This window comes from Raphanus sativus, chromosome 2 (assembly GCF_000801105.2).
Source record: "Raphanus sativus cultivar WK10039 chromosome 2, ASM80110v3, whole genome shotgun sequence".
NCBI classification, from domain to species: domain Eukaryota; kingdom Viridiplantae; phylum Streptophyta; class Magnoliopsida; order Brassicales; family Brassicaceae; genus Raphanus; species Raphanus sativus.
This window is the reverse complement of record NC_079512.1, coordinates 17,550,388-17,622,476: the sequence shown is the minus strand read 5'-3', so window position 1 is coordinate 17,622,476 and position 72,089 is coordinate 17,550,388. Positions and strand designations below refer to the sequence as shown.

The following is a 72,089-nucleotide window of genomic DNA, read 5'->3' as shown; positions in this document are numbered from 1 at the left end:
TGAGCTGTTGCACGGTCACGAACTAGTAATATGTTAAATGTTTACATCTTTCAGGTTAAAAATCAGTTGCCTCATTAAATATGTTCTGTTGATGTAGTTAATCATTTTGTTTGTGTTAGCCATTTTAGTATTTCATATTAACCTTAAAAAAATATAGAATATGTATTTATCTTTGGAATGTCAATGCCATTTCTATAGATGAGAATACTTAATATTATTGATGTTTACATTTTGTTTAACATCATTATTAATGTGTAGACTATATATAATATACATATAGCTCTTGATTTACTCATCGATCTTTCTTTTTTCTGTTAGCAATGTCGGGAAAACGTTAAAAAAAGTCTTGATTTTTTTTTTTAAATGTCTTGATTTTCCTTATAAAAGAAAATAACAATTTTGTAATGTTCCGATCGTCCACGGCTAAGGGATCATCCATCCCGTTTTTCTGGTCTATGAGTCCCATTTCATCTGACGGTCGTGTGTTAATTTTTCCAAAAACCCGAAATCATTGTTTACTGACTCTTCAATCACTGTCGGACCTTTTTCCGTGTTTTGGTTTCACTTGCACGGTATCACAAATCACTTTCCGATAGGTTCACTACTTCAGCCCAAACACGCTTAACTCTAGAGTTCTACACGAATGTGTGACAGAAAATGCAAGTCAACTTTGGTGACAAACCTTTTAATATATCACAACTCCGAATGTTATAATTCACCTCATCTCAAAGAACACAACGTCCTCGTTACGCTCCACGACAGGTCTCAAAATGCCTCTCGGGTCAGAATCGAGACGACTAACCAGCTCTGATACCACTTGTAACGTCCGCCCACGGCTAATGGACCATCCACGCCCGCTCTCTCGGCGTGTGGGTCCCATTCCATCTGACGGTTGTGCATTAATATTTCCAAATATTCGAAATCATTGTTTACTGATCCTGCAATCACCACCCGATCTTTCTCCGTGTTTTAGCCTCATTCGTACAGAATCATTTTCCGATAGGTTACCCATCATTTCACTATTCTAGCCCAAACACGCTTAACTCTAGAGTTTTAAATGAATGTGTGATAGAAAAAGTAAATCAACTTTAGTGAAATAAATAGCAAAATTAAATTTTTAAGCCTTTTTTATGTATCACAATTCGGAATGTTACAAATGAGTTCAGGTACTTACAGTGACCCGTTAACTCTCTTATAAGCAGTAATAATCACATAAAAAAGTCTTAGTCCAACTGGCTTATTTTTATGATTTTTATATGCAAACAGTGGAAGATAAAGTAATAATAAAGTATAAGATCAGTTGATAAGAACTAATTAAGATGATAATTAACAAAATTGAATCTGTAAAGGGACCAGAGCCGAAAGTAAAAGGGGAATACGCTATAATGTCAACCCCATGCGAAACTTAGAGGGTCCAACAACTCAACAATCTTTTCTGTTCTTCTCTCCTTTCTGTTCTTTAAACTATCTATCTTATTAAAACATGAACATTACAACTTCTTCTAGGTGGATTTTTAAAGGTGGACCTCATATATTTAAATTAAATGTCTCATTCTTTATATATAATACGTACCATAGTCTAACTTTGCATTGATGTATTTCCTTAAATATAATTCTTCTTTTTGTCCATATTCCATATATGATTTTTACATTTATTACATGTCGATTTAAATAAGATATATACTAAGAATAATAAAAAATATTAATCGTTCTATAATTATCCTATACAATTCATTTTAAATTGATCAGTATATTTTCATTGGCCATATTAATTTTATTAGTACGAATAACATTAGGTAGATAAGTCATAGATACATACATAAAGATATGACTATTCTTATAACTACGCTGGGCCTAATCTACTTTTTAAAACAAATAACACATAGCTTCATATATTGTATAGAATATAGTAATATTGTATAGTATTATACTTATACAATAATACTAAAAACAAACCAAACTGAAATATAATATATATCGAAAATGCTTTGAACCATTACACACAAAATATATTAGACCTCAGAGATAAAATTCACTTTGAAATTACGTAATAATTATTTTAAAAAATTAAATTTCGTAATGTACAAAAAAACATAAGTTTTATATAAAATTTTGTGTTACAATAAAAAGACACAACTCGCGCTTGCAAAATGTTATTTTTACATACGAAAGACAGTTTTGATATTGTTCTTTAAACACAAAATTGAATTATACAAACTCGATACTACATAAAACTAAACAATATAGAATAAATTTTAAAAATAAAAACCGGTGCGGGTGTGCATATGTTTATATAATATATAAATATATTATGTTACACATATTTTCATATAAATAATATCCCAATATAAGTTTTGTATGATAAATGTTGAAAATACAAAATATATAGCACTATATATTTTAATAATACAGAAAAAATCTACTTTACGTTATCATAAAATTTAAAAATCAAATTTAGTAATTAAACACATTGCTTATTTAAACACATTAGTACACATTGTTATTTATCAAAATTTTATATTAATACACATTGGCGATCATGTATAACATTTAGTAAAAACAAAGATAAAAAAATGATTCCCGCTCGGTCGAGCGGGTCTTGATCTAGTGTTGTCATTAAACTAAACACGTTTAAATATATACATTGTAGTATTTTTTACTACAGTCAAATACAACATGATTTAATATTATTTCTTTTTAGAAACAATCTAGAATTTGTCTTACTAATGTTTGCCATTAACAACACATACATTTAACTTTGTTAGTTAACATTAGTTTTCTTTTACTTAAACATCATTTGGTTTATATGGAGCCTCTATCTTAAGTTTAACCTCCTTACATTCCTTACGCTTTTGTTCTCTATATAATTATATTTTGGTCATACAATGACAATAAGTAAATTGTTCGTGTAATAAATCTATATATGCAAGTAGCTTCTATTAAACTATACATATTAGTTGCTAAAAAAGTCTGCAGGTGATGTACTTAGATGTGAATCCCTGGCATGTGATGTACTTAGATGTGAATCCCTGAAAAAAATATAGCTCAATACTGATGATCTGAGTATATTTTAACAGAGATTAAGCAATTGGTTCCTTTCTAAACCGCATATAAGAGAAAATGAAAAGTAGTAAAAGATACTTACCATTATACTTAATTTTATTCATCTATAAGCATAATCATTCTAGCAAAGCCTTTATGAAATATAACGGAAAGAGTCAAACATTGTGAGCAACTAGATCCAAAAAGTAATGGGACGATATGATTCAAAGCATGAGAAATATGTAATACATAAACTTATATATCGAACAAAGTAAAATGGTTAGAGAAAGAAACAAAAATTTAATTGAAGGGAGAGAGAGGTGTTGGTTGCGCTCGTGAGCAATGATTGAAATTCAATCATAAATTTTGCAGGTGGATGTGGGGAACCTCCATGCACCCCTTCTTCACATCCTCACCTAAATTTCTATTTTCTGTTATTTGATTTAGACGGTACATGATTATGTAATATGTTTATCTAACCATGAAGTGCTGTAATCCATAAGAGTTAAAATGAGTAATATAATGAACGGTTGAGCAGCTAAATTTTAGTATCAGTCTGCTAATTTTACTAATGTCCATCATTCCAGTTTGCATCTACAGCATTTTCTTATTTTACAACGCTCAATTAATGAAGTAAAAAATTATGATATTCTATTACATTTGGTATAACATTATGCTATTACTATCAGTCATGCATTTATATGGATTTTCAAATGTGAGACTTTGGAAATATTATTTATCCATATAATTATAAAAGTATGCTTATGTTGAATATATACATACCAAAAAAATTCTTAGGCTGCAATAATAAAGAAGACAGCATATATAATGGACAATTGATTCTTAATTTTCCAAAACGAACTTTTGTCCCATTTTTTGTCTTGCTAGGTAGAGGAATGGTTTAATACATACGCGATGCGAGTGTGTACTTTTCAGGAAAGGGAAGTATGTGATTTGACAGAGCTCGTAAAATAAATTTTTGCATTACTTGCCATAAGGTATATTTGTCGGTCGAGGGATGCAAAAACAAGAGTGAAACTAGATTTTGATCCGCGCTTTGGAAGCGCGGAATATTTTACGATGAAAAATTTCACTAATAATTTAACAAATATTTTGGTAATTTTTAAAGAGTGTGTATTTAAAATATTTTGCATTTAAATCAGTGTTTTTTAAATTCAACCCGATTGTGATTATACCGGTTAATCCGGAGATCTGATAATTCAATTTAGGTTTTTAAAATATACATATTAAAAAAATCACTAAAACCCGAGACTAACCGATTGAACTGATGGATGACCGATATGTAATCTAATTGGATTTAAATTGTAATAGTTTCATAATTTGTAATCTTATAATCCAAATTTTAAAGTTCATTATTTTGCAATTTATGAAATTATAACGTTTCTACAAAATTTTAAAGAAAAAATGATATATATAAAATAACTAAGATTAATTATTGTATTATTTGGAAACATTGATAGTAGTATAAAATATATTATTTGGAAACATTGATAGTAGTATAAAGAAATAAGTATATTGTTTGGAAACATGGATAGTAGTATAAAGAAATGAGCATTAGTGATTTAATGTAGGTTTAACTATAAAGTATAAAAATGCATTTAATTTAAAAACTTACAAAATAAATGTTAGGTCCAACAAAATGTTTCTGTTTTAATAAGATAGATGCTTGGAATCAATCTACTCGAGAGAGAAAAAAATAAAATAAAGAAACGTACCTAACAAGTATGTATGATTGATTTTGTTACATTGATTAGATAGAGATAGTGATGATCCTATCCTATTTTTTATTTGTTTGTGCCCACATATCGATCCGAGTCTTATTAACTTAAATTTCAGTCAACAAAATTGGACTTTTGTGAAGTCATATCGAATTTATGGATAGTTACAAAAATTTATTGAATCCAAGATTATTCAGAAGCTGCGTGCTCACTAGATCGCGTCATTATAAACAAACCAAGTCGGCTAAATCATGTTATTTGTCTTTTTCGGAGTTTCGAAAATTCAGATTACGGGTCTAAGGCGTTGAGTGGGGAGTGAGAATAAGATGGTTCCTCCACTCGTGTGGAGCATCCGCTTTTAGATCATCCATTCAACATTATTTACAACAATTAGCAGTTCAAAAAATTATATTAATAAATAAACACAGAACTGCTTGCGGTTCTTTTTGTGAAAGAAAATGAAGAACTGTCTAGTGGAGCATGATATGCTCGTATTTGGAGTGTTTTGTGCAGTCCAGTGTTTTTTTCTGAAAAAAAAAATCCATTAGCTTTTACTAGGGCTGGACAAAAAATCCGAATCCGAAAAATCGAACTCGATCCAAAAAAGTAGCACCGAACCCGAACCAAAATTGATTGAATATCCGAACGGGTTCAAAATTTTGGTATTTAAAAACCGAAACCGAACCCGATCCGAATCGAAGTATTTCGGGTACGCGAATGTATCCGAAATAGATTTATACTTAAATATATAAATTATTTTTAGATATAATGTATATTAAAAACATTCAGAATATATAAGATACCTTTAAGTTTTTTAAAATACTCGAAAAATACATGAAAATAGTAAAAAGTAAATGTTTAAAATAGCTAAAGTATACTAAAAACACCAAAAATAGTTAAATGTATATTGATTCTCTATCTAAATATTCAAAGAAAACCAATATATATGTTAAATTTAGGTATTTTGACATATTTGTTATTAAAATTTATATGTAGTATATTATCTTTCTTATAGATTTTGAAAATTTAAAGTATATAATGAATTTTAAAATTTTAAAAATAATTTGAATGGGTTATCCGAACCCGAACCGAACCGAACCCGAACCGACATTTATAAATACTCGAATGAGGCTGAAATCTCTGACCCCGAAAACCCGAAAACCCGAAACCCGGATGGACTGAACCGAAACTCGAGTGGGTACCCGAACACCCATCCTAGCTTTTACTTTACTTTATTTTATATAATATTTGCCAATTAGACCTTAATTTATAGAACACTTTTTAGTTTTAAAGTAATTTATTTTTTTCATATTTTATGATAAAACTTTTCGTAGCATATAAACATAATACTATAGTGCTTCATCTTGTATTATTTGATATCATGCTTTTATTTTTAAATAATGTGTTATTTTCTTTCATTTTTCTTATAAATGTTTTAGAATTTATGTATTGATTAATATTAAATTTCAAAACTTGTAAACTGTTTTTCCAAAACTATAATTATCTTATAACATAAAAATATATATACACATATATATATATATATATATATATATATATATAATCTTAAAGCTCAAAATTATTTTACTATTAGATTTTGAGGAAACAATTATAGTTATTTCAGTTATAACTTTAATTAAAATAACTATTTTTAGTTGTGAAATATAAATGATAATATAATTTTTTATTAGATTCATTTTAAACTTGTACAGTATTTTGAACCGTTTTTTATCCACTTTCACCATTCAAACATATATTTTAAAATGCCAGATACGCTTGATCTACTTTAAAACCGTTAGATCCACTCTTTTTCGGCTCAGTCCGCTTGATCCGATAAATACGCAACGCTTGATCTATTTTTCCCATTCGGAGCCTATAAATGGCACCACGTTTTTTTGTAGAATTTTAGTGATATTGGTAAAATCCTCGTGGAAAATGAAATTGATGTTACATCATTGAATAAATTGGCTGAAAATGGAAGATTTTTAAAGTATTGGTTTGCAATGCCTACAAGAAAGCAATGACTTTGTGTTGCTAAAAGAGCTGAAAAGATGAATAACTTACATTTACTATTTTCGGTTGATATTCAGTCATAAAAACAAAAAGATGAATATAATATTTAACATCCAAATTAAAACAATCTACCAAAACTCATCTTATGTTGGTTGTATTAATAACTAAATTAATTTATGGGTTTGCTAAAGACGTGGAATTGATGACATTTTAGCTGGATGAATGGTTTTTGTAAATTAGTTTTTTCTCAAAACAATAAATTGGAAAGTGAAAAAGAAACCTAAATGCTTGTAGTGAAGAAAAAAAACGAATGTAGGAAAAAATGTACTAATGGGAGGGTAAAATGACGGAGGATACGCATAAGTATGCCGACTGCACTTTAACTTTTGACTGCAAGCGGTTCAAACTTCTGAACAAAAATAAGAACCACCCACTGCACTACATACACTCCAAAATAAATTATTGTTTATTTTAAAGATATACAAATTCTGAGTGTTTTTGGCAGTTATGTGCTCTTATTTTCTTTTAAAATAAATTATTGTTTCTTTTTAAATATATAAAGATGCTAATTTTAAATTTTAAACAGTTTCAATCATATAAATATCTACAAAAATAAGTCAAACAAAATAAAAACTAATATGGTCTATAAAATATTCATATTCTAATTTTATGTTTTTATTTTAAATTTTAAATTTATGTATACCAAACCAAAAAAAAATTGCTTTCTTAATTCAAGTTTAATTATGGTTTTTTCAATTTGACATATTCAAAATAAGTTATTGATTTCATTCGTCAACCCATTTTTGGATTGTGAGATTTTAAAGTATATTTAAAAATTTGGATAACTTAAAAGGTACCGGACCTTAATTTAAACCCGCAAATATTCGAAATATTTTTATAAATATCCAAATGATATTTAAATCTCTAACTGAAACTTGAAATTTGAGTAAACCAAACTAAGTCCAAATAAATATATGAACGTCCACTCTAATTATATTGGCCATTATATTGGACACAATACTTTAGTCTTTTTTGCAATGTGTTATTTTTATATTTTTTAATATTTAAAAATTAATGTGTTAGTTAATATTAAAGCTTCAATTATTCTACTACTTTATTAAAAAAACATAATTCTTTTTAAGTCATCAAAGTTAGATAAAATTTTCAGTTTACAACTCAATGTATATATATATATATATATATATATATATATGAAAATAATTTTTGTGTTATATTCGAATAAAAGTTTATATCTTATTTTTTAACATAAATACTTTGAATTATGATATTACAGTATTTTGAACCACTTTTTATCCATGTTCACCATTCATATATATATATATATATTTTGGAACGCTAGATCAACTTGATCCACTCTTGTACCGTTAGATCTGCTCGATCCACTCTTGTTCCACTCGATCTGTTTGATCCGCAATGCTAGATCCGCTTTTACCAGCTAAAATAGTATTTCAGTTTTGCCTCCGGCGATGTTCCATCTCATCGGAGTTGTTGTCAGGCATTTGACTATGACGAGCGATTTGCTTTCGGGTGGCGTCGGCCGGCTTCTCCTATGGTTTTCTAAAGAGTTTTTTTTCTTCTCTTTTTTTAGATTTCCGTCTCTCGCTTTTTATTAAAGCTTCAGTCTTTTTTATTTATTTTGAATCTGATATTGGTTCATTTTTTCCTAGGTTAAGGTTTATCCATCTTCATGCATATTCTTATCTTTAAAGATGGTTGTTCTAGATGCATGATATTTGGATCTTTGAGATCAATTGGGTTGTGGTTGATTTTTTTTGTAGACGGGGATTCACGTTATGGTGTAAACGGTTGATCTACTTTCTCTCTGATTCGAAAAAGTGTTGTTGACGACGGTTTTTATCATTGTTTATATTCCGGTAAATTTTGGTATACGGCGATTTGAATTCCGATCTCGACTCTCAAATCCTTGATGTTTAGTGATGTCTCATCTCTTTCCACCACATGAAAGATTGTTGTTCAGAGCCTGCCACGTGGTAGATTTTGTTTGAGTAGATCACTGCTCATCTTTGGGCTTTTATGTTTGGACCAAATAATTTGGGCTGTCTTTGGCGGTTTCGTGTTACTATTGTGTTTGTTGGGCATTTCTATTTTTGTTTGTACTAGTCTTTTTTTGGACCTTATTATAAATTATGTTTTTATTCAATAAAACTTCAGTTGACAAAAAAATTGATATTTTAACTATTTTCATTTTAATTAGAAACATTACCAGATAAAAAAAATCATTTTAAGATTAAATTAAAAACATTACCAGATAAAAAAATATCTTTAAACTTATATGTATGTGTATTGAATTTAAAATTTGAAGTGATTTGATTGTCAATGAGGTTTTAAATGATTTCAGTAAATCGCAGAGTTTAAGATGATTTTTGATAAAAAATCTAAAATATCATCTAAAATTATGATATTTCAATTTAATTTTTTAATTAATAAATTCCATTTAAACACTCTAAAATCACTATGAAACTTTAAAACTCTACAACTTAAAATATTTTCTATAATAATAGATTTTAAATTAATTTATGAAATGTCAAATTCAATATCAGTGGATTTTAAATAAATTTTTAAATTCATATTTAAGTAACATTGGATTTATCATTTTTAGTATAATCAGCTAAAACCATGAGTTAGAATGCACTCTGTATTGTAATTGGGAGATTTTTCTTCTTGTAGATGATAAATTATTGAAAAATTATATTTCATGTATGGAAATGCCGGTAACCCGTTTTCCAGAAGGAAAAAAATGTATAGTAAATACCCCTAAAATATTCGATATAAATTTTGTTTGCTGTTAAAAAATAAATCATCTTGTCTCTTTGTTTAATATCCAGTATATTTTTGTTAATCAATTAATACTCAAACATTTAAATGACTCAAAAAATTTCAACAGCAAAACTGACATTTACAATAATCATTTAAATATCATCGATTTAGAGATGTAAAAGCAAATAAAAACAATAGGAATATAAAGAGATTACAACCATCCTTGGTTTTAGTAGTTAAAGAAAAATAAAATATAAAACTTTTATTAAAATATTATTGTCTTATATTTCTAAGAAATTTTGGCAGTACCTCACCGATGAGGCTTTCTTAAGACTTGTAATTTCAAATATTTAGATATTAACTGAATATTTAAAATGATTGTACTAAACAAAGAACTAAAATAATTTATATATTTTTATAATAAATGTAAAATGTGTCAAACATGTTTTTGGGAATATTCTCAAATGCATTGGAAAATTAACAACATCAACACTATGCAAACTGATAAAAAAGTGTGTTAATCAAACAAACTGAAAATTGACTGGAGACTTTTATAAAAATTAGATTATAAAACAGATATTTTGTAAAAAACTAGGTGTTTTCCTGCACCATGTGCAGTAAAAAATTTTAAAATAATTTTAATAGATAAATATAAATTATTTTTAACTTTTTATTAATATTATAATTTTTTTTTCTTATCAATATTTTAATATAAATTTGATTTAACTTAACATTAAAATTAAGATAAAAACAATTTTGTTTATTTTGAATTATATTTAAGAATGTGCATATATATATATATATATTTAAAATTATAATCATAGGTAGATTTTTCTATCTATTTATTTTAATTTAATATATTAAATAAATATGTAAAATTGCATAATTATCAAAAATTAAAATTAAACAATATTTATAAAATCTATAGATATATATAAAAAACGGGAAAATTGCATAAAAAACTCTGAGAGTGGCACCTACTGACACTTTAAACCTTGAAGTTTTTCGACTAACACTTAAAACCTTCAAAGTGGTATTGGTGTCATAAAAACCTTCAACTTAGCTTACTTTTCCATCAAGTAAAAACTGACCTGTTGTACAGGTAAAAGTGATGATGTGTAGGTTTTTTCGAAAAAAAATAATTATTTAATTACTAAATCAATAAAAATCAGAAAATTAATTAAATATCTGATAACTAAATAAAAATTCATAAAATTAAATAAAAATTCAGAAAATTAAATAAAAATTCAAAAAGTATAACAAAATTCAGAAATTAAATAAAATTCAGAAAATTAAATAAAATTCTGAAAATTAAATAAAATTTCAAAAATAAGTAATATTAAATTAAAAATCAGAAGATTAATTATAAATTAAAGAAAAAACACAAAAAATAAAATGAAAATTTCATAATGCTTTTTTAAATTAGAAGATTATTTTTAAAGAAAACAAATATATTATCATTGACAATAACAATTTCAAACATATCACTGCTGATGATTTCTTACATAACAATTAACAATGATGTTTTGACATATTCATAATGATAGTTTCCGTTATCATCGTTAAAAATGATGGTAAACATGTCAATAACTATGTTTTCGACAGCCGTCATTTAAAACGGTAGATATGTGAAGGTTTTTTAAAACTGTAGATATTGTTTTAAATGATGGTTGTCAAAAAAATCTTTATAGACATATCTATCTTTATTTTTAATGATGATGTCGGAAACTATATATCTTTTGAGAGACGTCAAAAACGTCACTGTTAATGGTTATGTGAGAAATCACCATCGTCATCAGTGATATGTTTGAAATTGTTATTGTCAACGATAATATATTTGTTTTCTTTAAAATAATCTTCTAATTTAAAAAAACAATATGAATTTTTCTTTTTCTTTTTGTGTTTTTTCTTTAATTTATAATTAAACTTCTGAATTTTTAATTTAATATTACTTATTTTTGAAATTTAATTTAATTTTCTGAATTTTATTTAGTTTCTGAATTTTGTTATACTTTTTTGAATTTTTATTTAATTTTCTGAATTTTTATTTAGTTAACTGATTTTTTAATTAATTTTCTGATTTTTATTTCATTTTTATTGATTTTATTAATTAAATAATTATTTTTTCGAAAAAACTACACATCATCACTTTTACCTGTACAGCAGGTCAGTTTTTTACTTGATGGATTAAGCCAAGTTGAAGGTTTTTTATGACACTAATGCCACTTTGAAAGTTTGAAGTGATAGTCGAAAAACTTCAAGGTTTAAAGTGTCAGTAGGTGTCACTCTCAAAGTTTTTTATGCGATTTTCCCTATAAAAAACTAATGATTTTACGTTTTAATTTGATTTTATGATTTAATTTTTATAATTTTATAAAAATATGTATATATTTTTGAAATATTTTTAATTTAAATGATATTTTAAAATTTGAAATGCCATAATTGAATATATTTATTTTAGTGACGATTTATCAGTTATTACCATATTTTTAAAAAGTCCAAAAATATAAATCGATAATAAATGTAATATATGAGTTACCATAGTTTAAAAAGTTTACCAAAAATATAAATTAACATTAAATATAATTGTCCATATCATATTAATCTATAAGACATGTCATAAATTTTAGTAGCCATGTCACAATTATTAATTTAGATATTTTTTTGCACCATGTGTCGTGATGAATTTTGTAAAAGTTAAATTTTATATTTTAAAACGTAATTTATTAATATCATATATTTTATTATTTTGACCAATAATTAATATAAATATCATTAATTAAGCATAAAATTAAGATAAAATATTTTTTTTATTTTAAATTATATTTAAGAATATATATGTATATATATAAGTTTAAATCTTAGATAAACAAATTATTTATTTCATTTGGTTAAATGTATTAAATCAACTTGTACAAAATTACTAAAAATCATATAAAATTGTATAGTTATCAAAAATTAAAACTAAATAATATTTATATTATTTGTAGATATCTAAAAGAAACTAATGATATTACGATTTTTTTTTTAAATTCAGAAAATTTAGAAAATTTTAGATAATAAAAATTTTATAATTTTAAAAGTAAAATTATATAATATTTCGAAATTCAAAATGTCATATTTGAATCTATTTATTTTAGTGATGATTTATGAGTTATTACCATATTTTACAAAGTTTACCAAAAATATAAATCAATATTAAATGTAATATATGAGTTATTGCCATATTTTAAAAAGATTTCCAAAAATATATATTAGTATTAAATGTAATTGTTCATGTCATATTTAACCATATGACATGTCATCAATCTTAATAGCCACGTCATAATTTTTTTTGTGAAAACGATTGTAGAGAAGACATGTGGCAAATCACTTCTCAAATATAGACTAGGGAATATCTAAACATAATTTAATATTTTTAGCGATTTTATTTAATAAATAAAAATTACTAGTTTAGTTTTCAACAGGTGAAAATAGTATACACCTAAGGATTGGCAAAACTTTTAAATTATTTGGCATTAATTAGATAAAAAAAATATTGAATCTTAAAAGAAAACTAAAATAATTTAGGTATGTTTTAGTAAATAAAAATATTATCGAGGTTTTCTTTAGAAAATTTCCTTGCCAAAAAAAAAAGTATTCGACTTTTCAAAGGCCATTATGCTAAAGCAAACGGTTGGTGAGAGCATTTATATCACAGCCCTCTCTTGTGTCGTCATATCACTTTCACTTTTCACACGGGTGACTTGCCACGTGTCACTATCCCACATCTCGCATGCCCCATTACAGAAATCATTGGGGCGCCGTTACGTTCCTCGCACCCGCACGAGTGCTTCTTAACCTTCTTTTAATATTCCTTTTCTGTTTTTTTTTTTTTTTTTTCCTTTTCTGTTTTCTTATTTTTTTTTAACAACTGTTTTATCTGTTTTCCACAATAGTTTTAATTAAATCAACCCACACTCAGCCAAAATAATGAAAACATGATTTATCCAAATCGATTTTGATATTTCCTATTTAAGAACTATAATGTTAATGCTGGTTTTGTGGTTTGGAAAGCACAAATAATTTTTTTTTGCTAGAACATCTCCATTATATTTCTATTTCTTCTATAATAGAAAAATCTCTAAATTAAGTAGATGAATTTTGATCCAATGTTTTCTGTAATAATAGATTCTGTAATAATATATTAATGCTATAATTTCTATTATAAAAGAATGCTACTTTTAATATGGAGAGAGTATGCCTCTTATAGCATTTCCATTATATTGCTATTTTTGTTTATAAATGTTATAGTAGAAGAACGATTATCAAATTTATCTAATATTATTTATCCTAAAACAAAAATTTATATTTTCTATATTGGAGGAAATTGTTCTATATATTTATACTCTTTTCAAATAGTTCCTTAACTTTTAGTTTTTTATAATTATGACTAAAATAAATAATTTTTATAAAGAAATTTAATAGAAATAGAGTCATACATTTATTAATATAATAGACTTTTAAATAAATCTTTATTTTAAAAGATATCATAACTTTTTTATTAAATTTCTTGCAAAATTTTAAATAAATTTGATTAGTTTCCAACTTCAAAAAAGCATTAGTTTTAAAATAAATAAAAATATATTTTGACAGAAAATTAGAATAATACACTGGAAACAAGAACATGTCTATTATAAAATTCACCTATTTTAGAGAGAGAGAATATAAAAATATATTAAAGATGGTCTAATAGAGAGAAATAATATTTTTATTATAGCAAATACTTTGAAACAAAATCTCATCCCTTTTTTCAAACAAAGATGTTTTGAAAAAAAAATTGTTCATATTAGCCATAATTTTGATCAAAACCCAACTGCGCACCCATTGAAAATTTTGTTATGCCGCTTAAATCTATATTTTATGATATTATCCTTCTTATTTTTAATCTCTATAATATTATTTAAGAAGTCAGTTTCTTACGTGTCGCGCTCACGTTAATTTTTATGGTAGTTGATTACGATGATACCCTCAATGAATCAAATATATATAACTATCATATTAAATATTTATTTTATGTTATTTTTCCTTATTATTTAGGTTTCCTTTTTCTTTTTTATTCAAATAACCTATATAATTAAGAAAATTTATAAATTTTAAAAACAGAAATATCTTTTATATATTGTGCATTTCATAATAAGGAAAGTTCACAAAATATTCTTCATTATAAAATAAATAAATAATCTTCCCTTTTAAAAAATAATCTTAAACAGCATCTCTATAATATTATTTAAGAAGTCAGTTTCTTACGTGTCGCGCTCACGTTAATTTTTATGGTAGTTGATTACGATGATACCCTCAATGAATCAAATATATATAACTATCATATTAAATATTTATTTTATGTTATTTTTCCTTATTATTTAGGTTTCCTTTTTCTTTTTTATTCAAATAACCTATATAATTAAGAAAATTTATAAATTTTAAAAACGGAAATATCTTTTATATATTGTGCATTTCATAATAAGGAAAGTTCACAAAATATTCTTCATTATAAAATAAATAAATAATCTTCCCTTTTAAAAAATAATCTTAAACAGCATAATATATATTTCAAAAGTATTAATCATTTTATTTAAATCAATATATTTCTAAAATTATTACAAAATAATTTATATAACATAAACTGATATATATTTAATGAATAAAATTTAATTTAATCTTTTTTATGTTCCCTTTTATATTTTTCAAATAACATATATGACAAAAAATATTTATTAAACTTAAACGAAAATAGTTTTTATATATAATGTGATTTCATAAAAAGAAAAGTTTAGAAAAATAATCTTGATATTAAAATAAAGAATTAATATTTCTTTTTAGAATGTATAGGTCATGTTTTTATACAATTTTGTACCTATCATCACTTTATTTTTATACTTTTATTTTTGAAAATTAACATATATCAAATTACTAAGTCCTATAAAATTAACACAATCATGGGGCTATTTACAACTAGCTAATTCATAAATATATATACACATATAAGATGAAAACCAAACTAATGCAATGGATACAATAAATATGATTTGGTTGAATTAGATTAGAAATAGTTATACTTGAATTTGACGGAATATATGTAGCACAGTATATCCGCAAATGAGTAACTAGACCAATCTAATTTTTTATACAAAGTTAAACATTAAATAAAAATAACATATTTTAATTTTTAGTAATATTTTTATACATATAAATTATAGAACGACTCAGCATATTACTAAATAAATATGAAATATCAAACAGTACTATAAGTATATTAATCAACTATTACAATTAAGTATCATTTTTATATTTATTTATGTAACAATTTAGTTTACTTTTACTATTTGATTCTCAAAACAACATATATTAATTTTTACTAAAAATATACATATAAAAATCTAAGACAATAATCAAACTACATGAAAATAACAAAATTAATCAAAATTTTAATCTTTAAAACAAAAATATCTTAGCTGAATCGAAAATGTAAATGTTATCTAATATATCCAAATAATAACTAAATAGTCGAGATATTATCCAAAATTATACTACTAATTAAAATCACATAATGTTATTTAAAATAAACCATGCATATTGATTACAATATAAATAACAAAAATAATTAAAACTAAAATATTCAGAAATCATTATAATGTAAATAAATTATTATAATGTATTATATTTTATAAATATTTATATATGTGTATGAGCACGAGAAAATCACTTAGTATATACGAAAATGTGCTCCCACTAATAATATAGTTTGGTTATCATTAAAATTTTACTAAAAAATGCAAATTTGATCGGTAAACACGGATTTTAAAATAAAAAGATTATAGTATTTGCTTTCCCGCTTGCAGAGAAAATACAAAAATAAGGAGAAAAAGTCATGTGAAATTGGGAGAAAGCTGGTGGACAAGCAAATGCACGTGAAGTGCAATAATGTGAACACATGGACGTGCCCAAAGTATCCCCATTATCATTCTCTTCTATTTTGAACAAAAAAAATATCATTCTCTTCTATATATATTTTCAAATATACAGTATAAAGATGAAGGCTGGCTTAAAATATTGAAGGCTGTAAATAATTTAATAAAAGTTCTAATATACAAATCCAAAGGTTTATATCTATACAATTTTCTTTTTAAAAATGAGGAACTGTAGACGAATGGTTTATTCGAAAGTTTCCCAAAACTGGTCCTAACAAATTCATCCGTTATGATAAAGGTTTTTATACTATAGAAATATTACCGAGAGATGCAACAAACATATGCATATAGTTGCTTTCTATGCATATAGTTCCATTCCCCTATATGAGAAATAGTGGACGCTAGTTGCAGAGCCGTGCTTCTTATGTTAATAAAGGGGAATTTGCCTAAAACCACACGAAAAATGAAAATAATAGAAAGCCACATTTTCCCAAATTTAGGTTTATTTTAGTTCAATGTACTTAATAATTGTTTTTATTCGAGAGGCCTATTTTTATTATAAAATATATTAAATGGTTGTTATATATCTTCCACAAAATTGTTAGTAAACCTAATTATACGAATGTTATCATCGATTTTGATTTATAGAAAACTCAACTCTTTTGTTACCAGGTACTCTATTCTATTTCATAATATATGAGTTTTGTTTTAATAAATAAAGATTAAGAAAATTACCTGTTTCTAGAAAGTATTTCGAAATATATTATTATAAAATCACTTAACTATTTTTAAAAAAACTATAAAATTTGATTGGTTAAACAGTTTTTAATAAAATTAAAATTCATCTTAAAAACTCAAAAAATATATAATATTTTGAAACAACATAAACCTTCTAAAAATCATATAATAAGAAATAGAAGGAGTATATTAAAAAACTCTATAATATCATATTGTAATTTATAAATAAAGTCTCCATTTTCAAAATTGACCTTAAGATTTTTTAATACACGGCAGTGGCAAAACCGCAAATTAACCAATTCTCTGTTCTTATATAAGTAATTTTCTGAAAAAAAAAATTTCTAAAAAGAAAAAAAAAAAAAAATTTGACAGTGGTTTTCTATCTAGGTTTCGAATATTACAATCCGTCTATACTGTATCGCAGTTAATAGTAACAAAATTTTTTATATATATTGTATATTTAGATTTTTATAATTGTTAGAATTACATCAGAATTGTATTGCTTATCTCGTACCGTTTAATCTGCTGTTATCATTCGGAGTCTTACAGTTAAGACAAGACGCCTCTGAAAAAAGTGAACATGATCCATGCAGATATATACGTGTTACTATATTACACGTACGCATATTAATGAACAAACTTAGATAAAATTTATAAATACATGGAAATAGTTAGTTGTAATATACTTAGAAGCTTTTAATTTTTGGTCATGTTGGTGTGGTCGTTGGATATCGGTTTAGGATGAATGTTTGATCAGCAACAAGATCTGGTTACGTTGCATTTTGTAACGATCAGTCTGTAAATACAATTTGATCGAGCTCTGTTTAGACTTTAGAGCATATCGTTATATGCCGGATCATTATTATATCTTACATGCATCATTTCTTTCGTAATCAACTAATTTAATCTAAAGTTTTTATTTCAAATATCTTGATTGTTAAAGGAAAATAAACATGGGTAGTGTGGATATCCATTTTACGATCAGTCCAATCATGATTATGATTCTTGTGCTAATCCAGCAAATTAAAAAAAACGTACATATTATTAACAAGAGTATTAAAAAGCAAAAATAATAAAACAGAAAGAGTAGTGACCCATGGAGTATGTGAATAATTATCAAGAGAATAAGAGGTGACAACCAAAAGGGTGTGGAATAATGGTCCCTGCCAGCTTTCTCTCACAATCAATATCGACCCTATTTGGATTTTCTAAATATTCGCCAAAATTTGGGTGACAATCTTTTTGAGTTTAAAATTACAATGTTGAAAATATTTACAATAGAATACTAGTTGATCTAAATACGACTTCCTAACTTCTGATTTTTTTTTTCATCTGAATTTGATTTATAAAACTGAGAAGCGTACAAAAATGGAATTCAAAACAGTAGAAATATCTTAAAATCTCCGGAAATTTAAACCATACATGAAAATCAAGAGCCCAAACAGCAGGCGACACATACAACAACTACAATATCATTAGATAAAATTACACTCTTTACATTCAAACCCATAAACAAACCTGGGTAAGAAGAAAAAAGAAAATCGACTAATCATTGAAACAACTGGAACTCTTGCCGAAGACCACACAAGCACAAGAGAGAGTAAGCGATGCAGTAACCAACACAAAGAAACCAAACTCAGCATACCTGAACCTCCAGCTCACGGTACCAAGCCAGAACGACAAAGCCTACCAACATCGAGAGGAAACAAACACCTAAGATTAAAAGCCCCTTCTCAACCAAACCTTCATCGGAAAACCTAAGACCTCAACCTCTCTGTATTTTTTCACCGAACGTAAACCACTGAAGAACAAGAGAAACATAAGACCATCTGGGAAACACTCTTATTAAAAAGCCGGGAGAAGGAATCCTTAACTGAGATGGAGAGGGGACAGAAACTCTGAAACTTCTGAAGAATGTAGGACTGTTCAGCTCACCACACAACACCACGCCACCATTAGACCACCGCTTACACCATTACTGAAACAAGATCGAAGACAAACACTCAAACCCAGCCAGGAAGATTTAGATTCAAACTACCGAGAGAAACAAGAGCAGAGGACACAGATCTGAGGATATTCGAAACCGGTTCCATCCATCGAACTTCACCAACGCTAGCACGACCTCCTCTTCAAATAAGACGAAAGACAAACCTCTAAACCTCTTCGCTCCTCAAACGAGTATGAATCTGATGGGAAAGAGATGTCGCCGGAAGCAAACTTAGTATCACCAACTACTACAGCCATAAATAAAAGAAGTCAAAGAAAGCATCTCCGGTGCCGGCAAGGAGCGCCAAACACCGGAGAACGGCTGATCTGGACCAGAAAAAAACTTGGCGGCGTGCTAGGTTGAGAGAGATATTAGGTCTTTGAACTATCTGTTTGTACTTAACTTCTGGTTATTTCCATGTGTTAATTTGTTGAATTTTTTTTTGTCATCAACTAAAACAGACTCATATTGACTATGTGAACCAAACATGTAACTCCGAATCCATGTGAACGAGAAAAGACAGTTGAATCCTGTCACTCCGTAGCTTATCCGCCGTATACTGTTTTGCGTCCGTAGTATATGAATGATCTCTGAGTTGATAAAACTTTGTTGCATGATCTTAATGTATTTTAAATACCTTGCAAAAGCGAGTCATTCTTCTGATTCTGAAAGCATCTTTACCAATTGAGAACAATCCGTTGCAAATGTAACATGCCGCTGATGTAAATTCCTCATACATTCCATAGCCCATAATAGAGCTTCCATCTCTGAGTGAAGCGGGGATAAATTAACTCTTACATTCCTTGCCCCCATCAATCCTTGGAAACCTTCTCATGTACTATGTCAGCCTTGTCGTGAAAAGCATTTATTTTTCTTCCAAGATCCATCAGTAAAACACCACTTTCCTGGGAGAGGTGGCAAACGTGGGGTCTCAGTATGGTTTGTTGTGTTCCTATTTTCTTGCGTATCTGCTTCCTTCCAAAGCAGTGATTCTGTTTATGCCAATTTCACCGTTTCTCTGGGATTTATGTCCATGTTGCTAAAAAAATATTGTTTCTTCCTTTCCAGATATACCATAATAACCAAGCAAATTGATCATCCTCCATATGCGGTTGAACTTTCCAAAATAAGTGATTCATATTTGTGAATAAAGAGCTAATAGGAAATATAGCCGGATTTAGCGGGATCCTTGAGAGAGCCCAAACTTGACATGCTGGTGGATATTCAAAGAAAACATGGTTTATTGATTCCTCAAAAGCTCCACATCTATCACAATCTATACTCTCTTGTGTGTAAACTTTTCCTAACTGCAATACATCCTGATATTATCTACCACAAAAATGCTTCATTTTTGGTGGGCATCGAATTTTCCAAAAGTAAGTCTTCAAAACATCAACTGTAAGGCTAAACAGAGCTGGTGGTTTTTTCTTGTCAGAGTAAACATGTTCGACTTGATACCCTGACTTGACTGTATACTTTCCATTATTGGTTAAATTGCATCCATCTTTATCCATCATAAGTGTTTTATTCAAAGATATGCTTGTAATGATCTTTACATCCTCAGTGTCCACTAAAACTTGAATTGCTTACAAATTCCAAGTGCGTGAGGTCATGTCAATGAAAAATTCTATTTTAAGATCCGGATAAAGATTATGTTGATTTTTCTTCGTTGGTCTCGGAATTTATTGAAAAATTAGTTTATCTTTCTTTTTATTTTACTTATGTGAAACTGATTTATATTTGGAAATATTATGATTCACATAAAATCACAAAAATGTATTTATAAATTTAAAATATAATATTCCAGTATGTAACTATTGATAATAAATATTATCAGTTTAAAACCTGACAAATATATAACTATTGATAATGAATATTATCAGTTTAAAACCCCACAGATATATTCTATTATATAAAATTTTGATTTAACAGTAATTTTTTAATAAGTGTATGTATTGTTATATTTAAAACTATTTACTATTTATTAATAAGTCTAGTCAATTATAAGAATATACATTTGATGTTTGCATATGATTATGAGTTTATGACTTGTAAGACATCTTATAATAAAGTAGAGAGAATTGAGTATATTATAAAAAAAAAGACAACGAGGGCATGAAATAAATAAATATGTTAGCTCAAAACCCAGGTTAACCTATCAAATTTTCAGTCGTCAGGTAACATCTAGATGTGAGAGCAAATGTGAGTCACAATCAGATAGCATACCTCTCAGCATGATATACTATTGTCGTCTGATGTCTTTTACTACATCGAAATGGAAACAGAAGCGGGTACTTTCTGGAAACGTAAGGAAACGCCAAAGGCAATTTTTTTTTAAATTTAGAAAGCGAATACATGTTGAAAAGCATATATATATATAAGATTTTTTTATAGAATTTTGAAAGGGAAATTATATGGTTTACATTTAAAATAAATAATTTATTCGTTTATAATAACTTTGAAATGATTTCATATTAAAACTGTGAAAATACATATAAATTAAATTTAAAGAAATTATGATATTAATTATTTTAATATTTCATAATTTTATGACACAATATATTTGAATATATGCTATATCATTAATAAAAACTTCAATATATAACGATAATTTCTATTATTAGTTTTAATACTGATACAATATATTTGAATATTTATTATATCTTTAATAAAAAACTTCAATCCTTAAAGATAATTTACAGTATTAGTTTTAGATTCTCTCTATTTGTAAAAATTTGGATTTTATATAAATTAAAAACAGTAATTTTATATTTTTATTGATTTATAATAATATGTTTAAAGAGAAAAAATAGAAACGCGACTTCAAAACAGAATTGTAAGTTTTCAACTTGTTTTTAAAGAGAATGTTTTATAAGCATTTTGGAAATGAAATTCCTTAAACTTTTACAAAGTTCTGATTCCGATCTCGGTTCTGAATCGAGAAATAGGCGTCCGATAAAGTTCCGTGCAACCTAGCAGTGTAAAAGAAATTTAAGTAACGTATACTCGTGGTAATAATGATGGAACCGTATATTGCCATCTCTTCAATCTTATTCTTGTTTTTGGTCAGTAAAGAAATCACTTTTTGTCGTTTGTTCATTTTTTTCCTTTGATTCCATTCAATGATCTCTAAAATGCATAGATCTTTTGGGTTACAGTTTCAAAGACCTCTACAAGCGTGTAACCATCTGCAAGTATTAAATTCCTTTCTTTAATGCATCTTTAACATATTTATTGTTAGTTGGAATTATTAAGAGGGGACTTTAATGTGTAATACTTTTACCTATATTTTTAGTTAGAAATGTGGCAGTTCTTTTTTCTTTGAAAGGAAAATGTGATAGTTCAAAATACAATTCTAAATGTATATTGTTTCATCTTCCGATTCCTATATAAATTGTAACTATGACAAACTCTGGGCATATATTGCAATGCCATGAGTTAAGTTACGTCCCGAACCTGGTCATCCTTCTATTCGCCCCCACCCCACCCTCCCGTATTTATATTTGAAGTACTATCGTTGCCATAATGACAACCTCTACAACTGTGATAGTCAATTCTTTCTGAAAATAATAAATTTACGTATTCAATGCTACTGTTATACTATTTATAAAGAAACCGCTGGGTTTATTACATTTTATTTAGGTAGTACAAATATTCAATTTTATTCAAGGGCAATATTATGTAAATCACCTATATTTATATTTATATATTGTGTATTTTATCTTTCATATAACGTATTTTAAATAATTCGGTACTTCAACTATAATTCATATATACTGTATCGTATATTATGAGATTAAAATTTTATCTACTATGAAAATAAATAAACTGAAATGGCGAAGATAAAAAATATTAATACACGAAAGCTTGAAAGCTATAAACTGAATATTTGCTATTAAAACACCGTCATGAACCATTGATGTATGTTTATACCAATTAATTATTTCATGTTTTAAATAAAGTTCAAAAACTGTAACTCCTATTTGCTGTAAAGAAAAAAAAAACGTAACTTCATGTCCACATAATTTTTGGTACCCACTTCTTTCTTTTTTTTTTTTTTTTTTTTGACGTCAAAAGGCTATTCTATTACTCAAACTTGAGGTGGTCTGGGTAACCAGACCGGAATAGAACAACCAAAGTAGCAAAGAGATCTATGAAACGTACGAGCACTCTTAGCTAAAGAATCAGCTAACACATTCTCAGTTCTTGGCACGTAGCAAATCTTGAAGTCTGAATAGCATAACTTGATCGTTTGAATCATCTCCAATTCAGTTGCGAAAGTAGGCCATGCTTGCGGTTCCGTCAGCATTGCAATCAGGTCTTTGCAGTCTGTGCCAAAATTCTGACAATCCGACTGTTGCAACATTGTTTCCATTGCCCATTTTAAAGCCTCCAGTTCCGAGTGTAGAGCTGACTCCCTTCTCCTCAGGTTCCGCATTCCCATTAGTTGTGTCGTCCCTGTGCTATCTTTCCATACCCATCCAAGTCCACTATACAAATGTACCCACTTCTTTTTTTTTTGCTAAACTTTAAATATCATATATGAAGGGAAGATTTTACAAAAGTAGCATCTTACAATTGAACCATCTTGGCAAAAAAACAAAGGAAAAAACAAGATGGGACACAAGAGAAACTAAAGACTATAGAGTTAACACATCCACATAGTCATAAGGTTTCGGAAGCTTTTCTTCTTTCTCCTTGAGGAGATAATATTCTTGATTTCTTTGTCAATCATCCTGAACACACCGGCAGCCGGGATGGAGGTGTGATTGTGAATCAGGTTGTTTCGTTGTTTCCATAGATGAAACACCACAGATTGCGCAGCTAATTTCCTGAGTAGAACCAGTCTCTTAGAGCTAGGAGATCGCATCCAAGAGAGTAGCTCTGCCCAGTCAATGAAAGGCGTCGGAGTTGATCTACATTTGATGAAGACTTCCTTCCAAACATCAAAGCTGTAAGCGCAGGTTAAGAACAGGTGCTCTCTGTTTTCTATTGCAGTGGCGCAAAAGGAACAGATAGGTGATAATTGCATGCCCCAAGAACAGAGCCTTGCTTTCGTTGGCAGGCGATCATAGTTCGCCGTCCACATGGTAAAGGCTTGCTTAGGAACAGCACCTTTGAACCAGACCACATCATGCCATTGTTGTATCTCCTGGCGAGGCCTGATAGCCTCCCAAGTACTGCGAGAATTAAAAACAGAGATAGAAGAGTCAGCAGTAATCCATTCAAAGCTATCAGCAATATCATTTGACAAAGGAAGAGTTATAGTGGTAAGATAAGAGTGGAGATCAACTTCCTTTTGGGAACGAGGATGTGGAAGGTACCAAACATCTTCATTGATAGCATCAGCAATCACAGCATCCTTCCTCAACCGCAGTGCTCGAGGACCTTGAGAACCGATGTGAGTGATCAATTGACCCAAGGGCGTCCACACATCGTACCAGAAACTAAGCGCTTGACCATTTCCGAGGACGCCTTTGCAGAACTGAGTGGCCAGAGGTCTAAGCTTGAGCAATCTTTTCCAGGCCCAGGAATCAGTTTGAAGAGGCTCTATTGACCAGAAAGACTGGCTTTGAATGTGTACACTATGATGCCAATCTGCCCAAAGCGAGGAGGAGCTGGTGAGTAGAATCCAGATGAATTTTAGACACAAGACTTGGTTCCAAACAGAGATGCTCCGTAGGCCAAGACCCCCTTCGTCTTTAGGCAGACAAACCGTAGCCCAAGAAACCTTGGCAATACCTTTCCTCTCAATGTTACCGGACCAAAGGAACCTGATGCATAGGGATTCAATGTTCTTGATGCATCCCTTAGGAAGAATAAAAGCTGAGACCCAGAAGCTAATGATACCAAAGATGACCGTTTTCAACAGCTGCAGTCTACCCGCAAAAGAGAGGAGTTTGACAGACCACGCATTGAAGCACTTTGTCAGTCTTGCAATTAACGGAGCATATTCAGAGATTTTGAGCTTACGGGTTATCAAAGGGAGCCCAAGATATCTCACCGGAAAAGTTCCTTTAGTGAAACCATACGCAGCCACCGCTGATGTCTCATGATGATCCAAGCCCGCCGTGTAGATTTCAGTCTTTGCAGCATTCATGGTTAGTCCAGACCAGGAGGCGAAATCATCCAAACACTCAGCAATGCCGTGCAAGCTGTTACTTGTTCCGTCAAAGAAGACCATCACATCGTCTGCAAACATGAGATGAGAGATCTTGACCGGCTCTGTTCTTGGATGATAACCAATATCTCCTGAATCATATCTAGAAGCAAGAAGTCTCGACAAACACTCCATCCCAAGCACAAATAAGTAAGGTGAAAGGGGATCACCCTGACGAATACCCCTCGAGCTGTTGAAAAAACCCCCCAAAGCTCCATTGATGGCTATTGAGAACGAAGCTGTGGAGAGGCACTCAGAGATCAATCGAATGAAGCTCTCCGGTACAGCAAGAGCACGCAAGGAGCCTAATATGAAGTCCCATCTGATGCAATCAAAAGCTTTCCTTAAATCAACCTTCAACATACCTCGAGGAGATACATTTTGAGTGTTATAGCCATTGACAAGGTCTGTTGCAAGCAGAACATTTTCGGCCAAAAGCCTCCCCGGTAAAAAAGCAGATTGCGCCTTAGAAACCATCAGTGGGAGGATCTCCTTCAGTCTCGAGGCCAGTAGCTTTGAGATGACCTTGTACACTGTATTCAAGCATGAAATGGGTCTGAACTCTGATGGATGAGAAGCATTAGGAATCTTCGGGATAAGCACAAGCGATGCAGTGTTCCATTGCTTGAGGAGAGAGCCAGAGCTGAAGAATTCAAGGATAGCCTCAGTGATTTCCGGACCTATCAGGTCCCAAGTAGCAATGTAAAACTCTACTGAGTAACCGTCCGGGCCACCCGTTTTGTTTCTTGGCATAGAGAAAAAGGCGTTCTTGATATCCTCCGCTGTAAACATTTTCTCAAAACCCTGAATCTGATCTTGAGAGCACCTGAAGTTGAACAGGAGGTCAAGATCACTTTGTACAAACATAGGAGGGGGAGACGCGCTACCCAACAGGTCCGAGAAGTAGTCGACGCAGGACTGAACAATGCCAGACTGACTATCAATACGTTGTCCGTCGTCTGATGTGAGAAAATGGATGTGGTTAATTGCTTGTCGGGTTGCAGCATATCTGTGAAATAGTCTTGAGCTTCCATCTCCAAATTCTAACCAGTTAACTCTTGATCTCTGGAAAAAGAATTCAGTTTCTGCTTTGGCTAACACTTCCCATTCCTTGAGAGCCTTTAGCTCCTCTGACGCCAGCGCTGAAGTAGGAGAATTCATTAGCGATGCTTGCACTTGCAAGAGCTTATCGTGTGCCTCCTCTGTTTTCCTCTCTATGCCTGAGTAGGTAAGTCGGCTAAAGTCTTTGATATGCTTTTTCAACATCTTGAGCTTTTTAGAGACTCTAAACATAGCCGAGCCTATGACGTTGAAGGAGAACCAATTCTCGCACACCATAACCAGAAATTGTGGGTTCTTGGTGAGGAAGTTGTAAAACCTGAAGGGCTTCTTTACTCTGGCTCTGTCTGGCTCCAGTGAGATAGCCGCCACCGCATGATCTGAAAAATCAGGACTACCAAAGAACACAACCGCAGATGGGAAAGTAAAGTACCAAGCGTCATTCACAAGACATCTATCAAGCTTCTTGGCAATAGGGGAGCTTTTCTGTTTGTTCCACCAGGTGAAGGAAGAGCCCCTGAAGTTCAAATCCTCAAGATTAGCCTCGAGTAGACACTGGTTGAAATCTCTCATTCTTTTGTCCAGGTTGAGCGATCTTGGTTTGGAGTGCTCGGCAGGCTCCCTTATCTGATTAAAGTCACCTACAAGCATCCAAGGCTTGGAGTCCAGGCCCTGCACCGAAACAAGAGAGGAGATCTCTGCCCAAAGATTAGTCCTTTCATTAACATCATTTGAGGCATAAATAAAGGAAATAAAAATATTGGACTGAGAGGAAGGCCAAGTGATCTCGACAGTAATCATCTGAAGAGATTTGGAAATGATAGAAACCAAAATAGATGGATGCCATATAATCCATATTTTACCCAAAGGCGAGAAGTCGTAGTTATGCTCGACGGACCAACCCGGGAAAATGTCCGAAACGAACTTATTTAGCTTCGGTTGCTTAACATGCGTCTCCAAAAGAGCACCAAAAAGGGGAGACTGTTTCCTAAACCACTTACGTAATCCGCTGCGGTGACTGTATATATTTAAACCGCGTATGTTCCAGCAAAAAATGTCTGTCGACATAAAAATTAGTTGATTTTGGGGCCCCTGCCCCGCTTTCCTTTTTGACCTGAGAGACGTTTCTTGTTTCGAACAACCTCAAAATCCGGCTCAAGTGAACTGAATTCACCTTCCTCTAGTTCCGAGTCTGAAGATTCCACATCAGAGGAGTCCGGCTGAACATCAGATTGAGAGGAGCGAGATAAACCAGAGTTTCTTCTAGTGATAGCCTGAGGGGAGTGATTAGCAGCACCACTGGTTTCGCCAGCCACCAAGTCCTCCACCGTTCCGAGTTTAGACTGATAAGCAACTTCAGTAAACGATTTACCAGTAGCAGGGGGTTCAGCCTTATTTCCTACTGGGGGGAGCAAAGGCGTTTCAGTCGTAGTATTACCACCAGTTTGAACATCAACGACTGTAGCAGTCCCTCCTGGAGGGTTGTTGATCTGAACCCAGTGCTGTTTGTCTTTGGAGCGTCCCCTTCTGGTTTTCCTACCTTGAGCATCCGAGCTGACTTGCTTCCCACGAGCTCCGTCCTTTGGTTTCTGTGTGCATTTTGCACGGACATGAGAGAGTGAGCCGCATAGAGAACAAGCTTTGGGAGCAGTTGGGCATCTCTTCGCTATATGACCGATCTCTTTGCATAGTTCGCACACTGGAGGCATCCACGGGCTCGAGACTAGCACTCTGCTAATTTCCCCTGAGTCGAACTGAACGTTGACTGCCTCTGGAAGTGGTTTCCTCGGGTCGATGATAGTGAAGACCTTCGCAACCTCAAGGTTAGTTTTGTTGGCTGTCGTAGGATGTAGGAATCGAGGTTGACCCACCAAACCCGCTATGCGTTCCAGTCCGTCCTCATTGAAGAACTGGAGAGGTACCTTTCTCAATTCAAGCCAAATCGGAGCAGATGTAAGCTCAGGCTTAGTAGGCACTACACCCGGTTCCCATTTGTCCACAAACATGGTCTGACCCTCAATTTGCCAAAGCTTCTGCTTAATCACCCTTGCTCTAGTCGCTGCGTTTGGAATTCTGAATAAGAAGGCAAAACCCTCCATTTTAGAGACAGCTATATCACGGTATTGGTTACTCCAAATACCATTTACAATGTTGTGGAGGGTGCCTTGTGTAGGAGGATCAGAATAGAATTGTCCAAGCACAAAAGGCTCCCATGATTTCCTGTTCTTCTCGATGACAGAATTGGGGATCTTGACACAGGCTTCACCGGAGGGGAGAGTGAAAGCTTCGCCTTTCCTGGACAGAAGTTTACCTTTAGCTCGATCACACCAAGTGTCCGTTACAGGAGCTGGAGTTGGGGGTGACAGCTTAGGAGCAGGGAGTGGTCCTTTAGGATCTGGAGAGACATCTGTAGAAAGATAGCCTTCTGTTGGGGCTTGAGATACGGCGCCATCTTCACTAACCACTTCAACTATAGGCGTTTTATCAACCACTTTTGAAACATTTTCCACTGGAGTAGGCTTAGCAACAGAGGTAGGAGAAGGTAAAACATCAGTAGCTGTCTGCGAGCTCAAGTGGGGTACATTGGCATCAGCAGCACCAGCTTCACAAAGTAGCCCCTCAGCAGAAGCTGCACCATCGCTGGTTACTGCCTCTGTTTGTGAGGTTACAGGGGAGCTCAACGTAGGAATCTCTAGGCTTCCTGCGGAGATCTTGACGTGTTCTTCGTCATGTGATGAAGATGGATCCGCTGATTCCTCAGCGATCACTATCTTAGGGGAGAGAGGAGGGGTTTCCTCCTGCGAGACCAGATCTGATTGGCAGAGGGGAAGTTGAGCAATCGCATTGACAGGGCCAAATTGAGCATCAGAAACTTCCACGGCAGCCGGTAAGAGCTTGTCTTCGCCGTCAATTTTGGATGGGTTTGATTTTGCCGGAGGAGACGCCGAGTTCGCCGGAGCAGCCCTCGGAGGCGCCTTACGGGGGGGAGAGCTTTTGGGTTTCTTCTTCTTCATCTCCCTTGGCGGAGATGGCGTCGAGCACTGCGCGAGGAGCCGACGTCTGATGAGACGCCGGTGAGCGGCCGGAACTTGCATCACGGTGGGGGAAAAATCGCCTCTCTATTCGCCTTCGAAGAGAGAGAAAAAGAGCCGTTGTCACGCTTTTTTGACTAGTTCGTGTACCCACTTCTTTCTATATATGTCTTTTTGCATATATATATAATAACAGTTATTCTTTTTTTTTGGGTTGATTCCAAATGCAGATTGTTAAAGTACTAAAATTATGATTAAAATTTGATACATGTTACGTTCTCTTTTTGCAAGTATTCCTCCCAAATTACTTTTATGTTATTTAGTAACTTAATATTTTTCAGAGAATTTCAACTATTTATTTGATTAATATAATGTGTTATTTTGTATAATTAATTTATGTATACAGTTATATTATTGATATATCTTTCTATAAGGATATGTTAATTACTCCTTATAGTAATGCCAAGAAGTATAAAATATAAATTGTGATTATTATATTAATATTATTAAAAAAAAAAAAAAAAAAAAAAAAAAAAAATTAAATTTATAAAAAATAAATATGATTACAAAAAATACAAATATGATTACAAAAAAAATTTAATTTTTTTTATACATAAATATGATTACAAAAAATACAAATCTGATCATAAATGTAAAAATTAAATTTATAAAAAAATATATATATACCCGTTTTTGAAAAGGCGGGTCAGAATCTAGTTACCATTCTTAATCTTGATCTTAATAGTAAACCCGTTTACACTATTTTTATTATAGTAATTAATATTTCACTCAGTAAAAAAATTAATATTTCATGTTGCGATTCAGAACTGAAGCTTGTTATTTTCTCGCAAAAGAAAAATTAAGTAAACGAAGTGCTTGTGCCTTTTTTTTTTGGCACAAAAACAAATGCTTGTGCCTATTGAGGGAAAAAAGACAATGCCAAAAGTCTACGGGTTTGACTGTCCAATTCGGTAATAATCTAATAACTCTGTCTTTGACCGCACGCTTGTGTAAGGGGTCCTTCTGACATTTTCACTGTTCTACCCCTGCTCGTGAAGTCCTTCCTTTCCAAATTTCTTAGGGTATTTCTGGAATTCTCAATTTTAACCGATTGAGACACCGTACCGGACTCCTAGGATTCTGCTGAGCATTTATCAAAACTGATTTCTTTTAATATTAGCACGAATGGTTATTAATTAAAAATCTCACATTTGATTTATGTTAGCACGTATGGTCTTTTTTTTCTATACTAGCACTAGTGTACGGTACCTTCATTCTTTGGAGTTATACAAATAGTTATTTCTCTTCTTTTTTCGACCACAGTGAAATCAGGATTCGGACTCTAGTGTATGTTGAGATCATTATATATTAGTATTTGATTATAATCGAATACATCTTTTTTTTTGTCAACTTATCGAATACATCTTTAATCATATAAAATAGCTGTTAAACTATTTTCGCATGGCAGCTTTCTGCTACTTTTTAATATAATATAATAAAAAAGGATTTAAATCATAACGAGGCAACAAAAGCAATGAATTTGGAGAACAAAAGCCAGGAAGCTCATTGGTTAGGTTAGCTTAATCAGAGGATTTTATTATTAATGACGATGATAAATTAAATTAGGTTTTTCTGACTTCTTTAAAAACCCCTCTTACAAACAGAAGCTCCCTTTTTCAGTAGAGGTCCGATTCCCAATCTCTCAGAAAAAAAGGCAAAGCATAGAGAAGAGATAGATAGAGAGAAACTCCATGTTCGAGCATACTCTATTGTCTCTTCTTCTTCTCCCATCACTTCTATCTCTTCTCCTCTTCTTGATTCTCTTGAAGAGAAGAAGTCGACACAGATTTAATCTCCCTCCGGGAAAATCCGGTTGGCCATTTATAGGAGAGACCCTCGGTTATCTCAAACCGTACACCGCTACAACTCTCGGTGACTTCATGCAGCAACATATCTCCAAGTAAACAATAAATCTCTAAAAACTCAAGGGCATCCTCTTTTTGAAAAAAAAATGACTAATTTTGATGATTCTTTTTATTATAGGTATGGGAAGATATACAGATCGAATTTGTTCGGAGAACCAACTATTGTATCAGCTGATGCAGGACTCAACAGATTCATTTTACAAAACGAAGGAAGACTCTTTGAATGTAGTTATCCTAGAAGTATCGGTGGGATTCTTGGGAAGTGGTCGATGCTTGTTCTTGTTGGGGACATGCATAGAGATATGAGAAGTATATCGCTCAACTTTCTAAGTCACGCTCGTCTCAAAACGATTCTTCTTAAAGACGTTGAGAGGCACACTTTGTTCGTTCTTGATTCTTGGCAACAACAGTCTGTTTTCTCTGCTCAAGATGAAGCCAAAAAGGTTTTCTTCTTCTTTTGCTTTAATTGAGTCTGTTTCTCGAAACTTTTTTTTATTTAAATTTTGTAGTTTTATGGTTTTTAATTGAGCAGTTTACGTTTAATCTAATGGCGAAGCATATAATGAGCATGGATCCTGGAGAAGAAGAGACAGAGCAGTTGAAGAAAGAGTATGTGACTTTCATGAAAGGTGTTGTCTCTGCTCCTCTCAATCTCCCAGGAACTGCTTATCGTAAAGCTCTCCAGGTACACTAAATTAGTTCCATAAAATTATGAGAATTACGAACATTTTTTTCCTGTAAAGGCACACAGCCTCTCATTATGGGTAATGTTTCTTTTTCTTTTTACTAGTAATCTATATATATATTTAAAAAAAATAAAATTAATTATGCAGTCACGAGCGACAATATTGAAGTTTATTGAGAGAAAAATGGAAGAGAGAAAATCAGAGATTAAAGAAGAAGATGAAGCAGAGGATGAAGCAGAGATTAGTCAAAGCGACAATCATTATGAGAGAAAACATAGAACAGATGATGATCTTTTGGGATGGGTTTTAAAACATTCGAATCTATCAACGGAGCAGATTCTTGATCTTATTCTCAGTTTGTTATTTGCTGGACATGAAACTTCCTCTGTCGCCATTGCTTTAGCTATCTACTTCTTGCAAGCTTGTCCTAAAGCCGTTCAAGAACTTAGGGTAATAATACTAAGACGTACTATTAAGTTTATTCAATTGTTACTTATGTTCTTTTGGTTATTACTTATTTATATTTATTTGATTTCAACTTTTTGAAGGAAGAGCATCTTGAGATCGCGATGGCGAAGAAGGAGCTTGGAGAGTCAGAATTGAATTGGGATGATTACAAGAAAATGGACTTTACTCAGTGTGTATGTCATTTTTATTTTCTTATAATTCTTAGTTTGTTTATCATGAAAATTAATTTATTATTTGTAATTTTTGTAGGTTATAAATGAAACTCTTCGACTAGGAAATGTAGTAAGGTTTCTGCATCGTAAAGCACTCAGAGACGTTCGGTATAAAGGTAACACTTTACATACAAAATCGGAAATATCCAAATCTATTGGTTGTAAATATAAAATAATTTGTATTTTAATGTTGGAAAAATAGGATACGATATCCCGAGTGGGTGGAAAGTGTTACCAGTGATCTCAGCCGTACATTTGGATAATTCTCGTTACGACGAACCTAATCTTTTTAATCCTTGGAGATGGCAACAGGTAAATATTCAATAACTTGTTCTTGTTTAATAGGAGTACTCCTATAGTTTTCAGCTATGCATGAATTGATACGTCATGCGTGCTAATGCATTTTGACCTATCTATAGATACCATACGAGAACCATTAATCAGGCAATTTATTTATTATCTCTAAAAGTTAAGATCTTAACACGTCATGTATGATGTCAATCACATGAAGCATGTAAATCAAATAATCATGTGAAACTAAAGTAAAGATTTAACATGATTACCAAAAAAAAATTAAAGTAAAGAGAGAAGAGACGTGGTGGTGTAAGTGAAGACAATTAATTAGTAGGATGGTATGCCTTTAATGACCTGGGAGCTGCATTAACCGCATATAAGTATGGGTCCCATAGTTTAATCGTGATCGTTGATTTAGAGTTGAGTTTTGGTATGTTAGATTTGACGGACAATGGTACCACGGCATTGACGGATCTCACACGCCCGATGACTTGTACCGAGTGTTAGATTCTGCCACGTTGACCGGTCCCACTTTTCTATTAATTAATTTTCAAATCGGCGAATTGAAAAAATAATTCGTTTGTGGGATAATACTTTTTAAAATAAATAAATATTAATAATAATGGGACTCATGATGTTAAGAGTGAGTGGGGAAGGTAAGATGATTAATGACCCACGTGTGGTGGTGCCAACAAGCACGTGTTCTTCTTCACTTTTTTGCGCTACTTGTTTCGTTAAAACTGTTTGTTGTATTTACGTAGCAGCAAAACAACGGAGCGTGCGGGTCGTCTTCGTCAGGATCGGGTAGTTTTTCAACGTGGGGGAACAACTTCATGCCGTTTGGAGGAGGGCCAAGGCTATGTGCTGGTTCGGAGTTAGCGAAGCTAGAAATGGCAGTGTTTATTCATCATCTTGTTCTTAATTTCAACTGGGAATTAGCAGAAGATGATCAACCATTTGCTTTTCCTTTCGTTGATTTTCCAAACGGTTTACCTATTAGGGTTTCTCGTATTTTGTAAAAAATATTAAAATATTTCATTTTATTATCTTCTTTTAAATATTTTAAATCATTTTTGCCCGATGGAAAATCTTTTTGGATAAATAATATAAGCGGGGTTCGATATCTGCACAATATATTTTGTATTTTTTTTTGGGCAAATGACAATATATTTTGTATATTACTGGAAGTATTTTAGGCATTCTGTTGTACGGTTTGGAACGTTGGATGTTGTTGATTATTGGTATTTCACAAAAAAAAACCGACCACATGTTTAGCAAAAAAAAAAAAAAAAAAAACCGACCACATCTCAGACTCCGACTACTTATGTTGATTATATGTGATTTTAGAAATAGTTTTGGTTATTTTTTTTTTTTCAAATCTGTTTTTACGAATCAAGATATATTAAAAATAGATTCTTACAATATAGGAAAACCAATTTTCCAAAAAATTTAAATATTTCTAATCATAAAATAAAATCCATATTTTTGGTTTTTTTTTTTTTTGCTAATTGTCGTTGGAGTTTTTTTCTTTTCGAAAGAGATTTTATACATTTATATACACTAAATGACCGTCCGCGCATTTGTGTGGATTGTGGATTAATACATATCAAACTAATTCAAATTTTAATATAGTTTTTACTTTCAAATGAAATGATTTAATAAGTTTTAAATATTAAATAATAAAAATATAATTTATCTTTTAGTTACAACGCAACATAAATAATGAATTAGTACTTACAAAATATTTTATTTATTCTATCACTAAACGGCATATGTAAAACATATCACATCATAATAACCTAATAAAATTTTATAATACTTTAAAATTTCCTAATATAAAAGATAACTATACAAAATAAACTATAATTACCAATTATCAATGATATCTATTAACAAAATCTACAACAACTGAAAACATATTTCTGTTTAACTAACATTTTATAAATAATAGTAATAAACTATATATGTCTAGTAAAACTGGATTTTTTTTTTAATTTTTAAAAGAGATAGATTGTATTCTTTAGATTTATATTTTTTTTATTGGTAAGGCAATTGAGTGACATAAAAAGGAAAATTATATTTCATTTAATAATAAAAAATAAAGAACATTGAAATATTTAATATTACTAAAGTAAATCTAAGATGAACAAACCTTAAAATTATTGATAAAGTTTAAGAACATTTGTTTAATAATTATCCATGAATATAATGAAAATATTTATTAAATAATCATTAAAATGTTTAAAAACTAACAATTTAAAAAGTTATTTTTAAAATTAATGACTCAACCTAAATCATGAAATATGACAAATAAACTTCTAAAAATGATAAAACATAACAAATAAGCGAAATGACCTAAAACCATGGAAAATATGATAAGTAAAGGAAAAAAGTTACTGAAGAAAGCGGAAGAGAATGAGATACTTGAGCCCAATATAACTAAGCTCCAAGCATTTGCTTGGAAGATAAAAGCATCTCAAAAGATATGTCATCTTATATGGCAATTGTTGACTGGCTATGTTACAGTAACGAGGAATCTGGTTCGGCGCAACATAAAATGCGATAATTATTGTCTACGATGTGGAAAGCCAGAGAAATCTGTTACTCACGCTATCTTCGAATGTCCGCCACCTTTACAAGCCTAGCCTTATCCACAACACCAACAAACCCAAATATCCTCCCGGTTCTGAGTATTTATGCTAATATGTACTATCTTTTCTGGAAAAAGAATATCATTACCGTCCCAGAATTAGATAATAATTTTTATCTGTGGATAATCTGGTATATTTAGAAGACCAGAAATGACAAGCTTTTTAGGGGGACTGTCAAGGATCCTTTGGAGTTAGTTTGATATGCAGTAATGCAGAAAATGAGTGTCAAGCCACGTTTAATGCAAATGAAATGGTTCCACCTTTTACACAAGAGCATGGTATGGAGGAACCCCAAATCCTAAGCTTAGATAATATATGCATGATAGATGGATCTTGGACATCCACAACACAGTTCAGCGGTAGTGGATGGGCGTTGATGAACAGCTTGGGGAATGCTCAATTTATGGGGACACGAAATTATCTACGATGAGAATCTGCTTTGCATTCAGAAGTGAAAGCACTAGATGGGAAATTGAGAATATGTTTTAGCATTCGACATGTCAGACCTTTGAGACGGATTGTAAGGACTTGATTGACATGATCAAGAAACCACATTCTTGGCCAAGCTTTTCAACAGAACTGGAAATGATGAAGACTATGCAAATATGCTTCCCGAGTTTCAAAATCTTTCATGTACCACGAGCACAAAATTATATTTCAGATTCGGTCGTTCCATAAGGAGCTTTATTTTATTGGTTGTTCTATTTCGGTTTGGGGTTACACAGGTTACCTCAAGTTTGAATAATAGAATAGCTGTTCGTTGTAAAAAAAAAAACTAAAATTCCCATCTATAATTATTTTAAAATATGACAAATAAATAAAATTACCAATTAAAATTATTAAGAACATAACAAACAAATAAATGGCCTTAATTATGGAGAATATGATAAATAAAAAAATAAAATTATGAAAGACATAAAATAATAAATTACCTAAAATTATGAAAATAAGACAAATAGGCAAAACCATCTAATACTATGGAGAAGATGACAAGTAAGGAAGTTCACTTCATAAAATCATCAATGAAACCTATTATATCAAATCCCTCTTCGTGGAAGCACCGTAGCCTATTAGTTAAGGTTTAAAAGCTTCTACATCCAGATCCGGGGTTCAAACCCCAGACTATGCAATTTCTTGCAGATTTTAGGAATTCCAGGTTTCAAGTTTCTGAGAGAGCGATTTATTAATGCAGAATACAGACGAAAGGCGTACAAGAGATCTTCAACATGGTGCAAGTAAATATGGCCAGGAGATCTTCATGGATGGCTCGAATGATGCGGTTAGGCGTAGATCTTCGTAAGACATGTAGTATTGTCGGTTTGAATCGTCTGTGTAATCTTTCTCATAATTGTAATATCATAATAAATCAGTGTTATAAAAATAAATCAAATCCCTCTTCATCAAAATCTTAATTGCATTTTATATGAATTTCCTCTTCATCGGAGTTTATAATGACACCTATTAACAAAATCTACAATACTTGAAAGCATACTTTTATTTAACTAAAATTTTATAAACTAAAAGTATTAAATTATATATGTCTAGTAAAAGCTGAATTTTTTTTATTTTTTAACGGAGAGAGATTGTATTCTCCGGACTCATATTTATATATTTATAAGATAATTGGATGACATAAAAGAGAAGCAATCTTTCCTTTAAAAATAATAAATAAAAAACATTAGATGATTTAATATTACTAAAGTAAATCTAAGATGAACAAACTATAAAATTATTGCTAAAATATAATACTCGTTAATAATAATATCCCTGAATATAATGAAAATATTTATTAAATAATCATTAAAATGTTTAAAAATAAACAATAAAAAGTTATTTATTTAAACTATTGATTCAACCTAAAATCATGGAGAACATGACATGTAAGAAAAACTAAAATTACCACCTAATTTTTTTTTAAAATATGAAAATAATAAAATACCAATTAAAATGATTAAGAGCATAACAAATAAATAAACAACTTAAATTATGGAGAATATGACAAATAATCAAAATTAAAATTAATAAAAACATAAAAATATGTAGTTAAAAATCATATAATAACATGGAGAAGATGACAAGAAAGAAAGTTTATTTCATCATCGTACATAATAGTTTGAGAACCTTGGTGTAATTTGTTTCATTAATTATTGCATTGGATACATAGTTATAGAAATTGACACTTAGTTTTAAAGCTTTGGTATTTATTTCTTAGTTTAGTAATTATATATTGGTCTCTTATATGGCAAGAACTTTAACAATTAGGTTTGAAGAGAAATCAAAGTAATGATTCATTGTTTCATTATAAAATGTTCAGGTCATGCATTCGTTAAAAATCAATAGTTTTGAAAATTGAAACTTAATTTAGATATCTCGATATCATTAATTTTTTTTGGTTTATCTTTTATTCATACTAGATTAGGTGATATACCATGAAATTTATCTATTTTAGACAATGGTAAGTCTTTTATTGAGTCTATTATATGGGTTTGGATTATGTTTTAGATTATTTTCAGGCTCATGTACGTTTTGGAGAACTTTGGTGATTTTGGAATCTTTTGAGGTGCAGAAGTACTGCATTGATGCATTAGAAGTTTAGCAATGGATGGAGACCTTTCCACGGTGAGATTGATCACATCTTTTGGAAAAAAATAGAGGTCTGAGTTATATTTCCAATGCACCATTTTGAGGTGAATCCAACAGTTAGATCTAAAGTTATGGCTGATTTACTGAAGAGTAGTCAGTCTACCTCGCGAGAGGAAACTGTCGAGGAGATGAATGAATGTCGATCGACGGTGCACCCTTGGTATCGATCGACGGTGACCCTAGAATATGGACCGAGTCTATTTTATGATCGATTTAAGCCTAGAAGTTACCACAAATTACTAGAATGCCCATTGACGACCTAAAACTCTATTTTTACTGTTTCTAAGCCATTGCTGACGGCTATGTTTATTATATTGTGGAAAGAGAGCTTATGAGTGGAGTGAGAGATCTGAACACCTTGAGAGAGAGAGGGAAAATCTTGAACTCCCTTTGTTTCTTTACTCTATTTTTTTCTTTTATTATTCTATTGCAATATTATTTAGACCATCATAATGTTTCTTATGAATATGTTTGAGTAGTTCTCTTGTTAGATTTTGGATTCTCAAAGGGTGAATTATGGTATTCTGAATTTAACATGTTGTTAGGGTAATTTAATTATTTCTTCATCTAGTTGTTATTACTGCTAATCTTAGGATTGATAATTTTAAACTTAGATCTTAGGATTGATTGGCGCAAGTGAGAGCTTGGTCTATTGCCTGAATTGAAACTAGATGATCTTATTAGCTAGGTACATATGAGAGTTGGCCTAGGTGGTTAGAGAACATATAAAACCTACTCGATAAGGCTTGCTAGAAGAAATATCGATCGGCACTCCGAGAGGTGTATCGATCGACATTTTGAAAGGTGCATCGATCGACATTCAAAAGGTGCATCGATCGACACTATCTTAGGATTTACAACGAGAAATCCTAGTTCTAGATATTAAATAATCTCTACAAACTAAAGTTGAAAGACTATAACTTAAGTTTGAGTTCAAAAATAATTCTTTTAATAAATCCCTAATAACTTTAGTAGTTTACTTACCTATGATATCTGAGAATTTACCTAAGTCTAGCTTTTCCCTCATCTTGTTAACCAACAAACAACTTCTATTTATTTACTTGCTTAAAATCATTAATGTCTAGCATTATTTAGAAAATAATAAATCTATTATGTAATTTTAGACTTTCTGTGGATTCGATCTCTAAGTACTATAACTGAACCTCTTATTTGAGAGAGTAAGTTGTTCTAGAGTTAATTTGAGCATATCATCAGGGTCCGCACTATGGAAAATATGTGAATAAATTATGTTATATGTTTATTTAGTTTATGACATGTTTATAATTGAAATATGAATAGATAATTGCTGCTTAATTGATTTTAAGAGCGTTTGATCATGAAATATGAATAGATAATTGCAGTTTAATTGATTTTAATACGAATCAAAAACTATTAGATTAGATTTGGAGGTGTTTTATCAGGAATTCATTTTATCAGGAATATATTCAACTTAAAAAAAATTAAGAATCTCAATGAGGTTCTCTCATTAGAGGAGGCAAAATTTAATTAGACTAACAAGCTAGTGTTCTTAACTTTTCAAATCACAAAATTAATTACTAAATTGTTCTAACCTTAATAGTCTCTTACCAATGGACATGCTTTTATAAGCTAACTTTAATCGGGACACATTAAGCTCATATTGCAAATCATAGATTTAGAGAAAACGGGGGTTGTTGTTTGTTATTACGCAATAAAACAGCTGTAGTTTTAGCTTGTTCTCTCGATTGAAGAGATATCTTTGCAAATTTGAGGTTATATTTCATATAGTTATTTTGAGCAACTGTGGCACATCATGCATCTTTTTGTGTCTTGTATCTTCTCTAGTATATTTTTTATAGCTATATGATTATGTTGGAGATGTCCGAAGTTATGATAATCATATAAAATTAGATGGTTATAGTGTTTTGATAGAAACTGTTTATAGTCATGATAACTTCAGTCATTATAAACATAACATTTAATCACTATCAGTTTCAACTCAGGCAACATCCGGTTCTATTTCCTACCTAACCAGAATCAGTTCCATACCTAATGTAGTACTAATAGAATTTGTGTTTAGTTTATAACCCGATTCTGGTTTGGTCATATTTCCTCCCATCTCTGTATTTTCTTGGATCTCTTAGTAAAACGAGAAGTCTTTATGTCCGAATACATCTTTCAATCATAGTGGCGAGTTCACCAAAGAGAACCTGTTTTTTACATTAAAAAATACCTCGCTTCAATCAACATTCATCAAACAATTTCCTGTTTTTATCATAACTACCAGTTTCTGTTCGCAACCTAATAATCATCACAGATTAATGTCTAAATCTGTAAAAATTATCTGTAAAACTAAAAGGTCAGATATTGATTGCTTCGGTTCTTTTTCGCACTCTTAGAAACCTTTTCAATCTGACATACAGAATAAAATCAAATAATATAATAAAATTGTAATAACATTTATATAATTGGTGTTAACTATGTATTAAAAACATGATATTGTATTTACCGTTTATTGTCTTTTAAATCCTATCATCACTTTGTTGAAGATATATGAAAAGTCACAATCGAAGCCATATCAAACTGATATTTCTTCACTCTGATGCCTTCAGATCTGACATGCAAAACAGTTTGGATTTTTATTTTTATCTTGATCGATGAAAGAGTTTTGTAAAGAACTGTATAATATACAGAAAAAAGTTAAAGAACAGAACCTTAAGCGATCGATGAAGGAGAAATCCTTGATCGGATGATGTTTGCCTTTATTTCCAAATCAGATTTGCGACCTTCTGTATTCAGCTCTTCACGGAATCATTTTTGTATTTGAATCAACATGGAAATCGCCATGGAAATATGACTAGCATCAGTTTTTTATTTTTCTATCTTCAGATCAGACAGGGGAAATCGTGTTTGAACATCTTAGAAAGAAACATCGACAGGAAAACAAAATTTCTTTTCTTTTCTATTTTTTTAAACGATGGTGAGATAACCAGATTTTGTCGGTAGAAATCCCAAAAAACATTGGGCCATTTGGGCCGAATAATAATTTGTCCATTTTCTCTTATATTTACATGAGCCATCCAGTCCAATATGATAAATAATATTTTTTCAAAATACATTACAAATATTTTCTTTATATGAAAAAAATAAATATGATTATTATATTTTTTCTTATTTTCTTCAAATTTAAACTTTCACAATTTATTATAATTTTTGGAATTAAATATATTTACTTAAATAGTAATACAATAGTTTGTTAACATATTAAAAATTGTAAGAAATGACTTTAACAAATAAAATTAAAAAAATAAAAATGTATACAAATTCACATCATAATAAAACACTGATCAAAATTTATCTTGATTTTATATTAAAAATATTTAATTTAAATTTGAAAACTTAAAAATACATATGCAATATGGTTTTAACCGAACATAAACCCGAACATAAAACACATATACTAGATGGGTTATATAAATACATATATAAGATGAATTATATAAATGTGATTATATAAATTTGTCACTGAACATAAACCCACGCTTTCAAATGTGATTATATAAATTTGTCACTGAACATAAACCCGCTCTTTGAAAACGCGGATCAAAATCTAGTTACGCAATAAAACAGCTGCAGTTTTAGCTTGTTCTCTCAATTGAAGAGATATCTTTGCAAATTTGAGGTTATATTTCATATAGTTGTTTTGAGCAACTGTGGCACATCATGCATCTTTTTGTGTCTTGTATCTTCTCTAGTATATTTTTTATAGCTATATGATTATGTTGGAGATGTCTGAAGTTATGATAATCATATAAAATTAGATGGTTATAATGTTTTGATAGAAACTGTTTATAGTCTATGGATTAAAAATCAACTAGGATAATAACCGCGTCTTGCGCGGGATGAAGTTGTTATTTTTATTATGATTTGAAGAATGAAATAATAGTTCGATTTTATTTGGATTACATGTGTTCAATCCGAATATCGGGTTGGTGTCGGTTCGGTTTGGTTTTTTCTGTATTTCGGTTTGTAAAGTATAACTAATATTCTAAATCAATATTTGCTTGTATTCGATTTGGTTTATATACCGTCGGTTTGCATTTTATTTGGTTTTATACCAAAAAACAAAATTATTTAGTTTGAGATCATATTATATATTATACAAATTTTGGAGTCATGTTGTCAAAAAGTCATTTATTAAAAAATATTATATATTTAAATAAAAGAATAAAAAACCAAAAAAATGCTTCTATCATCTAATAAAATAATCAAATATAAAATTAATATCAAAGCTCTAAATTAAAAAAAAATAAAAATAAAAAACAGAAGCATGACAGAATCTTTTTATTATTTTCCATATTTAATGTTAATCAAATTAATATGTCTTCAATTGAACACAACTCTGTTTGTTTAAAGATAAAAAAAAAGTTGTAAAGAATTTCAACTAATTGTTATCCATCAAATTTATAATCTTTACTTCAACTTAGTTACTCTTAAAATAAAGCAAAAAAGAAAAAAGAAAAATTAAGAAAATAAAAAGCCTTAGTTGTAGTAAATTGTTAATTAATTATATTTGAAGTGATTCAAGTGATTTAATATATAAGGGATATGTTGGGCTGAACATTTGTAATTGTAATTGTGGACCGAAATCTATTTTGAATTTATGATGAGTCTCATCGATTTGGGCTTAAATTTTTACCACCCTGTTTATATCTATAAAAACTGTAATGCGATCTATAAGTCAATTTTATTCCAGAAAGAGGTTCTACAATTTTTTTAATATTTAAACTTCACATCATTGAAAACCATTTTAATGATTTTAGAATCACCACCTTATTATTTCCAAAATCGAATTATTTTGACTTTAGTATTCCACATAGTTTTGAAAGGTTTCAACTCGACGACTACATTGATGCAGCCAATCTTGTTGCTTTAAATCGTTAGTATTTATATATATATTATTTAATTCAAATATTTATTAAATAAAAATTCATATTAATACAAGTTATGATCATTTGTATCTTATTATAACAAAACTAATTAAGCTATTGATCACAAAATTTTCAAAGTGGGATCTTCAAATTTCTAATAATTTATAGACGTTTTCAAAAATTCAAAACATAACATATAAGAAAAAATCTAAATTTTTTTATTATATAGTTAATGTGATTGTTTAATATCTTTAATAATATAAAATAAATAAAAAAGGAACTAAGATACAAAAATTGTTATCAAATATTTATTATTCATAATTATTAATTTTCATATATACGTTAATCATATTAGGTAATTTCGTAACTTTTATTTAAGGAAAGTTATTTAATTTGAATATTTATTTAATAAAAGTTCATATTAATACAATTTATGATCATTTGTATCTTATTATAACAAAACAAATTAAGATATTGATCACAAAATTTTCAAAGTGGGATCTTCAAATTTCTAATAATTTATAGACCTTTTCAAAAATTCAAAATATAACATATAAGAAAAAATCTAAATATTTTTATTATACAGTTAATTTGATTGTTTAATATCTTTAATAATATAAAAAAAAAAAAAAGGAACTAAGATACAATTTGTTTTATCAAATATTTATTATTCATAATAATTAATTTTCATATATACTTTAATCATATTAGGTAATTTCGTAACTTTTATTTAATGAAAGTGCGAGATTATTTTTTTGTACATTATTTCATCAGTTCGATAGTTAGTTTAATAAAAAGTGTAATATAAGTTAAGATAGACCAACATATTTTTCTAAGAATAGTATATTTTATATAGTTATTTATTAAATGAGACTACATAATCATATGGTTCTATGATAAGCGCTTATATAATAAGTTTATAATTTATAAATTTTCTTGAAAATTCATTGAAAGTATTAATAAGAAGTGTAATATTATATGGTATATATTTTAATCTATATATATATATATTTGTTTTATTATTAAATGATATTTTTACTCATATGATTTTAAAATCATGTGTATCTTTTTATAACAAAAATGTTAAAACCATTGTTCATTAATTTGAACATAATAATTTTAATATTTTTAATCATTTACTGTCGTTTTTTAAATTCAATATATAACATATACGAGAAAAATCCAAATTTAAATGTTGTAGCTAATTTGATTGTTTAATTTATTTTAATAATATAAAATTAAACAAAAAATTGATGGAAGATATATAATTTGTTATCAAATTTTATTATTAGAATCATTATATATATATATATATATATATAAGTCATTTATGATAATTCCGTAGATATAATTTAAGGAAATAAATAAATAAATCAAATTAGACCATTCACTTTTTCAATTTCAATGTAATCATGACACGTATGATTAATTAACATCCTAATTGAGGGACACATAGGATATATGTTTATTTTAATTACTAACAATTTGAGGATTAATTTTCGAAATGTTCCTCCTTTAATATATATGGGATTTATAAAAATTAGATATCATTTGGTTCAGTTTATGTACTGCCGGTTTTGGTTTATTAAATTTTGGTCTGGTCTCAGTTTGCCTTTTTGATATTTTAGTTTACAAGAAAATAGATACTATATTAAAACCATATTTATCTTGGTTTGGTTCAGTTTATATAATGTCGGTTTTGGTTTATTCAATTTTATACCAAATAAACTTAAACTATATTTATCTTTTATATTATTTTGTCAATTTAATTTTGTATGATTAACAATCAAATTTATTAAAATACTACTCTAATTTTTAATTATTTTTCTATTATATTTAACTATTAGAAATTATTGTTAAATAAATTAGTTATTATAGATTCATAAGATGAAAAAAAATTAACAATATATATATATATATATTTTAAAAATAATTATATTAAAAAACCCATTAATGGGGATCGAAACAGTGTTACATCCCTAACGCAGTTCTTGCCGGAGAAACAGCTAATTCTAGGTTACAAGTAAGAAAATCAAATTGGAAAAAGCCAGAACAAAGCAACAAAAGAGAGAAGGTTGAGGGAAAGAACAAATTAGCAATATACTAAACTGTAATAGTGATATAAATAGTTTATAAAGATTTTGATATTAGGTTAAGATCATTTACATACCCTATTAACTACTATGAATTGCATTTATTATAAACTTTTTTGATTTCCAAATAAATATTATCAATTGTTGCCTTGGTGACAAAGTTCTTGCATTTTAAATAGTAATTTTCCTTAATTACATATTATCGATTTGTGTATCAAGAAAATAATATTTGATATTTAATCATAAGAGTTTTAAGTTAATAATCTTTAATTATTCTTCTTAATAAGGAAAACATAACAAACGAAAGAGTAAGACAATCTTTCAACTTGATATTGTTCATTAATTTATAGTTGCTTGTAATCGACAGTTCAATATTTTATGAAAGGTCTGTTCACGCCGTTTTTTTTTTGAAAATTTATGAATTTAAATCCTTTCCTCAAACATTTGCTAATAACATATTTTTTAAAAAATATGTCGTTGTTAATATACATGATGCATATAATAACGATTTCAGCATAGTAATAAATCACATAATTATTAGCATTCTCTAGCATTTAAAGTATAGACTCACCAATTTCTCAATTGACTCTGCAGCTGACACGTTACCATAATTAGCATTCTAAGATTGACAACACATCAGGGCTAATTTTTTAATTTTTACAAACTTGATGTTAGAACTTTTCAAATGTTCCTCAATTAATATATAGAGGATAACTAGTTTTATATGATTGTATTGAATCACACCTAGCCATACTAGATCAATGATATTTTAGGTTCGAACTAATATAATATAAACGAAATAAAATGTTATACATATGTATGTGTTGTGCTCGTTTGCTCTTACACGAGAAAAATGATTAATGTAATCTCTTCTTAATATGGGTTGAGCCCAACCACTTTAATTAGGTTAAGTTACGTGTATTATATGAAGACACAAAGTGTTGTGTTAATAATAATATACACATTAGCCGAAACCAAAAATAAGAGCAAAGAAGAAGAAGTGAATAGTGATCGTTGTCACGTTCTTGCAGTACTACCATCCTGCTTTGGTATAGTTTGAGTGTGTGAATACAAATAGAAGTACGACTTTTGAAATGCTAAAAATATCAATTTGGTTTGTTTATCTTTCCGATCCAAATAACTAGTTATACTAGTGGTCTCGCGCGGGGATAGCGTTTGTAATTTTGTAGCCAACATATTTCCTTTAGAATATATGGCTTACATAGTTACATGTTTGACGCATACTATTTTATCTTTCCCTGCGGTTTGATCTTTAAAAATTAAAAGACTTTTTGTTTATAACGTGAGATTATTAATAATTGTGTGATCTGGAAACTGTTTTAACAGTAGTGGTATATGTAGAGTTGTGTGAAATTTTGAGATTAATGTCAATAGCAATCGTGAGTGACGTTGAGCTTGTTCATTTTTTGCAGAGATTATAGCCATGTTCGTTTCATCACCGCTGTTTCCAGCGGCACGGCAGCGTAAAAAAATACTGCAACGGAAACAAAAGAAAACAGAATTGGAAGTTAACACAACCTCCGATTGATGACGCTAAACACAGCGGCTAGAAAGGGAAGCTAGCCGAAGTGAAAGGCTTGAAACCAAAGGTGATGCTTTGGGTGAAAGTGAGTTGTATCTCAGCAGATGCATCAAAGGTATATTTCACGGCTGGGATGAAGAAAAGCAGGAGCAGAGATGCTTATGAGGTTATACCGCCTGGTGTTGCTGTTGATAAATTCTAACTTATGGATGCTTTGCCAAGTTGTTTTTTTTGTATGTATGTATGCATGCTTTTAACTCCTTGTGTAAAAAGTAAGCTCTGATCGATGAAACAAACCTTTACTTGTTAATGTATAAGAATGTTGGAATATGCTGGGTACTTGAGAGAGTTTTGTTGCACTAAACAGGTAAATATGCCCTGTTTCCAGAGGATAGATGTTCAGATATGTTTTCTGTTTTCCAAATGGCATATGATATTCATGCCGCTCAAACAGGGAAGACGATAGTGTCTCATTATCCTGAAAACTGGAAAAGATGGATTTTCTGTTCTCTCAGGCACATAGAATTATCCCATTCTCGGTTTGGCTGGCTACTATGGCTCCTTATTGCGACTCTGAAGAGAAATACTGGTTCACAGGTGTGGCCTGGTTTCTCTGTTTCAAATGTTTTTGAGCCTGATCGGTTCTTAGACCCTTCTGAGTTCTGATATGTCTTCCCAGTCACCTCCCACTGCTGTTAAACCAGAGTAGTTTATTAAAGACTATTGCTGTAATTGATAAATAACTTTTGTTCCTTTAAAACTTTTTTTTTTTGCCTTAGTTCTCTTTTTCGTTTCGTCAACCTCGGATACGTTTTCATTTAACTCCACGAGGAAAAACTATGCATATAGTAGTAACTAGTAAGATCGAAATATTCGCGAATTTTAGGTTGTTTTCGTTTTTAACATTTTAGTTATTGTCATAGGGCTCTGAGCAATATCAAAAAAAAAAAAAAACGTGATATCATAAAAGATATATTCTGTGAATCTAACTGATGATCAGTGACCCCGACGGAATCAATGTCTAAAAGTTCCCGGAGAACCAGTTCACGAATGAAGTTTCTTAAAATTATCAATTATTACCGAGAAGTAGTCATCCAAGCGAAGAATGGTCCTTACTCGAGAGATATCGAGGATTGATCCAGTCCAGTGATGTTAGGAGTTTTCAGGCTCCTAAGACAAATGTTGTAGTATAGGGAAAGTTGTCGAACCAGTTCTGAGGGATTCAAAACAGTGAGAATGCAAGTATTTATAAGTGCAGTCAATGATTTGATGGTTTTTAACTATAACTAGAATGTAATTAACGAAATGATACTTTTTAACTATTGGAAAGGAGAACTCATGGGTATATGGATTTAGACCTTGGGTGATCAGATTTCGAACTAAGGATGGCAAATGATCAATCAAACTATCAACCTTAAGCCTAGACACAATTCTAAACAAGCTCTATGTCTAGATGAATGCTCATTTGCTAACATATCTCAAACATCAAATGTCTTTGGTTGAATAACATGCAAGCAATCATTACTAACAGGTCTATTAGCTATCTTAGTATCTTTAACAACAAATGTTTTTGGCAAAGTACACTAAAAGCCTAGGAGAGTTGTCTCAGGCATTTCATCAAACACCTGTCGGGTGAGAAATGCCTAAAGATCAACCTTTGAGTGGCCTACTCAAAAGATGCATTAAGATCACTCTACTACCAAGAAACAAGTATGATCTACACCTAAAACATCTTAGAACTAACCTAATCATCCTTAATCACTCTAACCCATGAATCCAAAAGGTGATTACTCACTAATCCCCATGATTCCTCTTAAACCCATATTGGATTTCAGATTAATCATGTAGAGAGATAATAGATAAGAAATCAACAAGAACACAAGAACATAACAATGAAATGATCAAAAGAGATGAACTTCTCAAGAGGTTTTTGTGTTTTCAAAGATAAAAGATGATCTAGCCTCCAATGGCTTACAAAAGATACTTAAACATAGGTTTAGAAAGTGTAAAACGTGCATAAGAAATGACCAAAGGCCCCTTATAAACATAAAATTTGGGCACTCTCGCAGCACGGAGTGACCAGGTAGGGTCGCTCCAGGAGGTCGCTCCAGGCGTGGCTGAGGTGACGAGCGACCAGGAAGGGTCGCTGTGCTTGGTCGCTGCGAGGGAGGTGGTGTCACAGCGACCAGGAGGGGTCGCTGTGGTGAGGTCGCTCCAGGCCAATGAGTTCACAGCGGCCAGGTGGGGTCGCTCCGCTCATTTCGCTCCGGATGGATATGTCTCTAGTAAATTGGTCATAACTCCTTCATTACATCTCCAAATGACTTGAAACCACTTCCATTAGAAATCTGACTCAATTTGTTCTGTCTCCACAAAATCTTAGCAACAGAAGATTCCTCTAAAGACTCCATCATTGCTCATCTTTCACCTCCTTTTGGATCACAATGCTCCCAAACATCTCAAATCACTTCATGGCACACTCCAACACCTAATAAGGACTCATGTATGCAAAATGCAACCTAAACATGCTAAATCCTAGTCTAAATGATAAAAATGCACATGAATGAATGGGTAAAACAATGCAAATATGCAAGATATCAACTCTCCCACACTAGTCATTTACTTGTCCGCAAGTAAACTTTGAAGGACACATGAGAAGAGGTTTGAAGGAGGGGACTCATAAGCAACATGTGCTCTTCTTAGTTCTCAACCTAACAACCTTGCATAATCATACCAAATAGCAAGAGCAAAGATTTTATCCATCGCTAACTTCTCTAGGTCTATCACACCTCCTTTGATCTCTACACTCATCATGCATTCCTACAAGTCCACATCTCTCTAACATTCAGGAAGCAAACTCAATAGAAATCTCACAAATGGTCAACTGGTCCAAGTCATTTGGTTTGGTAAAACAAAGGCTTTAATGCAAGTGAAATCAGAGGTTCAAAATGATTTTTTAAGGTGGTTTACTCTCAAAACACAGTAGCTTTGACATTACACATAATATATCTAAGAAAGGGATCAACTCATGCATACAATGCTCAATCTCTATTGTTCTACCCTTTCCCAAACATACAAGATATTCAATTATTCCTCAATGTCAAACCCAACTCACATCTCTCACCAAAAGATTCCAAGAACATTTTTCACTTCAGACTCTTTCTTTTTGAAATCAATAAGGGATTTTCACAATTTTTAAACAAATCCCAGCTCCTAACAACTTTGCTAGCCCCCTTTTTATTCTCTTTTTTTCGATTTTTTTGATTTTTTCTTTTCTTTCTTTTTTATTTTTATTTTATATTTGGGGGCCAAGACTTTTCACAATAAGAGCTAGATACTTTTCCACTTATCCCATAAAGACTAATCATTTAAGCACAAGAGTCAAACCTTTCATATTTCCAAATCACAATCACAACACTCACCCCCTTCCTATAGCTAGACAATAGAGTGACTAATCTAGCAAGAATGGAGACTAAGCAATATCGTTCCCAATACTCTCAACATTATGCACATGTAAAGCTTTCCAAAGAGGTCTCACTCAACAAATAATGATGGTTTAAAAAGGAGGTATGGGTTTTTTGGGAGTGGAGTACCGCTTGAGTTTGTCAAAAAGATTGGTAAAAAGGATGGGACAACTCAAGTGTGTATATCCATGACTTAGTACACAAAAGACCATATGCAAGAGATATTAAGCTTAGCTAAAACAGGAACTTGCTTCTAAGAGAGAGTTTCAAACAATCAAATGAGTTTCAAGAGGAGATTTCAAGGCTCGAAGTTTACAAGCTTTCTAAAAGGTGCTCAAGCTAGTTGCCATGATTACAAAGGTCATCAAATTCAGTACTTAGCATGAGCTCTTTACAAGATTGATATCCCCCTAATGCATGAATGCAACCAATATGCTTCTAGACTCAATCCTAAAGATGCAAATGATGCAACTAAATGATTCTTTTTGTGTTTTTCAAAATCTTTAATTTTTTTTTTTGGTTTTTCTATGCAAATAAGAATGTATAATGCAATGCATGAGACTCAAAATCATCAAAGCAGACATGATCAAATGCTTGGTACCTCCCCCACACTTATATCACACAGTCTCTGTGTGAGTGAGGTACCCAATGGAAATGTAAAATGCAAAGGAAAACTGGGATTGTGTGTTTACCTTTCGTGGAGCGAGGTATGGGGGTCGCTGCGGCAGATCGCTCCCAGCTGAAGCGACCTCGTGACGTCGCTGCGGAGATGTCGCTCCCAGCTGGAGCGACTTCCTGGTTTCGTTGCGAGACCTCGTTCTAACGTCCGACCCTCTGTTCAAATACCTGCACACAACTTCACTTTTCCATTTTTCATGCAGTAAGATGATAATGCAAATACTAATGCAATATGTACAAGGATACTCATGGGACTTCCTCCCAAGTGATCTTATTTTAAATCTCTAGCTTGACTTTGCCTCCTTTGGATCAGGCTGGAGTAGGTGCAGAAAGTGGAGTTAACATCCCCATCTTCCTCAGGTGGTAGCTCACCAAGGTGATCATCAGCAGGAGGGCCCATTTCTTCAATGATAAAGGCTTGTCCAAACACAGTGGGGTTCCTCATTTTCCCCTTGATGTCAAAGTGGAGGATGTTCTCCTTACCCAAATGGAGGTCAATCTTGCCTTCTTTCACATTCACAATAGCTCCTTCTCTAGCTAAGAATGGCCTTCCAAGAATCAATGGGTCTTGAGCCTCCTCACCCATTTCAAGCACCACAAAATCTGTAGGTATCTCATACCCTCCAATCTTCACAGGGAGGTTCTCTAGGATGCCCACAGGGTACTTCACTGAACGATCAGCCAAAACCAGAGAGAGTCTACAATTCTTGTATTGAGTGAAGCCAAGCTTCTTTGCCACAGACAAAGGCATCAAGCTGACACTAGCTCCCAAATCGCAGAGACATTTCTCAAATACCATAGGTCCAAGAGCACAAGGTAGTGTGAAGCATCCTGGATCCTCTAGCTTCTCTGGAGCATCAAGCCTCTGAATGATGGCATTGCACTCATGACTCAGAACCATCATGCCCTCCATCTCTTTCTTCTTAGCAGCTAAAACATCTTTCAGGAACTTGCTGTATTGAGGAATCAGCATGAAAGCATCAATGATGGGCATTGTAACCTGAGCTTTACTATTCTGCTTCTCAAACAAAGCCTTGTACTTCTGTAGCAGCTGCTTCTTGAATCTACCAGGGAATGGAAGCTTGGGTTCATAGGGATGAGGGACAAAAGAGCTCTCACCTGCTGGAGCAGCAGATTCACCATCTTTTGTTGTCTTCTTCTCTTCTCCAACCTTTCCTTTACCCTTATCTTTCTCAATCTTCTCCAAGATCTCATCATCTGTCTTCTCATCAACAATGACCACTTCATCATCTAGATTGATGGCTACCTCCTCACCTTGTTTCTCAGCATCCTTGGTGAGGGTTCTAGGAGGTAACTGCTTACCACTCCTGAGTGTGATAGTTTTTGCTTCTTTGGGGTTTTGATCAGATTTTCCAGGTAGAGATCCTGGCTGACGATTCTGGTGGGTGCTCATGGAAGCAAACTGATTCTCCAAATTCTTGACAGAAGAAGTAAGGTGGGAGAATTTGTTCTTGAGCTCATTGTAGCTCCCATAATTCTTGGAGTAAAGCTTCTTCAGCTCATAGCCCACATGCTTCTCACTTCTAGTCTGAGACTCCAAGATTTGTTTCAGTAAGGCACCAGTGTTGCTCTTTTGAGGGGCAGAGGAGCTAGGAGAGGGATTTTGCTGAGGCTGATAGTTGCTCTGCTGGTTGTGTCTAGGCTGATAACCACTCTGCTGGTTGTTTGAATAGGGCTTATGTTGGTAGTTGTTGTACTGAAAGTTGGGTTCCTTCTTTTACCAGCTACCATTGTTGTTGATGAAACACAATTCTTCTTGCCCTTCCAAACCCTCAACCTCATTGACAGTAGGAGGTATCTCCTGTTGTGGGTTACCAACAAAGTTCACATGCGCTTGTGTGGCCTTATCAGCAATGAGTGTGTCAATCTTCTCCTGAAGAGCCTTTATCTCATTTCTTGTGTGCTTGTCATCACCTCTACTGCTTCTGTCATGGTCTCCACTGTAGACTGCATCACTCTTAACCATGTTGTCAACCAGAGCATCTGCTTCTTCCTCAGTTCTCCCCAAAAAGAACCCATTGCTAGCTGTATCCAGTCTGGCTCTGTACTTAGGAAGAGCACCTCTGTAGAATGTGCTCAGCAAGCTCTCCTTGGAAAAACCATGGTGTGGGCACTGAGCTTGATAACCATTGAATCTCTCCCAAGCTTCACTGAATCCTTCCAAGTTGTTCTGTTGGAAGCTGGAGATCTCGTTCCTCAACTTAGCAGTTCTTGAGGTAGAGAAGAACTTCTCCAAAAATGCCTTTTTGCAGTCTTCCCAAGTAGTGATGGAGTCACTTGGTAGTAGAGCTGGGCACAAGGCGAGTACTTGAAATTTTGCATCTACTTGCGACTTGACTTGTCTTGTACGAATAATAAAATTTTCGACTTGTACTTGACTTATTAGAAACGAGTACTTACTATTTCGAGTACTTGATCAAAAATGAATTACTTGCAAGTTACTTGCCTTGCTATATTGCTTACTATTTACGAGTATTTGTAAATTATTTACGAGTACTTATGAATTATTTACGAGTTTTTCGGTATGTTTAAAAACTATTTACTAAACAATACTCTATTAGAAATAGATATCTAATAGGTATGAAAGTATGTTTTGCCTATTCTATTTAAAATAACATATGAATTACTTTAAACAAAATATCTGTTCATATTATAGTGAAGAAAAATAAAAAAAATGTCATTCTCTAAATAAGTAAAAAGTAATAACAAGTCATATAACTAAATTTTTCAATACTTATTATTATGTAATATTTGACTAGATGACGACGAATATTTTAAACTCAAGATGGATAAGAAATAAGTAACAAATATAAGAAAAGTAATGAATAATTAATAGATCATGTAACAATGCAAGTAAATGAAAAGACAAATACGAAGAAATAATTAATAGATCATGTAACAATAGGAAGTAATGGAGTAAGTAACGGGACGAACGAGTCAAATAATAAAAATAATAATGATATTTGATACTTGACTTGCTCTTGCAAGTAATGAAAATTACCGACTTGCTATTTGCCTTGACAACACCGAGTACTTGAATTTTCAAGGCAAATACGGATCGGGTAACGAGTTTAAGGCGAGTAATGAGTAATGATGCCCAGCCCTACTTGGTAGAGATTTCTCCCACTGACGTGCCTTATCCCCCAAAGAGAAGGGGAATAGCTTGAGCTTTAAAGCATCCTCTGACACACCATTAGCCTTTGACATACCACAGTAGGTGTCAAACTTATCCAAGTGATCAAATGGGTCCTCCACAGCCAGACATGATACTTGTTGTTCTCTATGCAGTTGAGCAGCTCTGACTTGATCTCAAAGTTGTTAGCAGCCACAGTTGGTGCTCGGATTCCCAGTCTAGGACTGTGTATGTTGGGGCGGTCATAAGTGCCATGGGGCGAGCTGGTCGCTGTTGAGACCCTTGTGGTGGAACATTGTTGACTCCATTAGGGTTCTGAGGATTTTGTTGTTCTTCTATTGCAGCTTCCAGTGTCTGCAGTTGAGCCTGTTGCTCTTCTTGTCTTCTCTTTCTATCAAACTCTCTCTCTAAAGCTCTGATGTATGCTGCTCTTGGAACAAGGTTTGATGTACCCTTGTTCTTCAAGTTCATACACCTGAAAATCACAAAGAGTGAAGAAGAGAATCAGTAATTTACAAAAATAAAAATGACTTAGTATCAAGCAAATGACTAAATCTCAATGTTCAAATCAAACTCAGAATTTGGTAACGGCGCCAATTTGATGTCAGGAGTTTTCAGGTTCCTAAGACAAATGATGTAGTATATGGAAAGTTGTCGAACCAGTTCTGAGGGACTCAAAGCAGTGAGAATGCAAGTATTTGCTTAATTTAAGTGCAGCCAATGATTTGATGGTTTTTAACTATAACTAGAATGTAATTAACGAAATGATACTTTTTAACTATTGGAAAGGAGAACTCATGGGTATAGGTATTTAGACCTTGGGTGATCAGGTTTCGAACTAAGGATGGCAAATGATCAATCAAACTATCAACCTTAAGCCTAGACACAATTCTAAGCAAGCTCTATGTCTAGATGAATGCTCATTTGCTAACATATCTCAAACATTAAATGTCTTTGGTTGAATAACATAAAAGCCATCATTACTAACATGTCTATTAGCTATCTTAGCATCTTTAACAACAAATGTCTTTGGCAAAGTACACTAAAAGCCTATGAGAGTTGTCTCAGGCATTTCATCAAACACCTGTCGGGTGAGAAATGCCTAAAGGTCAACCTTTGAGTGGCCTACTCAAAAGATGCATTAAGATAGATCACTCTACTAGCAAGGAACAAGTATGATCTACACCTAAAACATCTTAGAACTAACCTAATCATCCTTAATCACCCTAACCCATGAATCCAAAAGGTGATTACTCACTAATCCCCATGATTCCTCTTAAACCCATATTGGATTTCAGATTAATCATGTAGAGAGATAATAGATAAGAAATCAACAAGAACACAAGAACATAACAATGAAATGATCAAAAGAGATGAACTTCTCAAAAGGTTTTTGTGTTTTCAAAGATAAAAGATGATCTAGCCTACAATGGCTTACAAAAGCTACTTAAACATAGGTTTAGAAAATGTAAAACATGCATAAAAATGACCAAAAGGCCCCTGATTAAACATAAAATTTGGGCACTCTCGCAGCACGGAGTGACCAGGCAGGGTCGCTCCAGGAGGTCGCTCCAGGCGTGGCTGAGGTGACGAGCGACCAGGAAGGGTCGCTGTGCTTGGTCGCTGCGAGTGAGGTGGTGTCACAGCGACCAGGTGGAGTCGCTTTGGTGAGGTCGCTCCAGGCCAATGAGGTCACAGCGGCCAGGTGGGGTCGCTCCGTTCAGGTCGCTCCGGATGGATATGTCTCTACTAAATTGGTCATAACTTCTTTATTACATCTCCAAATGACTTGAAACCACTTCCATTAGAAAGCTAACTCAATTTTCTATGTCTCCACAAAATCTTAGCAACATAAAATGCTTCTAAGGGCTCCATCCATTCTCATCTTTCTTCTCTTTTTGGATCACAATGCTCCCAAACATCTCAAATCACTTCATGGCACACTCCAACACCTAATAAGGACTAATGTATGCAAAATGCAACCTGAACATGCTAAATTCTAGTCTAAATGATAAAAATGCACATGAATGAATGGGTAAAACAATGCAAATATGCAAGATATCATCCAGCCAAGGCCTTATCCGGGAATGGACATGAGTCAGAACAGGTCATCCACCTCGCCCATGGGCGAGGACCACGGCATCCAGGTCACCTCGCCCACGGGCGAGGACCGTGCCGACCTGGCCAACTCGCCCACGGGTGAGGACCACCACGGCCAACGGGCGAGGACCACCACGTCTCGGTCACCTCGCCCTAGGGAGAGGACGGTCCGTCCCGGCCGTCCCGCCCTAGGGTGAGTTCGGTCTTGTTTCAATACCATGCATCCTTACCTAAGTTTTCATAACTCGATCTTTGAACCCGTGAGCCTAATCTTCCTGTTTCGTTTCGATTAGGATAGTTGAAGAAAACTCCGGGAAAAATCATGAAAGATTCGATCGACGAATGGATTTTGATTTGTCGTATAAAACAATTACGGTTAGCTTGAATACCAGTCATCTTAACTATACGAGGGATTGAGATCCTTTCGAGAAACCAACGTTACATCAAAGGTGATTTCTTAGGAAAAATGGTAAAAACATCTGAAGTCTAAAACGGTTCGGAAGGGCCTGCACCAGACGGCCCTACTTACGACTTTAAAATAAGATTGAGTCCAAGATAGATATGACGGTCTATTTTTATTTTATAGGAAGAGATAAATGTGAATTTTCCCGAAGATAAATGTCAAGTTTTCCGATAAACATAAAGATCGACGAAAAATGGAAAAAGCTTGCCTCGCGACAGAATCGGCCAAAGGACAGAAGAGGAAAATGGTAAACCGACCTTGAGGGAGTATATAAAGAGAGCATGAGGCAAGGAGCGAAGAAGAACCTTTTCAGAGCAAAATTAGCATTTAGAGCAGTTTAGGCATTTTTCCGTTTTTACTATCGAGCTGCGACTCAACTAGGGTAGAACTTAGGTTGCTAGACTAGCGAACTTCATGACAGCTCTCGTAGACGAGGTTCTTACCTGGTGTTCCCGCTCAAACGCGGATTCGGAAATAAGATATTTTTTCTCTTTTCTTTCGATTTACTACTTTTCGTTATATTGATTGTGTTGTGCATGGACCAGCAGATAACCAGGACCTTCTGGGGAAACTATGTTAACTTGGCTTTCTTCCGATTAACAAAACTTGACGGTGTGAATTCCGGTCCCCACAGGAACCAGCAGTGGCTTTGACTGGGGTCAAATTTATAATTAAACATATTTATAGGGGTCAATAAGCTAATTTAATAGTATATTTATAGATATTTTGATTCAAAATACATGTAAATCTTTTTTTACAAAACTTCACATAGGTCATATGACCCCCTTCTCAATAAAGTAGTTCCGCCACTGCTGATGATAGTAGATTTATGAAGAAATCAAATACTACAAACATGTGTCTGACCAGAGTAGATTTATGAAGACCAGGGCCGGCTCAACATAGAGGTAAGCCCCTTGGCAAAAACAAAATTATAGGTCCTAATTAGTATTAATTTTTAATATTTTAATTATTATTAAAATTGTTTTTTAAAACAAAATTAAAAATACATATGTTTTTCTTTATTTTTGATTAAAATACTATATACTTTATTACATTTATAACACTATATTAGCTTAAATCTAACACATATATGTTGATAAAAGAAAAAGAAAAAAAGAAAAATAAAAGTTGGAGTAACCCTAGGGCGGTTAGTGCGAAGACCATTGCTGTTTATGTGTTTGGAATTTTTTATTTTTTTTTACGGCGAACTCCATGTTTTATTATTTCAAGACGAAAAGGTTAGCCTGTTGAGCTAACCACGTCGGAATCAAAGTGTCTACATGGGAAAATAAAGAGTTTCGAAGGCGAGCTCCTTTAGCAAAGAGGTCGGCCGCTCTTACATTGCAATTACGTACTATAAAAGAAATAGAGAAATCATTAAACTCAGAAGCCAAATATGTGAACTCGTTCCACTCTGAGGCCAAGCTTGGCCATTCTTCTTCTTCGTTGATCAGCTTAACTAGTTGTAAGCAGTCTGATTCAAAGGACATTGAAGTAAAACCTAGCTGCAAAGAGCTTTTCATTACACACAGTAGAGCATTAAACTCTGCATGTAGTGGGGATGATACCTGAAACATCCCAATAGAACCATAGGTATGGGACCCTGGTTCGATATCAAAATTGAAACCTCCACCAAAGAAGCTCGAACTTGTCACCCAAGATGCGTCCACTTGGCATCGAGGGAGTGGTGACCTGTTCAAAGCCTCTGCATTCTCGTGTCTTGGAGGCTCCGGTATGGTTTTATGCGACGTAATGGCTTGTGCAACACGCCATTCATCTTCTTCTCTATTCGTGTGGCTGACTGTAGGATCGGTTCGCCATTGAAGACCTTTTCGTTTCGTGCTTTCCAGATGAACCACATGATCCAAGGGAATCGGGCTAAAACATTAGTAGGTGTTCCTGCATTCTTTGCTCGAAGAAGTAAGTAATCAAAGTTTGCCACAAGAGAGGCACTCGGGAAATACCCCGGAAGTGTCGGTATATCAGACAGTGCCCACGTTTGGAGCCCCGGTGGGCAGAGTAACAAGCAATGGTTAATCGTCTCCTCCTCATTCCCGCATCGATGGCAGGTCAGGTCGCTTCCGCAATGTCTATCTACGAGTCTGCTACAGGTCTCTATACATTCTGAGAGAGCTTGCCATAGGAAGTGTTTGAGTTTTTGAATGGTCTTCAGCTTCCATATCAACTCTTTTAATCTGTTTTTGAATAGGTCATATGACCCCCTTCTCAATAAAGTAGTTCCGCCACTGCTGATGATAGTAGATTTATGAAGAAATCAAATACTACAAACATGTGTCTGACCAGAGTAGATTTATGAAGACCAGGGCCGGCTCAACATAGAGGTAAGCCCCTTGGCAAAAACAAAATTATAGGTCCTAATTAGTATTAATTTTTAATATTTTAATTATTATTAAAATTGTTTTTTTAAAACAAAATTAAAAATACATATGTTTTTCTTTATCTTTGATTAAAATACTATATACTTTATTACATTTATAACACTATATTAGCTTAAATCTAACACATATATGTTGATAAAAGAAAAAAGAAAAAAAGAAAAATAAAAGTTGGAGTAACCCTAGGGCGGTTAGTGCGAAGACCATTGCTGTTTATGTGTTTGGAATTTTTTATTTTTTTTTACGGCGAACTCCATGTTTTATTATTTCAAGACGAAAAGGTTAGCCTGTTGAGCTAACCACGTCGGAATCAAAGTGTCTACATGGGAAAATAAAGAGTTTCGAAGGCGAGCTCCTTTAGCAAAGAGGTCGGCCGCTCTTACATTGCAATTACGTACTATAAAAGAAATAGAGAAATCATTAAACTCAGAAGCCAAATATGTGAACTCGTTCCACTCTGAGGCCAAGCTTGGCCATTCTTCTTCTTCGTTGATCAGCTTAACTAGTTGTAAGCAGTCTGATTCAAAGGACATTGAAGTAAAACCTAGCTGCAAAGAGCTTTTCATTACACACAGTAGAGCATTAAACTCTGCATGTAGTGGGGATGATACCTGAAACATCCCAATAGAACCATAGGTATGGGACCCTGGTTCGATATCAAAAACGAAACCTCCACCAAAGAAGCTCGAACTTGTCACCCAAGATGCGTCCACTTGGCATCGAGGGAGTGGTGACCTGTTCAAAGCCTCTGCATTCTCGTGTCTTGGAGGCTCCGGTATGGTTTTATGCGACGTAATGGCTTGTGCAACACGCCATTCATCTTCTTCTCTATTCGTGTGGCTGACTGTAGGATCGGTTCGCCATTGAAGACCTTTTCGTTTCGTGCTTTCCAGATGAACCACATGATCCAAGGGAATCGGGCTAAAACATTAGTAGGTGTTCCTGCATTCTTTGCTCGAAGAAGTAAGTAATCAAAGTTTGCCACAAGAGAGGCACTCGGGAAATACCCCGGAAGTGTCGGTATATCAGACAGTGCCCACGTTTGGAGCCCCGGTGGGCAGAGTAACAAGCAATGGTTAATCGTCTCCTCCTCATTCCCGCATCAATGGCAGGTCAGGTCGCTTCCGCAATGTCTATCTACGAGTCTGCTACAGGTCTCTATACATTCTGAGAGAGCTTGCCATAGGAAGTGTTTGAGTTTTTGAATGGTCTTCAGCTTCCATATCAACTCTTTTAATCTGTTTGTGCTCGGTTCCAGAACCTGTTGCTCCTTCTTTTCTTCCTTCAGTTGTGAGGCCAGATCATATCCGGACTTAACTGTATATTGCCCCGACTTTGTATACATCCAATAGAAGCCGTCGTCCTTATCATAGTAGCTGGGCCGTATACTCTGAATCAGGGGGATATCACCTGGATCGAACAACGCTTCCAGGGTAGTTAGTCTCCATTGTTTTGAATTCTCATCAATAAGATGGCTCACGAGAAGGTTATGATCTCACGAGAATAATGTATAAAAAATTCAGTTGGCGAAGATGGTTTCGAAACCCAAAAAATTATCGGTTTTTACAAGTTATTTGGAAGATATCGAGATACTGAAGACATGTTTCAATCATTCAGAATCATTCATATACTTTGGACGCATAATACAATGACCGATAGTCTGACGCACAGTGTTCGGCAACAATCGTTGTATATCATTCATATGGATGCAAAATTAACTTTAATTTGTAGAATCTTAGATGAGTGTTTATGTTGATGTCAAAAAAATGCAAAGTTTTTAACGATTTTCAGTATATATATTTTAGGAATGATTGATATAGTACGAACTATATATAAGAAAAGAAACATATTTAAAATGAATTTGTGAATTCCAGTTACAGCTACTGACCAACTCCTTTGGGACCTCTTAAATTAATGCTTGTAATTGGCTGCATTCCCCACACATCAAAAGAACACGTAACTGAAAGGTGACGGTGCCAAGCAAATCAGGAAAAAGAAAATTATACATCCCCTACTCTTATTTATTGTGACTGAAAAGAGTACCTTTTTAAAGCAAACAAGAACTCAGAATATGATGAGAATGACCAGACATTATATGTTATTATCAAAATGGTCATATAATGACGGTTAGTATTAATACGGGTTTTAACTTCTGAAGTCGGAGATTTAGCACTAATGCACTATATATTATACATAAGGTTTTGTAGACTTACTATTTTATTGAATAAAGTCTGAACATTGTATTTTTGTAGGATGCATAATCTGTAGACGTCAACCTAACTGTGGATATGAACTATCATAGCTATATTCATCGATAATTGTATACGTTTATATATACCCATTTGTACGTTGTTTTCTGAAGAAAATCTCATTTGTACGTTGTTCAGTAAGTTAATGAAGATAAACGTTTGGTGATGAGCTTCTCTTTCTTAATTAATATGAACCTCAGTATAAATCCAAACCAAGAATAGATCGAATACCATTTAAATAGACAAATTATATATGGTCTGAGCTAGTTTATACTTCTATGTGTGTGTTTGTAAATAGACGAATATCATTCCTAATATTATGTGTGTGTTTGTATACGTATCAGTTCCATATTAAGGTGATTAAATTAAGTGCATTAAATCTTAAAGAGGATGGGTGAAAGATTCAAAAGATACGGAGTACTCACTGCTTTTTCATTTCTGGTCCCATATTAGGAACGGGTCGGATCTGGACACAGCCGAATGAAATATTAGTCTTGATGCTTACAAATTTTAGAAGTTTTTTATATTAAAATAGGCTCTTAGATATTGACATTGGTCCCCAAAATTTGTAGAGTTCTCAAAAATATATAAAACCCTATTAAGATGATTAAGTTAAATGCATTAAATCTTAAAAGAGGATGGGGTGAAAGATTCAGAAGATATGGAGTACTCACTGTTTCCCCATTTATGGTCCTGTATTAGGAATGGATCAGATCTGGACACAGCCGGATGAAATATTAGTCTTGACCCTTAAAATTTTAAAGATTTTTTTATATTGAAATAAGCTCTTAGATATTGACATTAGTCTCCAAAATTTTTAGAGTTCTCAAAATATTTTAAAACCCTATTAAGGTGATTAAATTAAGTGCCCTAAATCTTAAAAGATGATGGGTGAAAGATTCAGAAGATATAGAATACTCACTACTTCGTCATTTCTTGTCCCATATTAGGAACATATCAGATATGGACACAACCAAATGAAACATTAGTCTTGATTCTTAAAAATTTAGAGGTTTTTAATACTGAAATAGGCTCCTGAATATTGACATTGGTCCCCAAATTTTTAAAGTTCTCAAAAATGTTTAAAATTCTCAAAATCTCAGATCCAACCCTGATTAGAAAGTTAGTATATGTTTTTGTATTTGTTCGTTTCTTGTTGCCATTTTTCACAACATCCCCCCCACCCCCCACCCCTCCCCCCCCACCCACCCCCCCCACCCCCCACCCCCCACCCCCCCCCCCCCCCCCAACACCACTTTATCTCCCCGCACACCTGCAAAAATCAAAAATCTATCGAGAAAATCCTCATCTTTCACAATTCACACTTAGAACCCTATCCAGAATATACATTTACTAATGTGATGAAAAATAGGTCGGAGAAGAATCTTTGATAAGTCGAAAGTGTGATCAGTATGTTGCAGAACTAGTTTGATTATACCATAAAACCGAGAGTAATGATGTTGGTATTCTATTAGTTATAAAAGTACATAACTAATCACCTAGTGTAACTTAAAATAAAAACAGTTTTACTAATTAGTAATCATGTACGTACATAGTATTCAAATTTCAATATGTTGCCGAACTTGTTTGATTATACCATAAAAGCAAGAGTAATGATATTGGTATTCTATTAGTCATAAATGTATATAACTAATCACCTAGTGTAAACTTAAAATAAAAGGAGGGTTACTAATCATTAATCATGTACGTAGTATTCAAATTTCAAAATACGTACATATTGTATATGACTAATCTAAAAGTATATGTATATCTAGAAACTTTGGTGAAATAAAGAAAGATACATGCATATGTTATATTTGTAATTTTGTATGTCACAAGGAAAGAGACAGCGTTACTAGGGACTACCCGAGCTAATGATAGAGGCAGGAACACTTTATGCTGATGAGCTGTAGACAGAAGAGGAAAGGGGGCAACAAATCTCCAACTTGCAAGACAAAAATAAAAGACAATTCTTATATACAAATCAGAAGAGAAAGAATAATATTCTCCGTAAAGGAAAGCAATTGGCTTCAAACTAATAGATAGATTATTATCTTTCTATTGAAATAATAAACTGTTATCTTCTTTGTAAGTTTCCTTCATTCTATAAAAAATATAGCGTTTTAAAAGAAGCATTTACACAATTTGATAATTTAATATATCACAAATACTATGATAAAACTAATCACAGATAAATTCCGCATCAAGTTTTTAACATCGGATAATTAGTCTATATTTCGTATTTTAGTATTTAGTTAATCATATGCTCAAATTAGTCCGAGATATGTTTAAAACGATCACATAAACAAATGCAAATTAATTTTCAGTATACAGAAAAACTTTCTTTCTTTTTAACTTGATCCATAGTCTTGACCAATAGATGAGTCCTCAGCCACTTAATTTTCAAAACCTCCTTAAGTCGTTTCGAATCATCTTTTGAGTCTAAAACAAGAACCAATTGCCACAAACTCTTGCACATGACATGTCTGTCTCTTTGTCTAAGAACCACAATATACCTTGGAGACCATGTTTTACCTGGAAAACATATTTATAAGTAGAACATTGGATTCACACATTTTATTCAATCAACTCGATTACTTAACCCTTTTTCGATTACTTAACCCTTAATTTACAAATCCCACCTCCTTAGTCTTTTCGAAACATTTTTGAGTCTAACAGGTAGGAACCAATTGCCACAAATTATATCACATGACATGTCTCTTTGTCTTTTTTTTTTTGGTCTAAGAACTACAATATACACTGGAGACCATGTTTCACCTAGAAACACATATATTTATATGTAGCCTATTAAATCGGTAAAGGTATATATACATATGTGTGTGTATAATAAGAAAAGTATATACCTATCTTTTTCTATCAACAAGTATATATACGTATCTACATATAAATTTTAGATCTTGGAAAATCTCGATTTTATTATTATTTTATTAAAGTAGATGACAACTTTATGTTAAAAATGACAAAGAAAGTATATATACAGCCACCAAATTTTATCTAGTCCACAAGAATATTTCTCCCTCTTTCTCAAAAGAGAATATTTCTCCCTCTCACAACAGTCAACACAATCTTAAATAGAGTAAGTAAGAGAGCCAAGAGATTGGCCTAGGTTATGGGGGCAGCGTTACGTCGACAACTGTAAGAATTATATATTTATCCACAACTGAGAGAGAAGTATATACATTATAAAAGAAAAGGCGAGGAAAGGAAAGTGATCATATCATAAAGGACTGATGATGAGAAACGTAGGAAGTTCGAGCTCCGGCAGCAAAGGCATAGCGGCGGTGGTCGGCGTAGGTCCAAAACTAGCCGTTCAGTCGCTCAAAAGTTCGCACATGAAGGCTACACCGTCGCCATTCTCGCCCGCGATCTAGGTTTTAGTCCTCTCACTCTTTTGTATCGATTTCTCTCTACTTATACACACACACAAACATAAACTAGCAGAGATTCAATGTATATGTATGTGCCTTTTTCGTCTCTATATATTATATTCCAAAGAAGATAAAGAAATTGCGAAAATTATGTTAAAAAAAAGATATTGAAATTGCGGCAGTTTTCTTTTAAAAGGATTTATTTTAGATTTTTTTTCTTATTAGATATAAAGTCAAAGGTTCTTTCTCATATACTTTTTGAATGTAAATTTTGTTAGAAACATTTCAGATTTGTTTGATAAGATTTCGAGTTATACATCTTTTCATTTCTGTAGGCTTAATTGGTTGGCAACCAGTCTATATTTTTAGGGGAAATTTCATTTTACTGTGTAAGTTTTACTCTGAGTTACAGTGGTTGGTAAACTACGACATAAATTTTTCTTCTTATACATTAAATAACACACAGCAAAGAAGCTTTATCAGTTTCTGCAACATGCTAGCGGAACTAAGTTTTTTTAGAACATTGACTGAAAACTTATCTAATTAAATTGAAATCATTTCAGAATATTCGAAAAAAAATACTTTTTTGGTCTCAATGTTAAGAATTCGACAAAAATACTTGAAACAGTTGGAGTTTTATTCTTCTTCCTGTTCGGTAATGAAATGTTATTTACTTACCTGATTTCTATATAATATTATAAGATTTTTTTGTCCATTTTTGTTCGGTAATTGAAAAGTCTTTTTTTGGTGTAAATGCTAAATGTCCAGTTAAGTCTTACCTCTTTTATTCCACTTAATACCTTCTCTCATATTTTTACTCAAGCTTTTACCAGTCACAGTCACACTCACACCCATGTACCTAACTTATATTAATCAGAGAACGGTGCTAAATAGAAATATAATACTTTTCTTTTTGAGAAACAGAAATATAATACTTGAACCAATTCTCTTGATATATATGGTCGGCTAAATTGTGCAGGCAGGTTATCTCGAGTGGCTGAAGAGATAGCGAGAGAAGAGAAAGCGCAAGTGTTTGCTATAAGAATTGATTGTGCGGATCCAAGAAGCGTAAGAGAAGCCTTTGAAGGAGTGTTGTCCTTAGGGTTTGTTGAGGTTTTAGTGTACAATGCTTATCACTCTTCTTCTTCTTACACAAGTCACCATCCCACTTCATTCACCCACATTCCTTTCCAATCTTTTCATACTTCTATTTCTGTCTCCGTCTTCGCTGCATTCTTGTGCGCCCAACAGGTATACCTTTGTCTAAATTAAATACTTCAAATTACTATATGTATTTTATGGCGATTTTGTTATGATAATGTGTTTCGACGTATAATTTATCCACTTATGGAAAAAACTTGTTAGTATTATTGTAGTAATAGACTTGCAATATTTTGGTTAAAATGAATTAGATCATTTATGTCGTAACTATGAATTTATATTATATATAGAGACTAGGTAATGATCCGCACCTCGTGCGAAATGAGATTATTGATTTTATTATTTTTAAGATAATAAGATATTAGGTCTGTTTAATCTGGATATCGTTTCAATTTTAGGTTAGTTTGTTTGGTTTTTAATCTATTAAAATATAACAATCATTCTAAATCAATTTTTATTCTGTTTATTCAGTTAAAATGCTTGAGATTTTTAATAATTTTCAATGATAACCAAAAATTATTATTATTTATTTGGTTTCATGTTATATGAATTTTAGACTGTCCTAATGTCAAACCAGTGATTTCATATTATAATTTCTAAATGCATGGAAAATCAAATCAAATTTAGATAATAATTGAAAAAAAAAGAGAAAAGAAAAATATTAAGACAAATCATTTCATTACAATTTGGTCTATGCTGAATGAAAACATAAAAAAGAATATTTCATCTTCCAAGAGAATTAGAATCTTCACTATTTCGTTATATAAATGCTCACGTCAATGTGCATATATATGTAGGGTTGGGCAAAATATCTGTAAATTTTGATTTGATCCGTTATTTTTTTTATTCGAACAAAAAAATCTGGATATCCGTAGCTCTACGAAGAAAAGCAAATACTAATATGCAATATCCGTAAAAAACGAAGCAAATCACAAGAACTAATATTTTTAAAAATAGATATTCGATTAGATCCAATCTGTTATATGCTTATATATACACATATATTTAATGAATTATAAATAAGTTATATAAATAATATATTATATATAAGTTTTACAATATCTTTATTTACTAAATTTATTAAATTAGGTATTAGTATTCAAAAAAGTAAATAAGTTTTTTTTTTGTTTTTTTAATTTTTTTTTTATCATTTATTTATAATTAATTTATTTATTTTTATGGATCGAAACCGTTAAAATCTAATTTTCCGGATATCCGGGACACCGTATATACGGATGGCTACAAATCGAATCAGATAATTGATTATTTGGAATAAACGGATTAGATCACAAATACCTCTAAAATCTCGGATATCGGATTCGTGTCTACTCTTACATGTATGTGTATGTAAGAAAGTATATAAAGGTGGTTAATAAATATATAAAGATACCGTAATTAACATTAAAAACATTTTTATTCAAAATAACACATAAAGATAATATTCTATTAAAATTATTTAGGTAAAAATAAAATAAGTCTCGACATTAGTAATTTTCTTTTGTAAATTATCTTTTTATATGTAGAACTTTGTATAACCCGCAAAACTGTGCATGTGATTTTTATATTGAAAAACACGTAAAATAGTAATGCATTTATGTGGAGTTTGGCTGAGAAATTCTCTGCACGTGAAACGTCAGCGTATTCGTTCTCAAATCGCTGTAAGACTGTGACGTGGAAAACATAATATGAACACATTATATGAAAATACTTCTACTTTAATATATACAGGGGATTTAATAATTTGTTGATGTATGCTAGGTGTGTATAATATCTATCTTATTAAAATATAAACATTACCTTGGACTTAACCTTTATTTTGTAAGTTTTTAAATTAAATACACATTTCTACTATTTAGTTAAACCTACATTAAATCACTAATATTTTTTTATACTACTATCCATGTTTCCAAACAATATATTTATTTATTTATACTACAATCAGTGTTTTCAAACAACACTGTAATTAACCCTTTGTCCAAACAATACAAAATGTTAAATATTATCTTTTTATAATTTTAACAATTTTAATTCTAATTATTTAGATAAATTGTATAATTTAAAAAAATTCTAATAGTTTATAAAAAAAGTGAAAAATAAATAGAACTTGTGCATTTAAATAGTACAAAACATTTCAATCAATAATAATCAGTTAAATTACCCGATTATTTTATTTATTTCCTAAATAATGGTTATATAATTTTTTGAATAACATAATATTTTAATTGTAGCCATCACATAATATATATATATATATATATATATATATATATTTATATAATATTATACATTTTACAATAAATATACTAACAAAAAATAATTATGAAAAATGTTTAAATGTCTAAAGAAAAACAACACTAATTGTTAACAACAAATTTAAACCGATTATAATATAAACCAAATTATTACCAAGATATATTACACCAAACAATTATAATAAAATTAATTAAGCTATATAAAAGAATTACTATGAGTAAGACATACTTATAGTTTTTAACTATTTATAACTATCATTTTATCAAAATTTTGTAGAAACTTCATAATTTCATTAAAAAATCCAAATTAATGAAACTTTAAAATTCAGATTAAAAGGTGACAAATTATGAAATTATAAAAATTTAAATCAAATTAGATTACATATCAGTCATCTATCAGTTCAATATGTTAGTCTTGGGTTTTAGTGATTTTTTCTAAATATAAATATTTTAAAAAATATAAATTGAATTATGGGAACACTGTCGGATTAACCGTTTACCCCGGGTTTGGCTCAAATTTAAAAACACTAATTTAAATGAAAAAAAAAATTAAATACACAAATTCTTTTAAACTAACAAAATATTTATTATGTTATTAGTAAAACTTTTTATCATAAAATATTCAGCGATTGCAAAGTGCGGATCGAAATCTAGTTGTTTTTATTTTATGTGAGTAATCCTTCAAACTTTTTGATAAACTTATTCATTTGTTGAGGTACTAGTCATGTAAAATTTATTATAAAATATCATTTTTATTTTCTGTGATTTAGCTTTTAGTCTGTATGATATATGTAATATTGAGTGATCTGGACAATTCGATTTTTATGTAAAGGTTGACCCAAAAGAACATTAAAATAAAATTATACGTAAATATCATTTTTATTGTTTTTTAACTTAATAATTTTCTATTGTTGTAAGGCTTTAAATTCATTTGATTTTCTTTGTAAGGTTATTCCCGGGATGATGGATAAAGGGAAAGGAACTATACTCTTCACGGGTTGCTCGGCGTCATTGAATGGCGTTGCTGGTTTCTCCGAGCTATGTAATTCTCTTTTGGATATTTTAATATATGTATAACGAAAATATGCTTTTAATAACTAAAGAATATTTGAAAATGGAACAGGCTGTGGGAAATTTGCGTTGAGGGCACTTTCTCAATGCTTAGCAAGAGAATATCAACCTTTTGGAATACATGTGGCTCATGTTATCATCGATGGTGTGGTTGGACCTCCAAGGTACGTAAGTTATATGGTCATTAATTACATTATATATATATATATATACATTATTTATTTATTTATTTATACAAATTATCTACGAAGTAGGGATAATAATAGAAGACGAAATTAGAACTTTATCTGTATAGAAAGGTGTTTTCAACCTTTTCTACATTCCGCAAACGGCATTATTCTGATCCGAACCCACAAGATTCTAAGAATCGAATAAAGAACCTTTTCATTACCATTCTTTACCAGGAAAATTTTTTTAATTGGCACATTAAGCATTTGAAGATCTAAGAAAATAGCATCACATAACATAAATTCCGAAAAATGTACTTTCAGAGAAACAAACATCCCACTGAGAGGAGTGGTTGCAGAACAATCATACAACGTTAGAGGCGAAGATGGAGAAGGAGAAGGCGAAAGCTCGGGAGTGATGGGAATGGATCCTGATGTATTGGCTCAAACATATTGGAGCCTTCATGTTCAAGATCGGAGAGCTTGGACTCAAGAACTCGATATCCGACCATCAAACACAAGGTTCTAGTAGTTAAACATGATTTGATTCGATTAAAATATATATATATATATATGACTTGATTCTTCTGCTTTCTGATTTTTTTTTATTAAATGTTATTTTGGTCTTATGGTATGGTAAGTATGTGTGATCATTTGATATGTTTGTTCTTGCATTTGGAATGTAAAATACTAAAATATGTTATAAAAGGGTTGGTTTGCGATTGGTGTGAATGATCTGTCAATCTTATATCATAACTTTTGGATTTTTAGTTTGCATGACTTTAGGGATGATTTTTGGTCTTGTCGTGTAATGTTTGATTTTTATTTGTGGCGTTTAAGTTCAAAAGGGTACAAATAACTCCGTGTTTAAATTTAGGACACAAGAACGGATCCGACATGTCATGTGAATGGACATATATAATCTGATTGATTTTTTTTTCTTTGTAACAATAATATGATTGATTACAAATCAAATATGGACCCCCTTTAAAGAAGCAATCGTCCTTTAAGTGTTTTCACGTCCAAGAACTTCTCGGGGTCCATTTGATTCACAGGAGTAAAACATTGAATGACAATCATCAAAAGAATATGAATATAGATATGAAAAAGAGTAATAATAAGTTTTGATCAACAAGACACAGAGTTCTTTGACTACACATGAATTGAGCTAGCAGTGTGTTCTTGTGTTTCCTGTAGGAGGACACACAAATAGTATACTAAAGAAGTTACAACTCTCTAATGAAGCCTAGCAAAGGTGTGAAGAGAACAAAACCTCCTACCAAAACAAATTTTCGACATCTCTCATGACTGACACTAAGTGGAGAGCATGTTTAAGAACATTATTTATTAGTATTACCTTGTTAAGAGATGATCTTACATAAAACTACTTCACTGCTCCTATCTTTTATCCTGAGAAACCGGTAAAAATCACAAGAAAATTATATAACCGCAGAAAAAGTCCACCACATACAAGTTCAGTCCAATGTATTTTTTTTTTTGCTAAGAGTTCAGTCCAATGTAGTACATTTTGAAATTAACCCTGAATTTTCCACAAAAATTACATCACTATGTCATTATCTTTTTTAAATCGACACTTAAATTAATAACTAACCACGAGATTTTAGTTGTCTATGCAAACCACCTATACGTAAATTAATTACTAAACCACCGAACTGATAGAAATCTAATGTGCTGAATTAGTATGGCCCAAATTAAATTTTTTGTATCCTACAGCCCAATTTAGAAATATAAAAGTAGTGTATGTATGGAATAAATATAATTATCAAGTGTTTCACTGTTTTTGTATGATTCCTAATTTCCTATTAATTATAGAACGAAAATATTTTAATAATATAGTTACAATTTGAACTTTATTTTTAATACATTCAGTGACAACATAAAATTCACTTGTATAATACAAATATCATAGATAATCAAGTTTTGTTAAAGTTTATTTCATTTAATTCTAAATGCAATCACTAAATTACTTGATAATAATTATTGATACCATAAAAATGATCTAATATAGCCAATAAAATTCACATGATACTGTAATGAAATATATATTTTTCAAAACAAACTAATATAGTATAATAAAATCATTACATTTTTGTTTTTATATGTTTATAAGATTCATAAAAATATACACCCGCGCGGATGCGCGGATCGAACTCTAGTTCTCAGTCTAAAGCAAAAATAAAACAAAAAACTAGATTTTGACCCGCGCTTTGAAAGCGCGGGTTTTTCTTTGTTATAGACAAAGTTTAATATGAATTAATATTTTAGGATTGTTGTATATTACTATGTTACAAATCGTATTTTAACGAAAAAGAGAATTTTTTAAAAATTATATAATTTATGAATTAGTTTATTTGAGATTTTGTATGTACATTATTATATAATTCTCTCACTTTTAAGTTTAGGCATTTACTCGAATCTAAAAAGAAATCCGATCAGATCCGAGTCGACGGAAATGTACATAATGGATAATTTTGTTGGATCGACTGATCTTGGTTTGGTACGGACCTACCCAGACCCGATCAGATATCCAAAGTACATAAAAATGTTTCGTACATATTAGGTAATTTGGATGTTTCAGAT

General features: G+C 31.7%; 3 protein-coding genes, 1 long non-coding RNA gene and 1 other non-coding gene across 6 annotated transcripts; 3 read left to right on the top strand and 2 right to left on the bottom strand.

Annotated features, from left to right (window-relative positions):
- Positions 1-23,916: 23,916 nt before the first annotated feature.
- On the bottom strand, positions 23,917-29,582 carry LOC108836122 (uncharacterized). The gene is made up of 2 exons (XM_018609324.2): positions 27,602-29,582; positions 23,917-27,185 (listed from the first exon to the last, which is right to left on the bottom strand). The coding sequence occupies exons 1-2, from the start codon at positions 29,580-29,582 to the stop codon at positions 23,917-23,919; spliced, it is 5,250 nt and encodes a 1,749-aa protein (XP_018464826.2).
- Positions 29,583-31,180: 1,598 nt separating this feature from the next.
- On the top strand, positions 31,181-34,147 carry LOC108826420 (steroid (22S)-hydroxylase). Of its 2 annotated transcripts, none has more exons than XM_018599811.2 (8): positions 31,181-31,479; positions 31,563-31,887; positions 31,977-32,129; positions 32,278-32,580; positions 32,679-32,771; positions 32,848-32,926; positions 33,013-33,122; positions 33,866-34,147. In XM_018599811.2, exons 1-8 carry the CDS (start codon positions 31,271-31,273, stop codon positions 34,121-34,123), a joined length of 1,530 nt encoding a protein of 509 aa, XP_018455313.1. In that variant the 5' UTR covers positions 31,181-31,270; the 3' UTR covers positions 34,124-34,147. The 2 variants fall into 2 exon arrangements, with proteins under 2 accessions (XP_018455313.1, XP_018455317.1); XM_018599815.2 differs by having other exon boundaries at positions 31,182-31,479; positions 33,869-34,147.
- Positions 34,148-39,537: 5,390 nt separating this feature from the next.
- On the bottom strand, positions 39,538-41,331 carry LOC130506873 (uncharacterized). Its single transcript, XR_008942159.1, has 3 exons — positions 41,092-41,331; positions 40,887-40,991; positions 39,538-40,587 (listed from the first exon to the last, which is right to left on the bottom strand). It is a non-coding gene; the product is annotated as an uncharacterized LOC130506873 (long non-coding RNA).
- An 11,872-nt stretch (positions 41,332-53,203) lies between these two features.
- On the top strand, positions 53,204-53,310 carry LOC130508805 (small nucleolar RNA R71). Its single transcript, XR_008942984.1, has one exon. It is a non-coding gene; the product is annotated as a small nucleolar RNA R71 (small nucleolar RNA).
- Positions 53,311-64,477: 11,167 nt separating this feature from the next.
- On the top strand, positions 64,478-70,223 carry LOC108840048 (uncharacterized). Its single transcript, XM_018612862.2, is given in 6 exon segments — positions 64,478-64,772; positions 64,775-64,840; positions 65,817-66,088; positions 69,199-69,292; positions 69,374-69,485; positions 69,813-70,223. Coding segments are annotated over 6 exon segments (822 nt in total). The 5' UTR covers positions 64,478-64,699; the 3' UTR covers positions 70,018-70,223.
- The last annotated feature ends 1,866 nt before the right edge of the window (positions 70,224-72,089 follow it).

Coding starts and splice junctions, on each gene's coding strand:
- LOC108836122 (XM_018609324.2), bottom strand. CDS start 29,582: ATGCAAGTTCCGGCCGCTCACCGGCGTCTCATCAGACGTCGGCTCCTC. Junction 27,186..27,601: donor AAACAAGAAACGTCTCTCAG/GTCAAAAAGGAA, acceptor ATCTTTGGGCAG/AGATCTCCTCTCTTGTTTCG.
- LOC108826420 (XM_018599811.2), top strand. CDS start 31,271: ATGTTCGAGCATACTCTATTGTCTCTTCTTCTTCTCCCATCACTTCTA. Junction 32,581..32,678: donor AAGCCGTTCAAGAACTTAGG/GTAATAATACTA, acceptor AACTTTTTGAAG/GAAGAGCATCTTGAGATCGC. Junction 33,123..33,865: donor ATCCTTGGAGATGGCAACAG/GTAAATATTCAA, acceptor GTATTTACGTAG/CAGCAAAACAACGGAGCGTG.